General features: G+C 39.6%; 1 protein-coding gene across 1 annotated transcript; it reads right to left on the minus strand.

Moving 5' to 3' along the window:
* Positions 1–8579: 8579 nt before the first annotated feature.
* Positions 8580–44188, minus strand: SLC71A2 (solute carrier family 71 member 2). Its single transcript, XM_075725901.1, has 12 exons — positions 44142–44188; positions 31186–31281; positions 27712–27774; positions 25310–25437; positions 24317–24431; positions 22284–22502; positions 20999–21112; positions 20371–20442; positions 18255–18367; positions 17235–17332; positions 15261–15418; positions 8580–10215 (listed from the first exon to the last, which is right to left on the minus strand). The coding sequence occupies exons 1-12, from the start codon at positions 44184–44186 to the stop codon at positions 10012–10014; spliced, it is 1425 nt and encodes a 474-aa protein (XP_075582016.1). The 5' UTR covers positions 44187–44188; the 3' UTR covers positions 8580–10011.
* Positions 44189–72089: the final 27901 nt, after the last annotated feature.

The following is a 72089-nucleotide window of genomic DNA, read 5'->3' on the forward strand; positions in this document are numbered from 1 at the left end:
ATAGTATATAATCTTTGGAAGTTTGCCAAATCGTTGGAGCACTCATGGTGGAACGATCCCCAGTGCTGCCCAGAGCTGCAATAAAGAATGCCTGCTTAATAGTAACTTTGTTGCTATTGAGTTTTATTTCGGGAACTTTCTGAATACTCCGTTTCCTCCTACAGAGAGGTTCGGACTTTGAAGAATAGTATCCGCGAATTTTTGTATCACTATGAGTTGAAGGGTGATGCCAGATAAAATTTTTTTAGATAGTTTAATAGCTTTTTGCCATAATGCAGGTATTGTATTTTCTAAAAGAGCTGACAAGAAGGTCTCAGACTAACATCCAAGAAGTATGTGTGATGTTTTACCCAAGCATTTGAAGCTCAGTACCTTAAGGCACTTTGCAAGTCAAACAAATGCTGTTTTTTGTGGATGGATGCACTACTTCCTCAGCTAAGGTTTTCTCCTATGACTAATTCTACTTAGCAATAAAGTGGTGCAATCTTTTTACAAAGACACCTATGCCTTAAAGTACTCCTGAGACCATGATATGAAGGCTAACACCGTGACAACAAAAGTCAAGATTTCCTGATATTATTACTACTAAAACTAGGCTTTCTAGACAGCTGCAACTAGCAGTGTCAGGCACTTCCATTCCCTGCTGTCAAGAGGATTAATCATCTGAACCTTGGAGAGTAAAGAAACAATGCAGTCAAGGCTTAAGTGACCAGCACATACAATGCTCTAAATAGCACTGCTGCGTGACCCTTTCCTTAGACTTACAGATCTTTTTCATGCAGGACAAAAAGGACACAAGAAAGCATTAAACTAGTGTTCCTCTGACAACAAGCATCTGTACACTCCAATTCAAGCATGGTTATTTGCTGCTAAACAGTCACATACCGATTACTAGAAATCTTCTCAAAAGTTGCATGGTCAGAAAAGAATTGTCTTCTCATGGGAAAAAAAAAAAAAAAAAACACCAAACATCAGAGCATGAACAAATAAACAAAAGACATTTTTACAGCTATGGACTTAAGGAAGTGTATCTTACTAGAATCAGCTGCAAAATGGACACTTGAGACTGCAGCAGCTGGACTCTTCCAGCTTTAAAGAACGAGGTACTGGAAGCTGTAAGTTTTCCTCTGAGGGGATAAATGAATACTGGAAAAGCTTGTGGCACCCAGGGTATCACAGGAAAATGGCTCTGTGAGATGGTGTTGTATTCTGTTCTTTGAAGACTAAGTTTTTCAGTTTTCAGAGATAAAGTTTGGTGTGCAGGCTTTCCTACTAGCTTTTGATTCATAGGATTAATTTTTAAAAATCTAGATATATTTCAGATATAACCTTGGCCAAAGTCATTGATCAATGGGATGTCAAAAATATTTCATTTCAAAGCCAGGTATTCCTACAAGTAAAGCACTTTTTAACTAAATGATTTTAACAAAACCTTCTTGCAACTAGTACTAATCTTCATTGTATCAACTTCCAGATAAAGCTTGCTTACTTCATGAGATTTTTATCAGGTTTGAAAACTCAGTTGGTTAAGGAATTCAAGCTGCTTTCTTTCCTTCTCTCTCTCCAGTAACCCCATGCTATCGCAAACGCACTTTTATTACACTTACCCTACACCTTAGGTGGCTCAGTATTTCCAGTAATTGTGTTAGAAATATAACAGCACAAGTTGAAAATCTCAGGTTTGGTTTGGAATCTTTGCAATTAAGGAAAAATAAACATCCTGTTTAAAAATAAAATTTAAAAAATTTAACTCAAAATGCACACATGGAATCTTTCCTGTTCCATTTTAAAGTGCCTTTTCCAAATATAACTACCTTCAACACTGAATAAAATCAAATAAATTCAAAGATATTTGCCCTGGGCTCCTTCCGCAAACTTAGAGATAAGCTTTTACCTTTGTGTATTTTCTAATAAAATAAAAGACCACGACCTCAAACAGCTGCTTGAGGCACCTGTGCAGAACTTTTTAATATTATTGCTACATGGTAGCTCGACGTTTTTTCCCCCTAGAGATGGGAAAAATAGGGCAAATGGGTTGTTTTTACTACCTTCAGTTATTGCCTAGAGTCATGAGTTGTTTTTCCTTTTGACAGATGCTGTAATGTCAAGGTGGCACCAGCCCACTCTTGGTGAGGCTCTACCCTAGGAAAGTGTTTTCCTCATAATATGCTGCCTGACAGTCTGACCTTTATCACATTTTTCTTTCCTTTCACCTTCAGGAAGGGCAGCTGTGGTGCTGCTGATGTATTTCACATACAGATAAATAATTTTGGGATTATTCTGAAATACTAAAAATTGAACTCTTCTCTTGATCTTGCCACATCTTCTGTTTTCATGTATTAAAAACCAAAAAAATTTAATTTACTTTGGATTACTTGGTTCCATAATCAGTAGGAGCTTTCTGTGCTCCATATTTCCCAAGTTATTTGCCCCAACATGCCTTCATGTTTGAAAAATGAAAGCTAACTCATTGGCAAGGGAAGCTTGCTTCTTGAGGAAAAATGGAAACTCATTGTCCAAGCACATTAAATCCTTAACGATTCAGTTAAGATTGTAAATCAGTACCTCTGCAAACAGCTTTTTCCTCTAATGACTGCACAAATGCCTGCAACTTCTCTCAGAAGTAAAAATGAGTGCCTGACAAGGATCTTCAGAATGCAATTGGCTTTAGGTGGCATAGTCTAGTGAATATTTATATTCCTCACTCTTCCTTTTCACTTTTATTTCTCTCTTAGGGTTAACAAAAATATAAAATGTACACCTTTTGTACACTTCTTTAAATGTTGTATTTAAAGTATTCTACTAGCACTTAAATGCATGTTTAAAACTTTCTGGGATCACTAGCTGTGTTGAATTAAAACTCCCAATGCATTTAAGCATGAGCACAAAGTGTATGGGCAAGAGGGCTAGCTGGGCAAGCTGACAGAAGTTAAAGGTACTTAGAAGCCAGTTACAGATGCAGCCAATGATTACAAAACACACTTCAGTTATCATGCAGGCATAAAGAAGTAAGACAGCAAGAAAAAATTGCTTTGGAGCTTAAAGCAACATGGAAGGATGCTTAGACCTGTATGTTTCATTTTTTCTTTGGTGCTTAACACTTCAGTCTGCTACCAGAACCATTTTGTCATGTTTTTTTCCTTTACTATTTTTCACAGGGATGTTTGAATCACTGCTCTGAGAAAAGGCATCAAGTTGTCAAAAGTGGTATCTGCATACCACACAGCAGACACCTCCATATATGATTAAGTATCTCTAACAACAGCGAACTCATCAGTTTCAGAAAAGACTGCAGTATTTTGCTGCAAAGCATAAATATATGCTTAAAAATACTCTTTTATCAAAACTGGGAGGAGGAGAAGGGAAAGAAAAATAGTTGCCTGTAAGACAAAATCTGCCTGTAAGACAGATTTTCTGGACAAAACAATACAACCACAGCAAAGTTTTCAAGAACATCAACACTTTCCACATGTGTAGAAAAGTCATTTGACATGGCTGACGTTGCTTGCCTGTTGTTCACTGTCAGTTTTTGTCGCATTATCACTAAATAAAGTCCTTCTGAGCTGATTTTTGCCTTTGTTCAGACAGAGCAGAACTAGCAACAAGAGTTTTCTTTACAGCCTGTTTCTTACACAATTATATTGATACATAAGCATTAAGGGATACATAAGGCAGCAATTAAGGGACACTTCAGATACAAGCAACTTTCTGAAATCCGTAAGCCTAAATTCTCATTTGGGTATGCAATCAGAAGTGGCCATTGTTTCCTGCCAACAAAACCAAGGGTTACAAAAAATATTCTGACTTCGAAGTTGTTAGCACCTAATTCAGTTGATTGCATTTACATTACCCAGCTCTATATTTCCCAGGGATTCAGCAACTGATCCAGCAATTACTTTCAAATTATGGAAGGATTTTAAAACTTTTGGTTTAAGGTGCTGATATTGAATATTCAATACGTAAGATAAAGGCACCTTGATACCAACACAAAATGGACAGGCTGCAAGGGCCAGGGAGTAGTAATGATAGGCCTGGGAGTGTATCTTGAACCTTGCCCAACATCTTCCATCCTCTTAACTGCAAAGTGTTATTTTAGAGAACAGAGCAAGACTATTCTTCTTTTGAGGCAATGAGAGAAGATAAATAGTACCTTCTTTTCTGCAATACTTATTCAAGAGAAATTGTCTAGAAAATAAAAACCTGGTTTAATACAGTTATTTAAACACATGGGATTCAAGCCTTTACCTCTACTCATAGATCAATCTCCCCACCACCAAGCTCCTGGAACACAACACATGAGACAGCATGCAAATAAACAGAGGACTAGAAATCAGGCTCGTTTTCCTCAATCATATAAAAAAATAGGCTATTCTGCTTGTCTTCTCATCCTGGTTCCCAAACATTTTCAGATTGGCTAGGAAGTGTCTGAGCTTAGCCAGTTAAGCTTGGAAGATGCTGGAAGTGAAGGCTTTTGGACCACATCAACAGGAAAGTCTGAGCAGGAGACTTTTTGAACAACTTTTTAAAGCAAACTCTCTTCTCATTAAAAGACATTCTGATGCCAATATTCATAACAGATTGGTTAACACACTTGTTTAAACAATCTAAATCATAGATCAAGGTTTTATTATAATTTCCCAGTATGTTCTAATCAAAGTACAGTAGCATATTTTTGTGATAAATGTATGTACACAGAAGTGCAAAATCTTTGCACAGAGGAAGAGGAAAAGGAAACAAGTATCCTAAGCTACCTTTTCCACATCTGTCATCTCTCTTCCCTCCTCCTCTCCCCTACTTCTGTGGGGGCAAGACTATGTTTGATTTCTCCTGAAAAAAGAAGATACATTGCACCGGAACAACCATAACTTTGTTTCTCTGGATAAGGGAAGCACAGCTCAACACAAACGAAAACCAGCAGCTGCCCTAAAGTAGAACTCCCACTACCTCCCTGAGGAAGTGAGGCACTGTCTTACAGTAAAACATGGTCTGGAGTAGTGGTCTCCCAACCAGGGGGTGAACACCCCAGAGGTGTGCAAGGCAATCCACTGGGGCACAGCAAAAAAATATTAGAACTTTTGCTTTTTTTTTAATCTAAAAAAGTAAGAAAGAAATCAAGCTTTACTAATATTTAATATGTCTTGACACTGGCACTCTCGTTTCATCTGTATGTCAGATGGTCACGCATGACGTAGATGGTACATGAGGTATCCCTGGAGAAGACTGGGTGCTTCACAACACAGAGGGGTGTTGACAATGGCACCCTCACTCATTCATTCATTTTCAGTGTCTTGTGACATCTTGCAGTTTACATGTGCCCAATTAAGTGGATCTATGGATTATATTTAGTTGTAACTAAACTAACTTTCACAAAACAACCAAGTGGCTTAGAAAGATTCCTGAAAAAAACTCATTTCATAGAAAACATTGCTGAAGGTTTGAAGAAACAAGTATTAGAACAAGTTATGGGGTGTGGGAGGTTTCTTATACAGTTGGATGAAAGTATAGGTGTTCCTAGCCTGTCTCAGTTTATGGCATTTGCTAGATTTTTTTAAATGACAAAATACGTGAAGAACAACTTTTTTTGTGAGTCACTAAAGATGTACTGTATTCTCAACAGTAAACTGTTTCTTTAATAAAAACTATGTTGTATGGAAAAACTGTAGAAGTGTAACCACTGATGTTGCTTTGACTGGGATAAAAAAAGGATCCCAGGATAAGGTTACAGCAATAGTAAAATTCATTCACTGGATCACCCATGCGCAAGCTAGTGCAGCAAATAAGTTGGAGCCAGAAGCACACAAAGTGCTACAAGATGTCATCCATGTGGTTAATTTTATAAAAACATGACCTTTCAATACTAGAATCTTTATGATACTTTGGAAAGAGATGGGGACTCTACAAGATGTCGTCAATGTGGTTAATTTTATAAAAACATGACCTTTCAGTATTAGAATCTTTACAATACTTTGGAAAGAGATGGGGACTCACCGTGAAAGTCTTTTGTACCACAGAGGCTCACTGGTTATTTCATGGCAAAGTGCTTAAGAGAGTTGTCAAACTTAAAGATGAGTACGCATTTTTCTTTCACAGAAAGACAAGCAAGTGTTCCACATCTGCTGACCTTTTCTGTGAGGAAAAGGGCCTGTCAGTACTATGCTACCTAGGACAATATTTTAGCAAAATAAAGTAATTTAATCTGTCTCTGCAAGGTAAAGGTGACGTTTTAACGAGTGAGAAAATAACTGCTTTTTTAAAGAAACTCATTGTATGGAGAGAGGATTTTGAAAATAGTTTGGAAACGCTTCAATCATCATGTGATACTGTTGTGAAAAGTGGTGCAAAGGTGTCATCTATAATAACTCTTATACCTATACACTTGAACTTGGAAACAATTTTCTAACCTGTTTAAAATCTTCTAAATTAAGTGTTAGTGGGTTTTCATAAAAAGCACAAAAATCCAAGACCCTCCAGTTAGCTTGCAAGAACAACTGATTGACATCAAGGAACATGGGAACTTACTAGCTGAATTTTAACAAACACCTTTGCATAGTTGGTGGATGGGATTGAAAAATTAGCATCATGATTGTCCTGGTTTCAGCTGGGATAGAGTTAATTTTCTTCCTAGTAGCTGGCATAGTGCTGCGTTTTGGATTTAGTAGGAGAAGATAATGTTGATAACACACTGATGTTTTAGTTGTTGCTAAGTACTGCTTATGCTAGTCAAGGACTTTTCAGCTTCCCATGCTCTGCCAGGTGCACAAGAAGCTGTGAGGGGGCACAGCCAAGGCAGCAGACCCAAACTGGCCAAAGGGCTATTCCATACCATATGACGTCATGCTCAGTATATAAACTGGGGGGGGTGGGGGGGGTGGTGGTGGCCAGGGGGCAGTGAGCACTGCTCAGGGACTTGCTGGGTATCGGTCGGCAGGTGGTGAGCAATTGTATTGTGCATCACTTGCTTTGTATATTATCATTATTACATTGTTATTACTACTACTACTACTATTTTACTTTATTTCAATTATTAAACTCTTCCTATCTCAACCCAGGAGTGTTTCTCACTCTTACTCTTCTGATTCTCTCCCCCATCCCATCAGGGTAGGGGGAGTAAGCGAGCAGCTGCATGGTGCTTAGTTGCTGGCTGGGGCTAAACCACAAGAATGATTTAGTAAGCAAAACCAGCAATGCATTTCTTCCATTTGGATCTATGTATCTTTGCAAAGTACGTTTTTCAGCCATTAAAAACAAGTATCAAAATAAATTGAACTTAGAAGCAGACCTTTGAATCTCTGTACCATGGTAAACCAAGATTTTAAAAAATAATGAAGCATATTCCATAGCATCACTTACTGAGAGTTATTAATTTTCCAGTGAGAGCAAAAAGGTATTTTGTACCACTTAAAAATTTTTTTATTAAATTGTTAACTTAATCTCTCATCTTTTTAAAATTTTTTTATTATGTACTTTATTAGTACAGGAGTACATGTGTATAATTTATAAATATATACAGTATGGGTGCATGCTCAAAATATTTTTTGCATCCAGCTCTAGATTCCGCAGTGCAAGAAAGACATGGACCTGTTGGAGCAGGTCCAGAGGAGGGCCACAAAAATGGTCAGAGCACTGGAACCCCTCTCCTATGAAGAAAGGCTGAGAGTTGGAGTTGTTCAGCCTGGAGAAGAAAAGCTCTGGGAAGACCTTACTGTGGCCTCTCAAGATATAAAGGGGCTTATAAAAAAGACAGAGAGAGGATTTTTACCAAGGCCTGTTGGTAAAGAATGGGCAACAGTTTTAAATTGAAAAGGGTAGATTTAATTGGACACAAGGAAGAAATTTTTTATGATGAGGGTGGTGAGACACTGCAACAGATTACCCAGAGAAGTTGTGGACACCCCATCCCTGGAAGCGTTCTAGGTCAGGTTGGACAGGGCTTTGAGCAACCTCATCTAGTGAAAGATGTCCCTGCTCCGTGATCTTTAAAGGTCCCTTCCAACCCCAACCATTCTGTGATTCTGAGATCCTACTTTAAAAATTCAAATTTGATCTGTTGCTGGAATGCTATTAGCAGTAATAAATTTGACACCTCCTACTTTAACACTAACATACTGTATGATCTCTTAAGTTCCACACCAAGTTTAAGACATTCTACACTGGGATCATGCAAAACCTACTTGACAGCAGTCTGGCCTGTGGCAAAAATAAAATACCCAGCATAAAAGCCCAGGCTTGAATTCCAAGTAATTCAAAGTAAAAGAAACACCTAAACCTCATCAGAAAAAGCATCTTAACTCTGTAGTACCGTTCAGATCAGTGCAATGCCTTTTTTTTCTTTTTTTTTGAAAAAAAACTGACTCCCTTCCCCTCTTTCCACTTCTCTACCCCAATGGACACCATGTCAGACACCAAACAAGACTTCTCAGCAAAGCATGCTTTTCACCAACGCTTGATGACACGGACACAACAGTAAAACAGGAATTCAGGTACTGTAATCCAGCACTAGGATTAAACCACTTCTGTTCTGAAGAAGGGAAGGCACTCTGGTGAACTCAAAAGAACACACACTTCCACATGAAACCTAGAAAGCTTAAGATGCAGATTTATTATGCATTAGGAAGCTTATTAACTTAAAAACCAAACCGCATAGTAAAAAATGTTTGTTATCTCTGCTCAATGTGGAACAAGTTTCAAAATATATATTTTTAAAATTTGTTCAGTCAATACACAATCCTTTTAAAAAACTGTATATCTGTCAGTACCCTCATTACATTTATAAATACAGGATTTACACAGAACCCCATCTGGAAAAATTAAAACTCCTTACAAATATCTACATATATTGCATACATATAAAACATTCATAGGAGTACTTCATTAAAGTTGGGTTTAATGGTCCATTTACACTGCAGCAAAATACATATAAATCTGTGTATTTTTCATAAAATGTCTCTAAAAATTAGCACATTTGTAGCCATTCATAACTCCTTTAAAGCATCTTCTAGAAAGGAAATTTGATATGAATATATCCATAAGATTCAGCAGATCAGACAGTGATATGAAGACTAAATATGAGTAATAACTGAACACTAAGTAGCAGTTAAGGCAGGGGTGAAAAGAATTAGTAAGAAAGATTATTTCATATGGCAGATAAAGTGACAAAATGCAATAAATATACATTTTTCTTGATGTAAACTACTCTGGCACCCACTGTTTTTCCTGCCTCAGAAGTCAGGAGTGTCCATATTTCTGACACTGCTCATTTTATAATTCTGTTATTTTATCAGCAACACATTAATGTGACCAGTGCTCTCAGGTGCCATCTGGATTTGCTTTAACTGCTCAGAACTGACTGTTCTGCAATGTGGCTTTAAAACTTCAATATGACCTTCATTTATGGGCAATGACTGTCATGTGTGACCATACAACCTCAGAAGTCATCTCAGTTTCATCATGGCTTTCTGGTAACTACTGGACTAAATAATTGTTACTAAATAATATTTGAAAATGTGTCTCCAGGAAATTCAATTACTTTTATTGATAACCACTATTTCAGATACCAGAACTATATAGATCAGTCCCTCTCACATAGTGAGGACTATGTCTGGTATACATGCAGACAAAAGGCATAAGAAACGCAAAACAACCTTTAGCAGTGGTGGCAGAAACTGTTCTGCCTCAAACCTGATTATTTTGCATACAACTTTGGGAACTGAACATTCAAACTTTAAAAAAAGTTCCATTACATTTGTATATTCGGGTTTCTACCGAATACCAGGATTTGACACAGCCTTTGCAGTCTAATATTGGGTAGAATAACACCTAGTTGTGACCTGCCATGTTAAACAAACCCTCCTGCAAGTATGGTATCAACCTCAAGTATCATACAGCACGTGACCTTTCCCTGTACACAGCTGCCTTTCTTTCAGAGGCCGAATACTCTGTACCTCACACCACGCTCCCAGAGCCACAATTCAGTGCATGAATTTGTTCCATAGTATCCTCAGAAGTTACCCTTCATACACTGCTATCTTGCAGCAATGGTTCAATGTCCTCTTCACTGCTTCGGTCTAGGTTGTTACTCAGAGTACTGCTGATGCTGTTGCTGTGTTTTCTGGCACTGCTGGTTTTGCTGTGCTCAGGAATAAATAAGGCGACTAGAAAAGCCAGAAGGACAATGCATGCTCCAACAAGGAAGGGTGGACCAGGAATGATTGCTCTCTGTGGGGAAACAAGCATATAAAAGAATTCATGAAGTTTTTGACATTGACTTCTGCATTAAGAACTATACCATTAGGGCAAGAAATAACGGGAGATGTATTTACAGTGACTATAAAGCTTATGCAAACAAGTTCATATGTTAACCACAACATGAATTTGCTGTATCTACAATCCCGAAGAATTCCTCACCTGATCTGCACACCAATCTGAAAAACAGAAACATGCACAAAACTACAAACTGACAATAGGATAGCCTAGCAGATGAAACAGACATTGACTGATGCTCCTTTGTCCTTTTTTTTCCTTTAGGCAACATGCCTGTTAAATCAGTAAGACTCCTCTGAAGATTAATAGGATAAGGTTTCAACACCCAGAAGTACAAATCCTCAATCAATCTTTACTCTCAACTTCACTTTTTCCACTTGCTTCCATGGCTGACATGCTTCAGAATCAAGTTAACCGAATAAACAAATGCACCCAAAAACTAATACACAACTTAAAATACAACACATCCACATTTCTTAACCAGAATTAAAAACAAGCACCAGAAAGGTTGTAAGACTAATTTTAAACCAAGTAAGTTTGATGACAAAACTCTACAAAAGAAGTGTCAGCAATGCAGCGATTCTTTTTTTTTTAATCTTAAACAACTTTTCTGTACTTTCATCAACTAAAACTAAATAAAACCAGAAGATGAAATTCATCAACCCAGAGTACATTTTTCCTATTAAATGAAACACAGGAAGTGCAGAATGATCTGAGGGGCTGGAGCACCTCTCCTATGAGGACAGGCTGAGAGAGTTGGGGTTGTTCAGCCTGGAGAAGAGAAGGCTGCGAGGAGACCTTATTGCAGCCTTTCAGTACTTGAAGGAGGCCTATAGGAAGGATGGGGAGAATCTTTTTAGCAAGGCTTGCTGTGACAGGACAAGGAATAATGAATTTAAACTAAAGCAGAATAGATTTAGACTAGACATAAGAAAGACATTCTTTACAATGAGGGTGGTCAAGCACTGGAACAGGTTGCCCAGAGAGGTGGTAGAGGCCCCATCCCTAGAAACATTCAAGGTCAGGTTGGATGGGGCTCTGAGCAACCTGATCTAGTTAAAGCTGTCACTGCTCACTGCAGGGGGGTTGGGCTAGATGACTTCCAAAGGTCCCTTCCAACCCAAAGCATTCTATGATTCTATGAAGTTATTTCAATATGAAATGGGAAAGTAACTGAAATTAAGCATACAGTAACAGGATATTTCCCTTGCTTCAACTCTTGTTACAAGCAGAGGCCTAATTTTTCAGCTGATGCTCTCTAAATTTAAAGTATATAAACATATTAACAGAATTTTTATTAACAATACTACTTAAATCTTCAAGTGGTGCTAAGCCTACAAGTACTTAAAAGAATGTAACAAACCTCCATAAATTAATAGCCTCATTTGTAGTGAAACAGCTGATTTATCCGAGCAGCTTTTGAATATTCCACTACTTCAGTTTCACTGAAGAGAGTAAGAAGTTTTGAAAACCAGTCTTAACTCATTGCATTACCAAGAGTTATCACTACTCTCCAAACACAGCCTATGACTGCATTGTTTGGTTTAAGGGCTCCAGCTGGATAATTATAATGATGCAACCTCACCCTTCTCTTTAGGCTCTCCAGTTTTGAAAACAGGTATTTAAATGGGAATTAAGACAGTTATGCTTAACTTTTACTATTTATGCTCTGTGGACCGGATACACAATCTTTCTTGAATAGGTGGCATCAGAGGTGGAATCACAAGTGTGCCTGTTCTTAAGTCCTCTAGAGTAACAGAAATGAATACTTAAAGGCAAGTCAAAAAAAGAAAAAAAGTTAAGTTCAAGCTGTTTAAAAAAAACACAGAAACAACCACTAGGCTGTATTCTCCTCCATTTACTCTACACATTAAATAACTGAAATTTGCATCCAGACATTCCTGTCACCACTGTTTGGATATGGAAGTTTACAGAACCATTATATCTAACAATTTGTTTTAGCACTCTGTCCATCAGTGAACACAGGAGACTGTATCTGAAAGATACAATACTGAATTATGACAATAATCAGCTTTCACTAGTTAAACTTTTTTTTTTAAATGGGACAAGACAGCTTGCTTTCAAAGTAAAATGTGTCAAAAGTTACACAAACAAATTTATTCTTCACATTAATAATTTTAACAATACCTATATAAATAACCTATTTCTCATAACAACTTAAAAATCTATTTCCTGTAGTTTCAGTAACACCCAGTATTCAGTAGTGGAAAAAAAGGAGGAAGAAATGTTTTTAATTCACCTCAACAGCACACTAGGTTTGATCAAGGTTCAGCACAGTAACAGTGCATTTTTAATTGAGTTCCTACAGACTGATTGCCTTTGACAAGCAGGGGTAGAATACAAGCTTAAACATCAAAAAAAAATTACAATGCTTGTCACAGACTAAAACACATTATATCAGTTAACTGCAGTTCCACAGACATTCAGTAACTTTAAAACAAGGTACTTGACCATTTAAACTTGTTATTGGAACACTTCTTATTGAACATTTATTAGCATTTAATAAATCAAGAAAATATTTTCCAAACTATGTATATCTGTAAAGCAACTCCTAGGTACCAATTTAAAACACTGAACAAAATCAAGAGACAAGTAGCTTGCATTTGGGCCTTGCAAATCCAAGGTACTAGTATCAGTGTTGTAAGCTAGACTTGTACACATTTGCTACTTCCCTTGTCTAATCTTGGCGCATTCCCTGGTTTTTCACTTCCACTCATTTTACTTCGATCAATTTTTAAAGCTATGCAATATTTAAATTGTGGAGTTCTTTCCCATTGTTATATTAGACTTGAACATAAAAATTAGTAGGAAGAAAATTGTATTGTTATTTTCCTGAATGGTTTTATGGGTTAGGTGCCTGGTAACTATTAACTGTAAATGTAATTACAGACATTTAACAAAGCTTATGAGTACATCCGTAATTAAACATAAGAGCTGTCCCACTGAAATTAGAATAAAAAGCAATCTTAGTTATGTAAATACTTACTGATTTTGCTGTACTGCTAACTAAAAAATGTCTACTCATTTATTAAGTAGGTTTTCAAGAAAACGAGGATGTCTGAAACAGTTTAATTTACACTTACAGTTTAGAAAAATCTTTATTTTATAGGGAAGCTTATACATTAAGCTTCAGCGCAGGAATTTCTTCTACCACAAGCTTTAGAAAATTCCACCACAGAAGGTTTGACTCATTTATAACTTACTGGAACAGTCAGTTGCTCCACTGTAATACATTTGGGCTACTTCAACAAAAAAACCCACATGGGTATTCTTAAAGTAACAGAACATACTGAAATTACTTCTAACAGAAATGTGCATACAAGGTCAAAAAGCCAACATACTCCCTGCCCCGAAGAAAAGCTTATGTGATTCAATGCTTTAAAAAACAGAGTCCAAGAGCAAAATTTTAACTACTGCTTACTAGAAATTTTAACTAAACTCTTGAAAACCTGAAATCATGATTATAAACGTTTTCCCATATTTTGCTACAGTTGCCTTTCTGTACAACAAAAAGAGTGTCTTTGCCCCCTTACTCTAGAACTCTACTTAGTTTGCTTGAGCAAATTACGGAGCACCTCATCACAGGTACAGCAGTAAGCAATATGTTCAAGCACTTGTTACAGTTAATACCTGGAAAGATGCACGGACTGGGGGATGACCAACAAACAGTTGTTTTCACAGTAACAGACACCAGTTATTCAGCTAATCTGTTGTCTTTCTTAATCAGCTTAATGACAAGCTAAGAGATCATCAGCTCTCTGAAAAGTCCACTCTTAGTATTTTGAAAAAAGCCGTGATATTGTAGCTGAAGAGGTTAGAGCAATCAAGCTAAAATGAAAAAAAGGGTTCATAAGATTCTCCAAACTCTGGTAAGCATAAATTTGGTATTTTGGAAGCCAAATAGGAAAGAACAAAGCAGACAAAAATGTAGACCTCAAACAAAGGTGGAAGGGATACAAGAAACAACTTGAGGAGAGTTCCAAAGAAATGTTGTATAGTATTGACTTCTCCCCTTCCCATCAAGTTTCATACAGGCAAGTCTTGGGCTCTCAGCACAAGAAGGACATGGACCTGTTGGAGCGGGTCCAGAAGAGGGACACAAAAATGATCACAGGACTGGAGCACCTCTCCTATGAGGACACATTGAGAGAGTTGGGAGTTGTTCAGCCTGGAGAAGAGAAGGCTGCAAGGAGACCTTATTGCGACCTTCCAATACTTAAAGGGGGCCTACAGGAAAGATGGGGACAATCTTTTTAATCCTGATGTGACAGGACAAGGAATAATGGATGTAAACTAAAGAAGAATAGATTTAGACTAGACATAAGAAAGACATTTTTTACAATGAGGGCGATCAAGCACTGGAATGGGTTGCCCAGAGAGGCAGTGGAGGCCCTCTCCCTAGAAACATTGAAGGTCAGGTTGGATGGGGCTCTGAGCAACCTGATCTGGTTAAAGCTGTCCCTGCTTACTGCAGGGGGGTTGGGCTAGATGACCTCTAAAGGTCCCTTCCAACCCAAAGCATTCTATGATTCTATGAAAGGTGATGAACAGCATTGTTACTGCCATTGGGGCAGGGGGGGGGGATCTCAACTGTAAACTGAATTACTGTATATAGAAATAATTAACATATTACTGCGAGGTTTAAAGATAAACTTGTTACAATTTACCGAGTTACCAAAAATGACCTTTCTATTTTCAAAATTTCGTGTTTCACTGTAATCAGGATTATAGCTGTGTTTTGAGTAGATTTACATCAGAAGTTAACTGGTTTTCTGTTAGAATACTGAAACCAGAGCTGTTACTACTGTAAATCTAAATATTTACTATTAAATTTAAATTATGAGCTATCTTAATATTTCAATAGAGCTGACAAGTGAGAATTAAGTAGTTCAAAAATTAGATATCAAGATTTTAAATCAACCAAAAATGACAGATTACGAATTCTACACTGCAAACTTCACACCAAATTTTAAACTTACCTCATCACTGGGATCTTGCATTGCTTTTTTTCCAGAAGTCTGATCAGATGGCAATTCGCTGAGCTCCACATGGAAGAGAAAGAAAATAAAGCCATACAATGCTGGTCCCAGGCCATTGCACAGACCTCTTATTCCAGTTATTATTCCTTGGACAACACCTAACGAAGAAGAAAAAAAAAAAAGTAGGACTTTTTTTTTTAATCAAGAATAAAACACTCAGAGCCAACAGCTCTGAGTGTATCCTAATGTCTCTTCCAAAATAGCACATCTCAGAATTATTTCTACATACTAAGATCTTAAGAAATACATTGAAGACAACTTTGCTGGATTAAAATAATCCTCTGCATGACCATAGTTCTGTCACTGTACTTGCATGCTACTAGAAGCAATATGAGTTTTGAATACAAGTGTCTAAATTTATGTCCAAGTCTAATTTTCCATATTAGAGTTCTCCCACCCTCACCCAAAGCCTACAACGAAGAAAGCAGAGGTGGTGTGGTACCTGCTCAATTTATTTTCAAGTGAAATTTAGAGTAATATATCTGTGTGTTAAGGGTTGTTATTGGTAAAATATGCACATACTGTAGCAGATGTCTTCCCTTCACCAGTCTCAAACCAGGATTTATTTAAGTACCAAGTAACTTATTCGGGGCAGTAAATTCAGCAGTACTGCAGTAAATTCACAAAACAAGATTGGTTGCAGCTTGATTAATCAAAGGCATATGGGTGTATTTCTGTTTCAACTTCATTAAGTGACTGTGACAACAGTATAAGAAGCTTTTCAACAATCTTACAGATTAGATTCTACAGAACACTATTTTTACAGTATTAGTAGTCTGCATATCCCCTCCTTTCTTATGCAGTAACTTGTAAAATGGAAGGAAAGAAAATGTGCCAAAAAGTTGTCCAAGTTTTTTCTTCATAGGTTGACATGTAAGCTTACAATCTTTGTGCCACTAGGTGGCAAAACTTCACGCTAGAAAAACTATGTATTGTATGCCTGAGCTATTAAGAGTAGTTTCCTCTATACAAAGTGAAAGATTGATGACTTCTGTCAACTTAACTAAACTATTCATTTCATGATATAAATAGAAAACAAGTCTTTTAAAACTCTTTTCAATGTCTCTAATAAAAAAAAAAGGGGGGGGGGGAACGATAAAAAAAAACCCATATAAAATACTGTCTTCTGCACCTTTCAAACTCAATACAAATCTGCCTCCTAGAACTGCACCTCCTTTAATCTCCCACATCAGCTGCACTTACCTAACTTCAAGTTGTACAATGTTAAAGCAAGACTGATACTTATGATTTATATGTACAGAATTTTTTTTGAAGGGAACACTGAAGTCATTTATTATATGCCAGTGTTATACTTTGTGATGACTCCTTCCCTCACTTCATTTTAAATGAAGAGTTATTTCTATTGTTCATTCCCCTTCACATCAAAATCAATTAATTTTTATGCCTTCTCAGATCAACTTAAGCTTTTCTATTCCTCAGAAATCTGAAGTATTAGAGCAAATAGGGCCAACTTTTCCACACAGAATAGAGCTTCTTGTATAGGCTTATTTTAATCTGGTAAAATATGGTTTTAGTTTCCATTAAAAAGATGGTATAGTTGCATTAATCCTCACTACCTACTTAAGCGAATATTACTTTTAATAAAAAAAGAGGAAGGAAAAAACATAAAAGTTACCACATCTGGTTTTGTTGCTTTGGTAGTACTCTACAGGAAGCTAGAAGAGAAGTAGCTGGTCAGATGGAAACTATGCATTTTGCAATGCAAATGTGATAAATTTGTGTACCTCCTTCCTCTTTATATAGATTAGTAGTAGCTGTGGAAGTCTGCTAAAGAAACTCATTACTCATCAACATATTTGAAAAGTACACCTAGATAAGTATTCTGCTTTCTAGACAGATGAGTCATGCAAGAAAGAAGTCTGATGCTGAAACAGAAATTCAATCAATACTCACCTTGTTGATCTGACTCTGCATTTCTTGAAACCAGGGCACTGATTGCTGGGAACGTAATGCTTGACATTGCGGCTACAGCTCCAGCTGCCCACATCATCCTGTGTCAAATACATAACTTGAATTAAAAATGAGATTGCCCATATAATTACTCCCCACTGCCCCAAAAAGGGCCACAAGAGTACCCTCATTTAATGCTTAATGCCCTTTCAAAAGTACTCATTAAAATACCTAAAGACTGAAAATTATTTGGTCAGGGCCTTCTTCCTGCTCTCCTCCCTCAAATTACCCTGAGCTTCTTGGAAGAGAAGTGCATTTGATTCTACACTAGCTATTACAGCAGAGGAAAAGAACGAGTGGGAGTGAAGTGATGCATGGGCTTTCCCTCTCCAAAGTCTGTACAAGGGAACAATGTCACAGGGTGTCCCCGTGAGGCAATTCTCTAACTTGTATAACTCACTAAGGAGCGCTCTGATAAAGAACAAGCATTCATCACTGTCAGTAGGACAAACTTTGTAAAGAAAAAGCTGTTCCAGCTTACAGTTCTAGTTCACTTTACTTACAGTTTTTCCAACAAAAGAAGCTCTAGATAGTTTCCAAGACCAAATATAGTTATAGTAAGAGAATGACATGTTAGAAAAAAAGAAAAAAGTAGAGGTCCAGTAACTGATTGATGGAATGGAGCTAGTGGAACTACCGGAGAGAACACACTACTTACTAGCTTGTGAACTTAAGAAAAAGTTTTAACTGCATTTGTAGGCATAAAACTCAGTGGACCAAAATGGTTCAAAGACTCCTTTTTCAAAAGCGCTGTTGGTCTGCAACTTACACTATATATCTGGAAAATTCTATCTTTCCTACATGCACAAAATACAGACCAAACTTGGGTAGTATAATACAAATGAGAAAGCTTAATTCACGGAACATTTAAATACTCATGACGCCAGAACAAAATGGTAGAATTTCTTGGAAAAGCATTTGCAGTTCCTTAGCAGGTATGTACCTATGAAAATGCATGCTTACCAGGACTGAGATCCAAAACCATACCAAGCCAACTGAAGGATTTGAAAGCCAAGGCCAAGGAGAACTGTATTTTTGTTCCCTATCGACCTCATCAAGATACTGAGAAACACAGTCTGCAAGAGAAAGTTGTTCATCCAAAAGTTATTTTAAAAAGCCAGATTGCTAAAGTAATTTTCCTTCTACACAAATTAATTCAGAAGACCTTTCAATTGCTGAGGAAATTCACACTATTTGTGCTGTAATTTCCCCTGTATTAAGTCCAAAATGCAGACTGGCCATATCAACATTTAATGTACAGACATTCTAACTATTAAAGAGTTTCTACTTCAGGACATCAAGAAGCATATGTATTGCTTTCTTCATGGATTATATCTCAGTGTCTGTTTCCACTGTAAACAGGCTTTTGTTTCCACCTCTGCAATTCTGTTTCATTACAGACTAGAGTTCCACAATAAACGCCGGTATCAAGTTAAGATAGTACAGGCTGGATATGGGTTGAATTTACCAGTATCTATAAATACTAGAGGAATAGAAGACTGTTAGCTCAGAAAAAAAGTAGTCTCTTTAGGTCAGGTGACTTACTATCCAAATTTACAATTAAAACCAACAAGTAAATGCTGCTGCTGTTCTAACTTCACCACATGCATTGAAATTTGGCTGAGGCCAATTCCTAGGCATCTTTAATTACATTTTCTGTTGACTCTTTACACCACTCATATCACCTTTTTATTTGCACACGAAAACTAATCCTGAAGGAAGACCACTGTTTTTCATCTGTTAGAAGCGTTACTGCCGATGGGGAAGAAGGTCCCAATTCAGATACAACAGCAATATGCTCACGGCAAGAAGCAGACTGTTCCTAGTACGGTGAAGTCCATATGGACAACTTCGCTCAATTAACAGTGCATATGTTTTTCTTTAACATGAGAAACTCAGCAATGCATCAGTAAAAAGCCAAAGAAAAGGAACAAGGACTGCAGAGCAGAGCATTCTTTCTCTCTCACGTACATCTTAGAATAGTTATCTTCTTTCTCATTCTTAGAGAAAGCTAGCTTGAAAGCTAAACAGCAAAAATACAGTAATTCTATCTACATGTGATTAGTTCTTTCTGGCGATATCCAACATGCCAACACATTTATGAAGCAAAGCTTATTTCAATAAGCTGCACTCTTCAGAGAGTTCAAAAAATCAATGCAGAGTTTCCTCATTTTAACACTGAAAATTATAAACCAGAAGGGCAGCCATTTTAGAGATCTTTACCAAAAATACTGGTCTGAATAAGGTATGATTGGGAAATGTGAGGGCACATAAAAGCATCAGAACAAACCACAGAGCAAGGATTAAAATAACAATTTGTACTGATAATGGAGAATACAACCGACACCAGTAAAACTCGTAAACACTGAGGAACGTGTTGTTTACATCAGAACTGTAAGACCTCCACTCTGCTAAGGATGGCAACAAGGTTACAGCACATTGTATGCGCCATTCCTCTTCCTGCTATCACAACAGGAAGACAAACTGTACCCATAAAGATACCAAAGATGACATCATAAAAGCTGCTTGATTCTAAAAGGTATAAAAGACCTGTCCAAAAACCAGCTCACTGTTGCCAATTAAGAGGTATGAAAGCAATATACCGAGGCCTCACAGTTCCTCAGCCTCCATGCTAAGCCTAAGTAAACCTGGACTGGCCATGTCAGTACCTGCATTGTTTGTACGCAAGTTTGATAGCATGAGCCAATTGAATAGGTTCAAGTAGCACGACTTTTACTTAAAATAAATAACAAGTTTCCCTTTCAGAAGGCTTTGCATTAAGTAACTGATTTCCTACATCATTTTAAACATTTAAAGCCAGAGTTCCAGTAAATTTACTGATCCAAGCTTAGCAAATTTTAGTTTCATCTTCTGATGGCTGGGTCCAGTATTTCTAAGGAAAGCAGACTTAAGCAAGACATCTGTGCAGACTACATATGAATATAACATTTAGTGAATGCAAGATACACTGGCATTTTAGAGCATGTAAGAAGTTTATAGACAAACTTAATAGTCAGAGAGTGTGCCTCAGTATCCCATTTGTACTGTTTAGTAGAACACCAAAAAGAAGAAAGCTTACCTGAGCTATTATAGACAGAACGCCTACCACAGCTATAAATGCTGCAATGCTAGCAGATCCAAAACCTATAATCTGAAGAGAAGCAGAAAATGCATAAAACAAGTGCCAAACACAATCCAGGACAATCACTAGCTAAGAGATGATCTTCTTCAAAGAAAGCACTGATCCCTGCTTATAATCTAAATCCATACAGGAAGTGTCACTTTCAAGAATAACCCTTAAACTCAACTGCTTGCCAAGAAATCCAAACAAGAAAAAAAAACAAACTACCTTAAAAAACGGAGACAGGGGAAATAATTTATCTTGAAATTGACATTCTCTATCCCATCCCATAGACACAATAGCTCTTTAACAGGCAAGATCCCACGTCGAGACATACAAACTGCTGCACTGAATGGGAACAAAGGTCTGCTTAACTTTATGAACACATGCTTAAGCTATGGCAGGCTTTGTGCGTCAGGAGTAAAGTGTTACTCAGTTCTTGGCTTCGCAACGTACTCTGCCTTTATTTTTTAAATCTGTATTTTGCCAGAAAGCAGTTTTCTGAGCAAAGTCTTTAACAAGAAACAAGTCTTAGGGAACACTTATTTAAACATCCTTAGTAAGATGCGAAGACACCAACATTTACCTGTCGCAAGTACAGAAAAAAGCTAGAATACTGGCCAGCCTCAGGCAGGTAAGAGAGAAACACTGTAATGCAGATCGGGAGAACCGTAGAATCTTTTCTAACCTTCTTCAGAGACTGTAAAACAAAGGAACAAAACAAGTATTGGAACATTTATACAAAGCTTAATGAAAGCATAAAGAAAGCAGAAGGTGGATTCACTTTTTAAAAAATCCATTTTTACCCACACATACAAGTCACAAAAAAAAAAATCTCACACAGAAACAGCCAAGCTGAACATTAAGTTAGAAACAACCCCCTGTTATATAAGGTTTGTGGTATCTGATTCTTCTGCAAAGTTTCCATTTGATTTTTGAAGCTACTGTTCAGTACCAAATTACAAGTATTCACTGAAAACGGCATCATATAATATTTAGGGATATGCATAATATCTTCTAATTGATCTCCATAATAATCTGTTCTGAAAGATGCTAGCAAATAATATAGCCTCATTACAACTGTTTCTCTTCCTAAATTATGAGTATTTTTCCCTGTACATTTCTTATACTTGTTCACTCATAGTATGAATCAGTTTGTGTAACAAATAAATTGTGGAAAACAAATTCTTTAACTGCAGTCTTTCAAGTATGTCATCTACCTCTTAACATTCACAACCAGTTTCCAGCATGATGGATCTTACGAAGAACAATCAACCCTTTCCTCTCTTAAGATACCAAGGTGTAACATAAACACAAGTCAGCTGAGTAAATGTGAATAAATGAACAAGTTACTAGAAAGACTGCATGATGTTTTAGCCCTTCCTCTATATGCCTGTAGAAAAAAAAAATCAGGCTTTATAGATCCATCCTATATTAAAAAGAAATCACATATAACCAAAAATGGAATTCAAGAGTGGGGAGAGATACTGCCAACCAAAAGTACAAAGCATAAAATGAATATGGAAAAGTCTTACAGTATCAGGTTTTGGGGTCTGTAACAGTGTATGAATTCAGCATTTCTCTTACAATAAAAAAGAGCAAGTAAGTTAGAAAAGTAAAGCATTTTCCCTTTAGATTTCACACCAAACATTGCTTCCATTTCAAGAATCGTTTAAGCCACAAAGTTTGGTTTCGTTTTGGTTTTTAAATGCAGCTAGATCTTATCGTGCAAGAGCAGAGAACAGAGAATATGGTATACTGAACAGTCAAGCTATCAATAAGATTAAAGATTTCTCAAGCTACAAAATGCAATTTATTATTATAATTTAATCATCAATTATTTATTAATTACTTACTGAAGTGCAACTTACCGCAAAAGGGTCTGCTTGTTCCCATGATATAGAAGCTCCCCATGAAGCAGGTCTCATTTTTTCTGGCAGAGATTCTGGTACTACTAGCAGGATGAAACAGATGTCTACAACAGCCACCAATGTGGCCACTAGTACAACAAGGTTATCTCCATAGCTGGCAGACAGGTATGCTCCAATGGCAGGACTAGTTACCAAACTTGCTGCAAAGGTGGCAGATACCTATGCACAAGAACAGTTTACACACTTGTTAAAGTGGTTATTCTGCCATTGCAGAAAAATGAAGTAACTTGCTCAACACCACCACCCCTCCCCAGAAGTGTGGTTTAAGTAAACATCAGTCAAAACTTAAGTTTAAAAAAAAAAAAAATCACTTATGACTGTAAATATGGGTCCAAATAAAGTTTTTCCAGCCTCCTCGACAGCCCACCATATGAGACAGGATTTGCAGTCAAAAAGCAAGTCTGGCTCAAAGGAAAATGGCTCTTACTGTCAATTAGACTAAAATGTTTTTTGTTTTCCAATTATGAATTTGATGACATTTCACGAAAAAGTTGTCAGCTCATTTAAATGCCTGCCTAAGTGAATGTGAGCCTCAGCACTCTGGGTGATACATAGAGTAACACATAATGTCTTTGTTGACAGTTTGCATTTTAAATACATAGCTACCACTGGAGAGCACAGCAAACTAGGAAATCATTAGCTATGACAACAACTTCAACAACTGTATCGCTTCATACTGTGTTGTAGTGACATGTAGCTACTAACAGATCACTTACTGTATTCACATACAGAGGAACATGATGAAAAATCAAGTGCTGTAGTTAAATTTTCACTATAACAATCATCAGCAAAGGTTAGGATAAAGCTAGTTTGTTTGGGGTTTTTTAATAACTACACTTTCCTAGTCCCCAAAATAAAAACACTCTGCATAACTACTTCATAGAACACAAGCTAGAAATTTAGCTTTATACCAAGCTAGAAAAAAAAAAAATCCTATGGAAAAGGTGTAACTGATTAGAGATACAGACCTCATTAAAACAACTGCACTTTTGTCTATCACTTCATAGCTTTTTAGATCAAGCTGTTTCTGTTAACAAAAAACTGTTTGAAAGCAGGCAAATATATGCCCCAAATATACTGATGGCCCTCTTTATAGGCAGGAGAAATGAAGTGGGAATTCCAGAACTTTTAAACCTGCTTTGTGCTCTGCTACAACAATACACACAAGTTTGGTTCAAGACAACTAAGTCCTTTATTTTCCTAACTGTTAAATCAACATCTGAGGAATCATACATCCCTAAGGCTAAAAATAAAGGGAAACCTTAACAGCTCAAAGTACAATACAGTCAGCCAAAAATCAAGTCCAGGAATACTGGCATAGTGAAAACACATGCACAGAGGATGAAGGGATAAATGACGTTCAAAGGCTAAGGGCATCTACCAATGGGCCTCCAAAATCTAAACCAATATAGATATTCAGGAAAGCAAACTAGCAGGAATTATATTATTACTGGAAAGGCTAGTTTCTACTAACTGAACTGTTTTCGTCTTCTCTTGCTAATCAAGAAAGGTCATGACTAAGTTACTAAAAATACTGCATTATGCATTTTTGCCCTTCCTGTTTTGACTATAGAAAAAGCCATTCTATACTAAAAAGAAATCACATAAACTAAAAGTGCAATTTACAGGTCATGGAAAGATTTTGTCACATCAAGTGTCAGACAACTTGCATTGCCTTTAACAACATTTCTTTTTCTGCCTACAAAACTTAAAAGATACTTTGGTACACATGCCCTCTATATGCAGGTAAAGTTGTCAAATTTTTATTCTGCTTCTATGAGCACAGAGCAGTCTGTGCAGCAATAGAAAGTCTAAACTAGATTTCCCAAACTCTAACGCAGTGCCTTGATGCATGGTTCATTCCTTTCTCCATCAACCTCCTTACATTAATCAGGAAACAATCTGTGCATCAAAACACAAATTCAATACAAAGGTCATAATCTGACCTTTTTTTCAAGTTTAGTGTATCTTACCAGTCCATAGGCTGTAATTCTTTCATGTTCTTGTGTTACATCAGCTACATAGGCAAATACTACAGAAAAGGTAACAGAAAAGATTCCAGATACCGAAATCATAGCGAAGTACCACCTAATGATTTAAAAGCAACAATTAGAAAGTTTAAGCTAAGACCTCTTGCTTTCCTTTTACTAATCAAGCAAGTTTGTATTTAAGCTATGAGAAGTGTTCCTCAAGAACTAACATAGAGCTTTACTGGATGATGAGTGCAGTCTCACTTAAATACTGGAAAACAGCATTTTAATTTTTAATTTTCTACTGTTTACATGAGCCTAGAAGAAGTGGCCCCTTCAGGACATGGTACCTATAAATTTCCACAGCCTCAAAGCTGAAGCAAGTTTAAGTTATGAAAAAGCAACTATCTTAGAACTTGGTTTCTCAACCAGTTAAGGAATAAACTATCATATATAATGCTTTGGAAGCTGAACTCTGAATGCACTCAGTGTACACAAAGTTCTTTTGTAATCCTCCTAAGTTTCATAATGAACGTAAATGAAACTGAAAGCAAGTCAATTTCACTCAGTTAAGACTTCAAAGTTACCTAATCAAAGACTTAAAAGATCTGGTTTGCAACAACTATACCTTTCTGTGGTCAATAAATTCTAAGGTTCATTTAGCTTTAAAAATGTTTATTACAGCACTGTCAGTCCTCAGGGGAAAAAAATTAACAGCTGAGCTTAAAACTGAGTTAGACAGGGCTATTAAACCATTTCAATTACTGTTATACTTGTGTGAATACAGCAACTAAATCACATTCCATAATTCCTACTTTTAAGATACACACAATTTTTAACACCTCTTAAACAGAAAAGCTCCAGAATAATGCAATCACAATCTTGAAAGGAAAGCGGCTTTCCTCTTGTCTTATTGTCCCTCTCCCGCTTCCCCAAACAACTAGTCTGAATTTCTGCTGTACTGACAAGCTCGCTACTGCAGTCTGTAATACTTACCATGGACTTATTCTCATAAACGGAATTGGGGCACAGGTGAAGAAAACTGTAAGAAGAAGAAAAGATTTTCTTCCCCATGCATCTGATAGAGCACCTATTAGCGGAGCACTGAGAAAGGACAAAAAACCCTGTGACAGAAGAAAAACAACATGTCTATATTTTCATGTCTGAGTTTCACTTTAACCACAGTATAAAAAAGGACTAAAATTGCAATTTGATTTTAAATTAAACACAAAATTGTAGATAACTGAAATTATACACAATTTCTTCTACAGTCTACTTTTCTGTGATTCTTATGTTTTGTTTCAAATCTATTAAAAAAAAAAAAAAGGCATACACTTTTTCAAGGTCAATTTGATTCAAGACAGAAGTACCGCAGACTGCAAAACCTTCTTAAAAACCTCCAAAATCCGCAGTCTAGTTTCACAAAGGACATTTTTCTTAGCCTCTATCACAAGACTTAGTGCTAGATCCCAAACCCAAGTTCCCCTCTAATTTGGACTGTCTGAAGGGACAGTTTTGGGTAACCCAACTGTTCTCTGAAACAAATTAAACAGAACACTGACTGATTTATACATATTTATCATGTACAGAACATTTGTACATTGCAGGAACTGTGAGGACCATTTGAGCAAGCTTTACATCTTGAGACAGTGGAACACCACAGTGATATTCCAGTGGCAAAAGTCAGACTTACAAGTACAGTTGTCATGGAAAAAAATTGACTAAGGATCAAATACTAGATTTTTCAGCATTTTCTAAAGTCCTAGAATCTAGGCCTCAGATCTGTTCTGTATTACACAGAAGAATTAAAATAAGCAAAGCCTTTCACAGCTTTGTTGACTGCAAAACCTCCAGAACAGATGCATCTTCCTCCTAATTAGGATATTGTTCTCTCATCAATCCAACTCTGCTATAAATCCAAAGGTTAGTAAATACGTGGTTCTGCAAGAACCTCAATACACTGGAATTCTACTCCAGCTAACTTTAGCTAACCTCTGGTATTCAAATACAGTCATCTTCAAGTTTAACATGTGTGTACAGACTACTAAATCACTATTCTGCCAAATCCCAATAAACAACTCTGATTCCAGTGATTTCAGTAAGTAAATTGAGAGCAAAAGCTATAAAGCCAGACCACCAGATCCTAGGAAAGTTAGATGCCTTACTCAGTTGAAATGAATGGGTTTGCTCCTTAGAGTCAGATTTCAGTAGAATATAAACTAACATGTTTTACTGTCACCCAAAACACTTCTTATGTTTCATAAACAGCATTTTAAAGAAAATATTGCACACTGAAGTCCAAGCTCACTCTGGTCTATGCTCCCCTGTTTATTACACCTGTTAGAGCAATACATATATTTAGACCATGATATTAATGCACATTTCTACAGATAGGCTCTGTAGAAAATATGTGGGGAACCCTCCATTCACTACTTTTAAGCAATACTCATAGTTACACTGCACTGTGAATGAACAGAGTTGAAAGAAAAAAACAAGAGGAACATGAACTTTGTTTTTCTAAGAGAACAGTGCAAAGTTAACATCCTCTTTCAGACACCCCAATATCCCTAGTGCATGGTGTTCTGCCCATCCACCACGAAAGATATCAAGACAGCAAATCCATCCTAAAGATGCAATGTTCTTACACCTAAGAACAACAGTTTAGATTTGTTTCACCATACAAAGCTGAATAATTTCTCGGTGCTACATTAACTTAGTCGTAAGCTACACTGTAAGTGCTCTGAAGCCTCTCAGTAAGACTGTTAGCAAAGAAGAGACTTTCAAGTTTTAGTTATGCTAGAGAAATTTTGCAACCTTTTTTTGTGGCAACAATCCAGCATGACCACTGTGAATGCAGTGGTATAAGTAAGCTATAAGATGACCTGTCTATCTTGACCATCAGACAACACTCAAAAACCGATTAAAAAAAGAAAGACCAGGGAAAAAAATAAACAACCGTGCTGAAAATCAGCTTTTATACCACATCTTGGACAAAAATCACAGCGTTTTAAGTGGTTCATATTTTTATTTGAATGATATCATCATGGCTGCATTAATCTACTTTTGATGTAAATCATCTAACATTAAGAAGCAGACATTAAAAACCTAGTTCCATTCTCAGAAGAATCCCTATCAAGATTACAATAGCTACAGCTGGTACCTACTCAAATGAGAGGAATCTTCTTCTGAGAAATATTCCACTTGGTTCACAATGCTACCATTTGTCAGTAAAACTTGAACAAAGCTCAAGAACACAACCATTACAATGAAAAAATGGTTTAAGAATTAATTACATTCTCAATGTTTTGGATGTTCTTATAGACAATAAAGGAGAGAGAAACTACAATACAGAAACACACAGGATATTCAGGTCAGAGGTTTAAAAAAAGAAATCTTACCTTAACACCTTGAATAAGACCATTCATTAAAAATGTATGATGGGAAAATGTTTCATGTAAGACCTGATGGGGAAAAAAAGCATCATTTGAATCAGATGAGATAAGAGAAAGTTGATTCAAAGCTTAAATTTAATTTGTAAAACAGGATAGCTCTGTTGGGTCTTGTTAAAAAAGTATCTTAGCCTAGAATTATACTCTTATTTCTCTTCACGAGAAAATATTGACAAGGTTTAATATCAATTTATTGGCATAAATTCCTCTGTTGGCACAGACCACACTGTCCTGCAGGGATAGTTTGGTTTGGGGTACTTTGCTCAGAAAGGGCATCAACGTTAGCAAAAAGCATCTCCATATGATACAAAACACAGAATTTTTGAGGTCGATAATTCCTTCAAAAGGTTGACTCAATCATTGTCGCTAATTAGGAGTGAAAATGAGATTCAGCTAACCTACTCTGTCGAGAAAAAAAGTGCTATATTCACAACTGACCAAAAAGGCACTGTGCAAACTCTTTCTGAACGAACTGCGGATAGTCAATAGTCATACAGTTAGAAACACTTCTGATGAACGACTAGATGCTTATAAATACTAGCAACAGGTCTGAGTGTTTCATGTATCCTTTTAAGTACAGCTATGAATTCATTTAAGTTGCTTTACCAGCAGTCTTAATTCAAGGGCAAGCATGTTAATCTATACTAAACAGATTTACCATAAATATGCAAGAGAGTTAAAAGGACTCACAGGTGCTACTGTGTCAATTGAAAAAGTTATTGCAATGATGAAAGCATGTATGCACGCACACTTCAAATTCATTTGATGTTTTTATAAAGTGCCAACAACTACAAAAATTATTGATGTGCATATTGCGAAAGCCACTAGCCTGAAGAAACACAATACTTTAGTCCCACTGAAAAATACCAGCATTTTTCAAGGATGACTGAGATTCTCAAATCATAGGTTTAATAAAGGTGGTTGTCCCATGTTAACTACTGGTCAAGTAATTCTGCTTATTTACTCCCCTTTTTCCTTCTGGCCTCATCTTCTGTTTAGGTATTTAAAACAATTTTGCACCTGTTTGACCACTGATCTTATGATATGGAGAAAAAAAGCCAGGTTTCAAATTAGAGATCTAGAAAGCAGATGTCTTCCAAATCAAAATAAAAAAAAAAAGCAAGCAGGAAGCTCACAGAGTGAAATCTAACTATCTTTCTGTAAAGTGTTTTCCAGTATTTTTCCTGGGAGGCAACCAGTGCTGATACTGGTTCAAGCTTTGAGATTAATTTCTGTTACTTTATAGACAAGAGAAATTAAAGTTGATAAACTGGAGTAAGGCAGTTCCCTCTCCAAGTTCTACTGATATAAATATTTACATACTCAAAAAAAAGAGTACATTGAAGACAGAATATGCCATTAAGTGATTAACATTGCTCATGGTGATTTTCTAATATTGGCTTACAAGTCCATAAATGAGTAATGAGCATAAGGTTCAGGCAGTCTGTGAACAAAATAGCCTTTGTGTGCCTTTATAAACACTTCAAATCTTTTCTTCTCTAAATACAGTGTCATATAACAAACACTACAGCTTCGCTGACAGATGTCAAAAGAAGTGAAAAAGTAATCTAAAAATGAATTTTAAATAATCTCAGCTATCACAGAATACATACAATTTATTTTGATAACACACAACATAACATTTTAATCTGACTGAATGTTGACAATGACCTGGGGAATCACAACACAACCACAAAAAAATGTGAGTGATCAGGAGCTTTAATCAACAGGACAGACATTTCCATTTCTGCCCCTCCTACCAGAGAGACCTGCTTGAGCAAAAGTGGGCAGCCGGCGGTTCAAAGGCTGAACCTTGCTTATAAGAAAGCTCTACATGACTTCTAGTACCACTGGCTGATCAGCCGGCCAAGGTAAGCTACCGCAAGTATGTTACAAGACAGAAGGGTGCAAAGTATCAAACCAGATTTGAAATTATTTAAATAAAACAGCAGCCTTTCAGTGTGTGCAAAGCTTATTACAAATAAAGATTATCACCCTCAAGAACACAGAAGTCATTTATACCTGTGTAAGGTAAGTTACACCATTATATGTAACTCAGTGCTTTAAGTTTTTGATCCAATGCAACAGCCTCTTACAAGACCACGTAAAAGAGTAACACAACATTGAAAATACAAGACATTCAAGACCACGACTGTACTGAATCAACATACTTCCATCAAAATAAGAATTTCGCATTACATTAGAAGCATTTTATAACATTACCATTAGATACAGTGCAATAATAAATACTAATTTCAAGAATTAACATTTCAACTGCATGTGTCTGACAGTAAAAATATTTCAGTTGGAGTACACTACTGAGGAACTACTGAAGAACCCACCTAACATACAGTTTTATTAAAGTGAGGGTTTTTTTGAAGACTGCGTAAGAATTACTATTTGCACATTGTCCTTTTAAATGAAAAGTGTCAAGCTAGGACAACTTTAAGTTGAGCATTTTGGTTAAGAAAAAGGGAAGGGAAAAAAAAAAAAAAAGAAACAAGGAAGACCACCCAGTAAGCTTCCCCATATTTTGACACTGGCAAGACAGCAGGACAAGATTCAGTGAGCCATCTACTTTATGGAAATCCGTTAACTGTTTATATGGACTTTTTTATTATTAAGCTATGTTTAAAAGATAAGTGCTTGTCTTTAGGATGGTTAGACAAACACCTTTCAAGAGTTAGGTAGCTATTTTTTTTTGGAGTTTGGGGAAGGAAAATAATTAACTCCAAGGTCTTTCAATCCCACAAAACCCTGTTCATCATGTATTCAAAGTGGTCTCAGATGTTATCTGATGAAAAACTGGACTAACAGACTTTTGATGACTTCTCTCAGGCAGGCCTGAGTTCAGTGAGGAAGACCCAGCTCTTCAGATGAAAGGCTTCATATCCTATTACCAAACACTCAAATTATCTATTCATCTGGAAAATAACTGCACTCCAGAACAGATTAAATGCTTATAAAATCCATTTCTTAGATGCAAGCCTTTACATTTTACCTCAAGTTACATTCTGGCAAAACAGCCAGCACACAATCATATACAAAGTTTACTATGGGATGCGTAGTTTATTCAATTGTTATGACTGGAAGATGAATTGAACTATGAAGTCTTAAAAAAGGCCAGCATTTCCAGAGAGACTTTCATTAGTACACTAAACTGATGTTACTCTAAAAGGCAAATAAAAGTTGAAGAGTAGTACAGCGTTTTGCTAATCTATTTTTCACCATCTTTTAGTCTTTCAGCAGTCCAGATCTCAGCTGTAGTACACTACTATTGTGCAGCACTGAACGTTACGACTCCTGGAATTCAGTTAATGAGGTAAGCAGGGAATGTAAAACAAATTAAAACCCCAACCCCTAGGAATTAGCAACTTAACTTTGTCATTACTGCCAAGATGACAGCAGATCAGTGATACTTACTGTTAGCATTGGAGTTGTCAAGAGCCCCCAGGCAAAGAATTCTAGAAATATGACCACCACCGCATGGTATACGCTTGGCCGACCAATACCTTGTTGCTAAAAAAGAAAAACACATACAGCAGTTGTACACCTCCAGTTCATTACATGTGCAAAGATCTATAAACATATTTTGAGCATAACCATCTTTCAGGATGACCTACTACCAAGCCCTTAGGAACAATAATAAGCCAAACAAGGGTGGAGAGAAGTTATTGCAAAACAACTAAAGATCTCCAGGGAACTTGAGAAAGTTTCTTCCCTCAAACTCTTGCTGAGTGAAGAGAACTCTCTTCCTGATTCCTGACATGCAGGAGAGCAGCAGCCCTGTACAGCTTTCACCTCCAGGGCACCCTCAGGTTTCCTCCCCCTTGAACTCTATTCAGAACCCTTCCACAGCAGTGTGACAAACGGTGTAACTCTCCCTGCTACCTCCACAAGTGACAACAAAACAGATCTGATTTACGAAGATCACATCACTGTTACAACAAAACTGTGACAAGGTACATAATCAGAAGAGCACCAATTTTTGTATTTGAAACTGCCAAAGTATGATAAAAGAAGGGGCAGCTTATGCCACCTCTACAACCGCTTTCTGTTGAGTACTGACCAACTGGTATCATGCTCATGTGTGCCCATAGACTAGAGACCCAGGAGCTGTTCTACTGGTCAACAAGTAATTCCAGGAAGAACTAGCAAGCTATGGAAGTGCTAATAATGCTGTGAAACCATTGCCATTCAAAAGCCAAGGACTGGATCCCAGATGAGAGATCAGGAATGTTTTTGCTTAGATGAACCAGGCAGAACCCTTGGGTAAACAGCAGATTTATCCAGAGCTGCTGCTTTCATTTCTATGTGCCCCTTTGCTGTAATAGCCGTTTTATAAAGCTTTTGGGTTCTAAAATTACATTTTTCTTTTCCCTTACCACTTGTCCTGTAGAAGATTGTTTTTCAGTGTTTCTAGCCAATCCGAAGCCATTATGCTCCAACAGGACTGGCAATTCTTAAAAAGGAGCAGTACAGTGTTCTCATCTGGTACTCCCATACATACTTGAAGTTTACCCAAAATATAAAAAAGACACTTCTCTTGCACGTTGCACAATCTAATAATGCAGGATTCAATTGAAAAGACATTATCTAGTGACAAGTGTCAACCTGATTGTGTCATTCCAGCAGGTGGAGAGTAGGGAGAACTCAGGGTCTCCCACTGAACCCAAAAAAAGTCAAGACAGCCTACAATGAAGATAGAGCAGAGATGTATTTAGTGTTTCTCCCCTGCCTAGTACATTTCATCTAGATTAGTAGGAATTACAGGTTTAGAAAAAACTTGTATTACAAAACTCGTTTAACCTAACTGCCTATAGTAAAGATTTTTAAAGAAATCCCTACTGCCTGGACAGCCTAAGTGCCCAGATCTCTAATAATTTTTAAATCTATCAGAGTTTACCAAAACCTGTAGCAGCAAACTAAAACTAACCCAGAGAGCATTTTTTATAGCTAATGAGATTCATATTATTTTCTACATTGCAGCTTGCTTCAAAGCTTGAGGATTTGAAAAAAAAGTTCTCTTTCTCCTGGGAAATAATAGGATAATATCATAGATCAAAGATTATCTCTGGGAGGCTGATAACTTTCAAGCATTATTAACATTTCTCTGTAGGTTACCATGCAGTTTTTAATCTCTAAATAGCAAAGATTCCAAAGATCATGGGGGGGGGGGGGGGGGAAATCCTCCTCATACAAGAAGTCTGCAAGTACTGTGTGTAATAGGATAACAATTTCAAGAGTATTTCTTTGCCAAGATGTCAGTTGGACTAGCACTTAACACGGATTACACTGAGGTCTGAAGATCCCTTCCACAGCAGTTTCCTCTGGAAAAGGCAAATTTTACAGTAGAGAGTAGGTAAGGGACTCCCGAGCCTTTCTCCTGCCTCTACTTTACTCCCCCCGCACCTCTATATCACTAAGCATGATGTTGGACCATAAACCTCTGGTTCACATTCAGCAAACAGTCCTAATGTCACTAAAAATGAAGTTGTGGAGCGTTTACATTTTTTAATGATGTTTTTATTACATGCAAATTTTACCTGAGATTTACATGGTTTACCAGAAAGATGACATACATACTCAAAAAGACATGCATGTTTTTTCATCAGAAGTCATTCAAAAACTTCAGTGAAAGAAAAGTATTTTTGCTGTACTAAGCTTAAATGAGTATTTCGTGGAGATTAAAATAGTCTGCAAATCATTTTTGGCAGTGTCACGCAGCTTACAGACAGTTGCACTGAACTACTCAAAAAACAGATTATCTCTATAGCCTTTTGGATTCAAAACATAACCTGGCAATGTAGAACTTAAATCCTGAAAGGAACATGCACCTGTCAAAATGTAGTCAAGCATTCCACATCAGATATACTAACAGCTACCAATCTATGATCCACATTGACTGTAGTTGATGATTTTCAGGTTTTTTACAGAGCCCTAAATGTCTAGATTAATTCAAGAACACTTGTGCAAATGGCTGTACCAGGAAACTAAAATGATGCAAACAGGAAAATTCACTGACATGTCAAATGGACAAATGCAGATCATTACTTCTGGATGCCCATCTTTTCTGTAGGTCCTAAAAACTCTGGTCACAGAAGCTTTCAATTTTTAATTAAGCATCGAGTTATTTTTAGGAAAACAGCTTACGACTGATCATGTGCACAGCCTGGACCACTGATAAAAAAGCAACAAAAACTCTTACTCATTTCAAAATCAAAGAACTTACTAAAAACACTTAACACTTCCTTTTAAGATGAAACTACATCAGAAGTAATGGGTGTGGCTCATTTCTATATTGAGAAAATACCTTGCAACAGAAGGCAACTGTATGCAATTTACATAAAGAATGAAACTGAGACACACATGCAAAAAATTATTATAAACTTGAAGCACAAAGAGCTTTAGGCTTCTTGAACTAGACAATATGGGGACAACCTACTGAATTTTTTATGGTTAAAAAGATTTAAATAGAATTTCAGAAATAGCCCAGATACAGTCAACATACAAGTTCCTTTCATCATCCCCCACCTCCAAATTTTAAAGTGTTAATTTTAAAAACTGAGCACCCTCAGGAAAGTCTTAAAATCTGTTATGGACTTATTTTCTGTCCACACTGATCTTCTTCATGTGACAGCCCAGTGTGTGGGCTGAGAAACTATTTATCAACATTATGATTGCTTTCAAATGCAGCTGCTAGTCAAGCTATTATACTTGCATAATCTATAATGAGCAAAACATTATGTAATCTCAAATGCTTAACAATAAAAGTTTAAGGCTACCATTATAAAATCTTAAGTCCTAGAAGTTCTAACAAAATATCTACTATTTCTCCAATTTTACACTTCTGCTCCTTCTATGCTTCTTTTCTCCCATACCCAACTTTAAAACACGTTTTTTCTTCTGCCTTTATTGGAGGCAGAATAAACCCAGAAGTTAATTTGAAGACAACAGGGAGATCTACTGCAAGGCAATACAAACTTTCTTTTTTTTAAAGCAGAACACAGCTGTTGAACATTAATAAACCCATGAGAAGATGTCAAGATCATAAATCCAGCTGGCAAGGAATTGCTCATAGCAAAGGGGAAAAAATGCAATATAGTATGAGTAAGAATACCTTATCTCAGACATTTTGAAGGAGAGCTAGTACAGTTCACCCTAAAATACTCCACAGCAAGACACAATTTTATAGCCAGTCCCAGATCTTCAGAGCAAAGGTAGAATTGACAGTATTCATTTATTCACACAACTTTTAGGTAACTATTCATCTGTTAATGCAAATCTGTAATTTAACAATTAAAATTGTTTGAATGGCAGCAAAAGTACCTTAACATCCAATATGAAACATGCTTAACTGTTTGCTTCACTTAAGCAATATGCTTATTTCAGAACAAAACCACTTCTCACTGTGCAAATCCTGAAGTCCTCCAAAGCACCTTTTCAAACTTTTCATATTTGGATGAGGGCCATACAGTCCTGCTGTATGTGTATAAGCAGATTAAGAAACAGACTCAACTGGATAAATACAGCATGCTTCCCCCACCACCACCCATGAGGGTGAAGCAGCAGAGCCCATTCATTGTCCACAGAGCTGGACATGCATTCTCCATCCTCAAAGGGTTTCAATGCCCAACTGGAAAAGCCCTAGGGAACCTGCTCCAACCTCACAGCTGATCCTGCCATGAGGAGGAAGAGATCTCCCTGAAGCCCCTTTGCAGTCAAATAATCCTCTTATCTCTCAGTCAGATAACAACCAAACTCAAGCTGAAATACTGAACAGGCTATCACAGGAACTTGCCTTTCTGCCCCCACACCCTTCTCTGAATAAGTCTTTCCCACCAGGCAGCAGGGACTCTCAGGAGAGCCTGCTAGTGCTTGTTCTACTTCCAGTACAAAGACACCTTTCAAACATCACTCACTGTCCTTCTATAGTATGTAAACCAACATTCAAGTGCATTAGTACGAAGAGTTTTCTTTTTAAAGACCATCGACAGAAACATTCTCCCCCTACAGAAATCAACTGCTACATTTTTTTTTTACACAAGCACCTGTACTGCAATCCACTATGTTAACTCCCATGTCTTCAAGAAAACAAAGAACTGAACTAACAGAATCAGTAAAACATTTTGAGAAACATGCTTTCATGTATGAAAAATTCAGACCTTGAAGTTCATGCCAAATTATAAAGCATATTCCCTTTCTAAATTTATGTTCACTGCTATTTTCTTAGTTTCCCCCCACAATTCAACCATTTCAAATGCAAACTTCTCCTGGTATGCTTCACTGCATAACTATTTAGTTATTTTAGCTTATTCTAGCACAAATACTATGCTACCAATCCATCTTGCTATGTTAGGGATGCTCTTTTCTCTACATGTATTACCCAGGTAGCTCTTTAGGCATATTACATGTCTACATTATAGAATCATACAGAATCACAGAATGCTTTGGGTTGGAAGGGACCTTTGGAAGTCATCTAGCCGAACCCCCCTGCCATGAGCAGGGACAACTTTAACTAGATCAGGTTGCTCAGAGCCCCATCCAACCTGACCTTGAATGTTTCTAGGGATGGGGCCTCTACCACCTCTCTGGGCAACCTGTTCCAGTGCTTCACCACCCTCATTGTAAAAAATGTCTTTCTTATGTCTAGTCTAAATCTATTCTTCTTTAGTTTACATCCATTTTTCCTTGTTCTGTCACAACAGGCCTTGCTAAAAAGATTCTCCCCATCCTTCCTGTAGGCCCCCTTTAAGTACTGAAGGGCTGCAATAAGGTCTCCTCGCAGCCTTCTCTTCTCCAGGCTGAACAACCCCAACTCTCTCAGCCTGGCCTCATAGGAGAGGTGCTCCAGCCCTCAGATCATTTGGGTGGCCCTCCTCTGGACCCGCTCCAACTGTTCCATGTCCTTCTTGTGCTGAGGGCTCCAGAGCTGTACTCCATGTGAGGTCTCAGCAGAGCAGAGCAGCAGAATCACGTCCCTCGACCTGCTGGCCACGCTTCTTTTGATGCAGCCCAGGATACGGTTGGCTTTCTGGGCTGCAAGCACACATTGCTGGCTCATGTCCAGCTTTTCATCCATCAGCACCCCCAAGTCCTTCTCCGCAGGGCTGCTCTCAATCCCTTCATCCCCCAGCCTGTATTGATATCAGGGGTTGCGCTGTCCCATGTGCAGGACCTTGTACTTGGCCTTGTTGAACTTCATGAGGTTCACACAGGCCCACCTCTCCAGCTTGTCCAGGTCCCTTTGGATGACATCTTGTCCTTCTGTCATGTCAACTGCACCACTCAGCTTGGTGTTGTCTGCAAATTTGCTGAGGGTGCACTCGATCCCACTGTCTATGTCACTGATGAAGATATTAAACAGCACTGGTCCCAGTACGGACCCCTGAGGGACTCCACTTGTCACCGGTCTCCATGTGGACAATTGTCCACTACCCTCTGAACACAACCATCCAACCAGTTCCTTATCCACCAAACAGTCCACCCATCAAACCCATATCTCCCCAATTTAGAGAGAAGGATGTTGTGGGGGACTGTGTCGAACGCTTTACAGAAATCCAAGTAGATGACATCCATTGCTTTACCCTTGTCCACTGATGCAGTCACTCCTTCGTAGAAAGCCATTAGGTTGGTCAGGCAGGACTTGCCCGTGGTGAAGCCATGCTGGCTGTCTCGAATCACCTCCCTGTCCTCCATGTGCTTGAGCATAGCTTCTAGGAGGTTCTGTTCCATGATCTTGCCAGGCACAGAGGTGAGGCTGACAGGTTGGTAGTTCCCAGGGTCCTCCTTTCTTCCCTTTTTAAAAATGGGCACAATGTTTCCCTTCTTCCAGTCACCAGGGTCTTCATGTGACTGCCATGATTTTTCAAATACTATGGAGAGTGGCTTGGCAACTACGTCAGCCAATTCCCTTGGGACTCTGGGATGCATCTCATCAGGTCCCATAGACTTATTGCACATTCAATTTCCTCAGGTGGTCTCAAACGTGATCTTCCCTTAAAGTGGGAGGGACTCTACCCCCCAGTCCCCATCTTGCTGTCCATCAACTCAGGAAGGGTGAGGAGAGAGGTTGCCAGTGAAGACTGAGGCAAAAAAGTTGTTGAGTACCTCAGCCTTCTCCTTGCGTGTTAATACTAGGTCAGCATTCTTGTTCATCAAGGCGGGGGTACACTTTCTTTAACCTTCCTCTTCTGGTTGACATACCTGTAGAAGCCCTTCTTGTTATTCTTTACATCCCTTGCCAAATTCAGCTCCAGCCAGGCCTTGGCCTTCCTGACCACCTCCACACACAACCAGGCAGCTTCCCTATACTATTCCCATGAAGAGTTCACCTTGCTCTCCTCCTCTTTCTAGTGCCTATTGTCTAATATTCAAACAGAAGTATTTAGGAACCACCTTAATTCCAGCTGTTACCCACAAAGCCATTTATTGGAACTGGCAAGAATTCACTCAAGTGCAAAAAGCACCCTGAAGACCTTGGCTGCCTTTGTCACATGAAATAATCACCAAGTGATTATATGTACAGACCCCTGTCTAAGACATGTAACTTGCATGCAGTGCACAAACACAAGTGAAAGTACTTTCCAATCCAGCACAGCCTTTAGCATTTTAGATGTGCCTTGTGAGCTGGAACATAAATCATAACTAATTCAGCTCATACGTTGTCCAAACTTCTATTTCAGTTGCAAAAGAAGTACCTCAAGCAGATCTGTATCTGGACAGTAAGATCACGATGCACGCTCTCAAGAAAAAGCTAGGCTAAATCATATTCCACAGGTCTAGAGTATTAGAATTACAACTCATTCGAAATGGATAAACCTGAGGAGATTTTGTAAAGAGAGTTTGTGCCTTAAAAAAAGTCTTGGAGTTCTCACAAGAACATGTATGGATAAGGGAGATCATGTTAACAAGCCTTCTGAAAATTAAAGTAAACATACTCAAAGACCCTCACCAAAGGCTCTTAAAGCAAGCAGAAAAGGGTACAAACTCTTCATAGGAAATAAAAAGTTAAAAAAAATAGTCAAAAAGAAAAAAAGAAAACAAACAGGATAAATTAAAAAAAAAGAAATCTCTTCACAGCAGGGGGAAGTTACCTGATGAGTCCCGGTGCACTGCCCTAGGGCCTATGTAGTTCAATACATTCAGAACTGAGCTGTAAAAACGGTGAAAGCAAACTGACAAAGTTCACTGATAACAAAACGCAATTCACATTAGAAAAGTTAGAGGGCAATTGTGAAGAACATCAGAAGTTGATGGAATCAGTAAAACAAATTAAATGGCAGATTAAAATTAACGCAGATAAATTTAAACCAATGCAAACATGAAAAAACAATTTTAATTCCACATATAAGATGACCACTACTTAGGAATGTTACCTTGGAGATAACAGTTCCATGAAAGACACCAGTTTAGCATTCAGCAGTGGTCTACAAAAGTGTATTCAAAGATACACCCCGATAGGAAAAAGATCATCATTATATTACTGCATAAACATGTGATGTGCCTGCCTTGCTAACCCTCTGCTTCTGGTGTTCTAACCTTTTTCATTAGATCTACATAAAGTTCCTCCCTCTTATCCCATGACTGCTTGTTTTGTTCAGAAGCTTTAACCAATACACATTGTTGAAGTCTATTTTACAGAAGCACAAGTGAAAGAGGCCCGCAGAAGGACAGAGAACATTGCCAAAGGTATGGAAGAATTCTGAAGTAGGTTCTGCCAAGCTGCAGTCAAAACATCTGCAGAAAGAAACAACTGGGATTTATTGAACTGGGAGTGACATGATGGGTGTGAAGAGAAAACAATTGTCTCTGCCTTCTTGTACTAAAATAAAAAAAATAAGTAAAGCGGGACCCAAGACAGCAAGTTTAAATTGCATGGCACTTTACACAATTTACTCTCTGGGTCCAAAATGTCTTGCCACATCACTGTTCCCACTAGGAACACATTCCTGTTTAAGTTTAGACTGGACAAGTTTATGAAGCAGGAATCTTCTGAGCAGCATAAAACATGAAAACACCATTTCTGGTTCAGTCTTCGAGGCTGAGGCCATTGAGGGTAAGAAGAGCATCCAAGAGAACAATTGCCATAATAATAATAGTAATAATGCCCTGCCACATTCTGAAAGCTCAGCTTTAGACAGTACTGCATTGTCTAATTAAACTACTTAGAGAAATAATATACAACCAACATATTATGCTACACCGAATTGCAAGCTGATTTATCCATTGCTGAATTTTCGACACTGAGAAATTCCTCCAAAAAGCACAGACTGCTTAGTTAATTCACATGCTTCTCCACGGGACAGATAATTACCCAAGCTCATTGCCCAGCAGTCAAGTTTGGATCTTCAGCACTGAAATACCAAGTTGTATTTATATAATTAAATTTCTGTTGCTCTAGCCTAGCATACTTCTCTCTGGACACAAAACACTCCAGATTGCCAGAACCCGGAGGATCAGTAACAGCAAACTCAGAACGGTGAAAGTGCCCTCTCAGCACGAATATAAGCAAGAGTGATTTGTTTTTAAAGAGAGCAGCTAATCACTCCTGGTGACGGTTCAGAGTTCAGACTCAGTGTTAATTTAACGTGGTGAGAGGATTCAGAGCAACACTGGCAACCTTGAGAAGGCAACATGGTTTATCTCCAATTACTCAGATTTAACAGGAAAAATAGTTTTTGTGTGGGAGAAAATAATGCTCCACAAAGGACTAAATACCCAAACTGCCAATTTGAACAATGTGCTTACTACTAGCAATTCAATTTAAATACTACAAGCAAAAAATTTAAGAAACCAGCTTACTGGACTGAAAGGTGTTTCAGTAAAGTCTCATAACATTGAACCATGCTGCCTCAGTTTCACCATCCTATGTTTTTTATGTAGTATTAAAAAGAAAAATGCTAGCAGCAAGGGTAAAAACCTGTAATTCTTTGTGTATACACCAGTTGTGCTTCACTGCGTAAAACAGTTTAATGAATAAAGGCTGGCAAACTTCCGAGACATACAGTTTCAACCTTCAGAATGCTCTCATTGTGTTTGTAAAAACCAGAGAGGTCTTGGGCTTCACAATAGCGGAGGCATTTTATAGTGTCCAACTAATGTATCATTAATTCTCAAAGAGGTACACGGGTGTGTTTTCTCCTTAGATATCCCATTTGGGTACTTCTCCCATAAGAGGACTTTATTTAGACAGTATGGTACTGTATTTTGCTAAAAAGCTTCCTTAGTGTGGCATTAGTTTACTTACAGTAGGTTGCACATAAATGAAGTACGTGGTATGAATATTCTGAACGTCACGCTAAGTTTTATGTTACCAGTGTTCATAATTCAGATGGAACAAGATTGCATAACCAGTAACAAAACGTCCATGGCATCATTTACTTCAATTTCTGAAGCTCACTGAAATCAGGGCGATAAAGCCAATGGAAACTCACTTAATTCCAGTGGAATTTACTTAAACATACTATTGTTCTTATTAGTTTTGAGCCAGTAACTCAATTCATAAAAAGTCACTTGTTCAGCATTTATATTTTAGCTCTTCAATTCAGTGAAGCTGACATGTTCAACAGGGTGAAGTTAGTTACAGATAAATTAAAAACCAGAAGCTTGTTACTCCCAAGCTGGAGGGGCAAGGGGAGAAAACCTTGCGCAACCATACAGACTTGGTCATACTCTTCCACTTCATCCTACCCATCTGATGTGACAAAAGAATCAGAATAAAAATTAAAATTAAAACATCCTTCACATGCCAACGAACTGTCTCACCAAAATTTAATTTCTTTATTCACTTCTTCATCAGCAGCCCAAAGGGCAAGCTTCCACTTTCAAATGTCAGGGATGCATTCCCACTGGTATCAGAGAGATCTCTGCAATTACATCTAAAGCCATGATCCAGCCCCTCATATTTTAGTCTGAATAAGCTCTTTCAATAAAGTCTAGGGAAAGAAAGTTCTAGCAATATGACAGCCACATGAGAATCATAGGGACGTGCAGGAACTGCAATAACAAAGTAGGAAACAGACTGTTCAGTCAGGAATTGTGGAGCAGACCCTAAGCTGACGTAACTATAATTGTATTACTGCTGTACCAATGTAGACAAGATAAGGCTAGAGCTCCAAGTCTTTCCCTTTTGTAGGAGATTCATTACAGGAACACAAAGTCCCTTAAGGGCACAGCTAGGAGGGAGAGGGTTAAAAAAAAAAAAAAAAAAAAAAGAAAGCCACCAAGGAAGCAAAACCTGGGATCATTTTATAAATGAAGAATTTATGTCATTTAGAAGCTAAATTTTCAAACTGATAAAACAGCATATTTTAAATACTCAAAAGTATTATTTTAATCCTTAATACAGCTTAAACAAATATTCCATCCATTAATAAAAATACAGGTTAGCGCCTTTGTCAGGTATGGATTTATTTTCCATTTGAGTTTTTCTCTTCTTCAAAGGTAGAGAAAGAAATCAAAGTTCTTTGATTTTTTTTTTAATTTCTTTACCTGTACCCTCCATTGCCTACCCTCTGTTCATATGTAAATAAATTAATCTGGTTTTCTTCTACTTAGTGACATTATCCTTTATTTCTTTCACCACATCGTCCATGCTGATAAACTGAAAGCTTACATTCCTTAACTAAAAAGTTAACAGGCCTCTTCTAGAGTTACTTTGCTATTCTGACTTCAGATTGCATTACTGCATCATATATATCTAGAGTGCTAAATGGGAGCTGCTGTACACAAACCTAGAACAGCAAATACACTGTACAGCAGACATCAGTTGCACTTCCTGAAGGAGTTTGTCCTGCTTTTTGGAAGATATAACCATTTCTAAAAGAGAACTGAAAGACTCGAATACAGAATTCATCGGTTACAAGAAGTGTGAAGCAGTCACTTCGGCATTAACTTACATAAAATAACTTATTTGACAAATGAATTCCATAGAAGAACATTTTTTTTATATCTTCTCTGGGTTAATCACGTATTAGAAGTACCTTAACACCTTCATCACACATGAGTAATGGACAAAGAACCTACTGACAGCAAACAGATGGTTTCAAGATTTTTTTTTTACATTCTTGAGCTCTAGCCATATCCCATTAATGCTACACTATTAATGCTCACCTAAACATACTATAAGTTCATTCACTTCACATTAACATAAAACAGTAAACTATCCTCTCTCCAACAGTAGAAATGCTTATCTGTGGGAGGGTAGGCGACACACATAGCAGATGTTGGCTCCCTGACGCAAACTTAACATTGTTTTAAAACTTTTGGCATAAGCAGTGCTTTCAGCTTATCTAATTTTGTGAGTAAGCTAATATTAAATACATTATTCAGGATCACCCAAACATGAACATAGGCTAAAAAACCATTAACAGCCAGTAAGTCAGGTTGCAAATAAAATTTACATGACTTCAACTTGCCAAAATAGATTTACCATGGCGAGACTTTGCCTAGTTTTGTATCTGTACCCCTTCAAAAACCGTCAGTGACAGGATCATCTGTTTTGTCACTCTGTGTGTTCCCCTGGGTTCCTCTGCTCTCACCTTATGCTCTGGGCTCACGGCCAACAAAACAGGATGAGTTACATCACCTCAGCCCGGGCCAACCTGCCTGAAACAAGTCACCTGTCCCCACCTACTACAGAAAGCTCAGGAGGTGTCATCTCAAATCTGTTTTTAAGGCATCATGTGAGCATGCACATACAACGCAAAAAGCTTAAGCCACTTGCAAGACGCTTCTGCTGGGAAGTAACTACACACCACTGCCACACTTAAAAACACAACTTTGCTAGAGATACTTCCAAGTGAGCACACAGACCACTCCTTTCCAGCTCCTTTTACTTGCACAAAGACATCTTACTGCTTCACGTAGTGGGAAGAAATGAAACAAAAAGCAGTTAGTTATTAAAACTGCACGATGACTCTACGGTTTCAGTTCACCAAGAGGCACCTCCTAGAACTCCAAAGGAAAACTACGCCTTAATTCCAGGCACCTCGGATTTATGTATTTTAAAAGAAAACTCATTTACAACCACCTGCTTACAGGTGTCGCCTCTGCCCGGGACAAACTAGTACGGAATGTCCCGGGGCTGGCAGAGACGAGGCGGCGCGGCCGGCGGGAAGCCCGGGGCCGGGCCGGCCTGAGATGCCGCCGGCAGCAGCCCGGCACCCCGCCGTATCCCAACTTCCAGGAAGTTTCTAGGGCCGCGGGGGCAGCGGGGGACGCCCCGGGGGGCAGCCGGCCCCTGACGGGCGGGGAGGCGAGGTGCGACAGGCGCCGGCCACCCCGCGCCGCCCGGCCCGGCCCGGCCCGGCCCGCCCCGCCCCGCGGACGGGGCCCCCCGCTGAGCCCAGCGGCCCCCAGCCCCGCCCCGCACTCACCGCGCCGCCGCCGCCCGCCTTCAGGCCGACCCTCTTCACCAGCATGATGCAGCCACCCCGCCCGGCGCCGCCACCCTCCCTCGGCGGCGGCGCCGCCGCCTCTTCCTCCTCCTCTTCCTCCTCCCGGGCCGGGGCTGGCGGCGGCTCCGGCTCGGGGCTCATCTCCCTCCCACCATCCTCCGGGGAGGCCGGGCCGGAGGAGCGGCGGGTGCGGAGCGGGCTGGGGGCGGCCTCCCGCTCCCGCCCGCGCCCGCAGCGGCCGCCTCCGCCGCGCCGCCTGGGCGGGGCGCCGCCGCCGCCGCCGGGCTCACGTGACGGCGCGGGCCCGCCCCCTCCGCCTCGGGGGAGCTGCCGCCGGCCGGCCGGAAGCCGCCTCCCCTCCTTCCGGCGGGTGGCGCGCGGGGCGGGGCCGCCAACGGCTGAGGCGCCACCGCCCTTGGCAGCCTTTGCCCGCCCCTGCCCCTCCCCCTCCCTCCGGCGCCCGGCTTCCCTCCGGAGCCCGGCTTCCTACCGGGACGGTGAATCCCTTGCGGACTGGCGACCCGGCTGGCTTCGTTAAGCCTTGCTGGGCTCCTTGGCCCTTCGTCACCGGGCAGGTGTGACTGCGAGCTCGGTTTCTTCTCGCCTGAATACTACGGAGGCCAGCTGGTTGTCATAAGGAGTATCACATATTATCATAAGAAGTAGAACTGCTTACCTCTCAGTTCACTGTTTGTGCGCAGTGGAGTATTTTGAGATAACGTAATACTGACAGTAAAGGTCATGACTGCTAACAGACCACGAAAAATGAAGACAGCGGGCCAGTTGCCCGTCTAGAGTAAGCTGTTTGCCAGAGAGCTCAAAAGGTCATAGAATCATAGAATCGTTTAGGTTGGAAAAGACCTTTAAGATCATCCAGTCTAACCATTAACCTGCACTACCAAGTCCACTCTAAACCAGTCAAGGGTAAACTAGACTAAACCATGTCCCAAGTGCCACGTCTGCCTGTTTTTTGAACACTTCCAGGGATGGGGACTCCACCACCTCTCTGTCCCAATGCTTGACTACTCCTTCCATGAAGAAATTTTTCCTAATATCCAGCCTAAACCTCCCCTGGTGCAGCTTAAGCCCATTTCCTCTTGTCCTATCGCTAACTACATGGGAGAAGAGACCAACACCCACCTCACTACAACCTCCTTTCAGGGAGTTGTAGAGAGCGATAAGGTCTCCCCTCAGCCTCCCCTTCTCCAGGCTAAACAACCCCAGTTCCCTCAGCCGCTCCTCATAAGGCCTGTGCTCCAGACCCTTCACCAGCCTTGTTGCCCTTCTGTCCATGCGTGGCCAACGCTGAGAGGCTTTCATCCTGCAAGGGCTTCCTTCTGTTGTGATAATGTTATTGGGGTCAAGTCATTGTTTCCCTTGGTACCTCAGGTGGCCTCCCCTAAGTACCAAGCTGTTTGCAGGATCAGAACTTTTTAGTTTGCTAGAATAATAAATGTTAATCTAAAACGGCATTTTCTGTTTGCTGTGTATCTATTTGGTCAGTGTATAGCAAGCTCTATACTTGCTAAATATAGTGCATTGTGAAATTTATCTTCTATAGTACATTACACAGCAATTTAACAAGTGTGCTCTTTTAGCAAAAGTAGCGTGTGTTGACTTGAAAGCCTTTCCCTGTATGACCTTTTTTTGAAGCTCTGTTTTGTTTAGACATCAGCACTTTAAGAAGAATATTGGATACCATGAACTCATTAGATAGGCAAAATTATCTTTTTTCTTATATAGGGATTAGTAAATCAACACATGTTCTTTAAAATTACTTTTCCTAGCCAGCCCAAGTCAATTGTGTGTAGAATTTCATGTTTTCTTTCAGCTTTTTTGTTCTGGTAGCCGAGAAGCACTTACAGAACCTTTTGTTTCTTCAAAAGTAGTCACCACTATGAAACACAGTAATATTTTTGCTCCTTTGAAGACTTGATGATTTTTCTGTTGACTTGAAAACCAAGGGACTTCATCCCTTACAGTTTCAGGTGGCTTGGTTTTTTTAATTAACAGGCTTCAAGATACTGAGAATTTTTTTTTTTAATTCAAACAGTTTCCTCAGTTAGAAAGGTGTGAATTTATAAGCTTAATATATCAGGTTTTTGTAGGTAGGTAGGTTTATGGCTACCACATCAAGTTCATGTAAAAAGTATTGCTTGAAATCATTATATTTTGAAAATTTCAGCATTAAAAGTCTTGCATCAATTTTTATGGCTGTTGATTCAGGCTCAATAGAGAGGTACTAGTAATTTTATGTCATGTCCTTGTCCTGTACAGAATTTGAAGTTTGAAGGGTTTTATTCACACACTGAGCTACATGTATAATATTTATTAAGAACTGGTTAACCAAATAACTGGAAACAAAAAGAAGGAATAAATACTCAGTTTATAAAGAGATGTTACTGGTACAGTTCCCCTCAATTCTATGCTCTATGCTTTTTAGAATATTCTTAAGCAATATTTTTGAGCTATCTGGAGGGGGGGGGTTAATAATGAAAATACAAAGTTTATTACAGAATACTATTCAGCATGATCAAAACCATAAAGAGTTGTAAAATAATGAACTTGAGTGAATGCTAAAAATGTCAGCTGAAAGTGTTTATGAATGAAGATAGGTCACCGAGGGGAAAAGAATTCTAATTAGTCATTGGGTTTATAGATTTCTGAATCAGCTATTTCTACTTAGGAAAGATACTAGAAACTGTATAGATAGTTTTCTGAATGCTTAGAAGTGGCTAAAAACAGAAATTTTGAAAATATTAGGAAATAACTAGATGAGAAAAAATTTGAAGATACTGTGTCAACATATCATGAATCCATGAAGTCTCTATGCCATTGTCATCCCCATCTCAAAAAGGAAGTAACTAACTAAAAAAAAAAATGTAGAACCTGAAGATCAGGGTGAGCAGGTCATGGAATGGCTTCAGTATGTGAAAGATAACTGAGGGAAGGGAATGATATTATAATTTATAAGTGCCTCTATATATGTTTTTAATATATATTTATATGTTTAAAAATGTTTTTATATATATGTAAGGTTTTTATAATTTATAATTTTTTTTTAAATTTGAAACAGAAACCACTTTGCAAGTATCCAGCAGCTGGTCCGACAGAAGTTTAACTGTCCCATTTGTGTCACTGGGTGTATACTCTCTAGAAAACTGATGATAATTTGTATGTCAATGCTGATAACCATTGTTACTGATCAAAGAAACACCAAAGATTACAGAATCATCTGAACGCAGAAGGTGATATCGTTGGTTGGGCCCAGCTAGGCAGAGCTTGAGAAAGCGATCCCTGCAGCTTGTGAGAGTGCTCTGTCTTGGCAGGGTGCTGAAGAAGATGCTCTTACTTGGTGAGCTGTCAATAAAAACAACTTGAAGGCTCCTATCAATGAAGCAATAGTGTGTGCAAGAGGTGGGCCAGCTCATTCTGCAGGGTAGACGCTTGCCATAGTTTCTGCATTCAGTCTAAGCTACATGTTACAAAAATGTGAGCTATAGGTATTATGGACCAGAAACAGCCTCCATCCTTTCCTTACACCATACATCACAGTTCCTGATGAGAAGAGTTTAGAACTGGTGAGCCATCTTTTCAATTTCTTTGTGTTATTAAAGGCAGGAGGAACAAAACTGGTGGAATGTGCTCATACAGCAATTTAGCTGTGTACAACTGCCAGAATTCATTACTGGTTTGCTCAAATTCATTATAGCCTAGTTCCCAACATTTACTACAGTAAGATTACTTTCTTCTATGCTCTTGGACCACCTTGTAATTTATTAATTTCCTATGACCACAGACAACTGTGAAGGAAATCCAAGCAGCCTGTGTACTCCAGGGACCATTGACTGACACTGCTTCTACATTGTACTTTTCTACCTGAAATTACTTACATCTCATAAAACTAGATACTTATATTTTTTCCACAGTGTTACTCTCAGCTTTTTCAGAGCTCATCCAGATAATGAAGTAGATAGTTCCTTGCATGCATCAACCCTTTGTTACTTTATTTGAAAGTAATCATAATGGTGGCAAAGATAGTATACTTTAAAGAGAAATCTGGTGTAGGCAAAACCTGGGAATCTCCTGCTTTTATTTGATGGTCTTTACTAATACAGAGTACTGAAAGTCAGAGTAAGGAACAGATCAAATCCTATCAGCTATGAAAAAGGAGTCCCACTAGATGGGGTTATAGTTTCAAATGAATAGTATTTTCTAATCTGGTGTAAGGACAAGCATTTTTTTTGCTTCTTATTTTGTTCAAGTTACCTACATAATTCTGTGCATTTAGAATATATTCTCTTTATCTCTTCAGTTCACCGGCAGATTTTTTTTGACCATTCTTACGTTCAGCAAAGCTATTGTAGCTTTCTCTGAGTAAATTATTGATGTGTTTGGGGCACTGCTGCCACTGTTCATAGATTTTGGTGGCTGAAAATCTGTTACATCTTTATTTGTTTTCTTCTTCTCTGTCCCTAGCACTACTGCAGAACCATTTTATATGCTACCATATAGCAATAATAAAAAATATGGCACAAACCATCTTAATTTGGAATTAGTAACATCATTGGTGCCATAATCTATGAACCATTTGGAACAGAGGTTTTATTTGTTTATTCATTTTTGCGAAGGAAGACTGGTTAACACAGGGGTGCCCTATAACTCAGTTCAAATTCTCCTGGAGGCAAATACTAAATAATTACATTAAATGTAAGTAATAATTATGTTCTTAGATCCTTGTTACTGCTCAGTCTTAAAAGAAGTTTCTCAAATGAGAATTAATCAAATGTAGTAATAACTAAAAGGGAGAATGCAGACACATGAATCCAGTGAAAACAAATTGAGATCAATAGGCAAAATTAATTTTTGACATTGCCTGGTTTGATTATTTAAAAACTTATATTAATATTCTGGTACTGCCATATTTGTTGTTACTATGCTTAGCACACTTTCATTCCTACATCAATTTAATTAATAATTACAGTAATGCCTTTGCATTTTACACGTTTAGAATGATGATAGAAATCTCAAGAGTCATCCCCATTCTAATGAAGTTAATTTAATATGATTAGTACTAAATCACTTCTATCTACAATTTTTAATACTAAGGATAACAAATGAAATCTAGCTTTTAAAATCGATGAAAAAAACCAAAGAGGGGGATCTGGACAAGGACAGAAACACAGGGAAATGAAAAGTAATTTAGTGGTAATATCAAATGTTGTGAATTCCACTAAGAGGTACTGGAAAATCAAGCAGCTTTTAAAAAATCATCTAAAACTTATCAAAACTCTGCTTTCAACAGTGATTTAACATCTCCCTTGCCCAGCCATATTATGAGTTCTAATGTAGTTCAAATTCTGAGAATGGAATTTCTGACAATATATTGAACCTACAGATAGTCATTACACTACGAGTAAAAACAACAGGTACCACAGATAAGTAGAATATGCAAGGAAGGAAAAGAGAAAAATAACAAAAGAGGGTTTTTTTGCTTCACTTTCAGCTCACTGATCCTGAATATTTAAACTTTTTTTTTTCCATAGAAGAGATTTCTAGCTTGGGAGCTGTCAGAAGTACTACCAATTGCTGTGTGAAACAATAACAACAAGCATAATAAGTATACAATGGCTATTTGTTTGCTTCCAAATTCTTTAAATGAAATAATTGAGTTCATTAGTACATTTCTGAACATTCTTGCTGAACTTCTTAATACATTTGCTTCCCCCCATTGTTCAAAGATGGCATTAGGAAGTGGAAACTGGATTAAGAAGAGATCAATGGCGATCATCCAATCCCAAGATATATGATGTTAATTTACCTGTTGCTTGCTAGATGTCTTCCAATTGCATGTCTGCATTATGCTACAATTCAGCTTTGATGAGACTTTTCTGTTGCTACATTTGCTTGACCCACGAATAAGAAATTCAGCTTTTGTTTATATTTACCATTTTTATTTCTTCTCTGTGCTTGAAGCTTAGCATTAGCTAAAAATCAGTTGGTCCTTATATATTGTAATAATTTTGGATTTTGATCTTTTGTGCTTATTTTTTAGATCATGCATTTAGTACAGTTACTGCACAATTAAGGAGTTTAGCGTCATGGTTTGATCAAAACCTGGTTTTGTTTCCAAAGATTTACCTGCTCTTACCACTACTCAGGAGCACATACGTAGTGAAATAATATATATATACACGCCTAGAATAGTCTTAAGCATATAAACTGTTTGCATAGTGGTTTGTGTCCTTTCTGCATGAAGAATCCAATAGCCACATACTATTTTACTTTACTGGTTGCAGCAGAATAGCTTTACTAGCTTTCAGGAAAATTAGGCTCAGGAAAAATAGGTTACTGAGTCAGAAAGTTTGTATTTATAAGCTTTTTTCATTTTGTGATAAATTTCACAGAAAAAGGTGAGTGCTGCAGAGCTTGTTTTGTCCATGGCTCTGGGGACCTTCCAGGTGCCTGTAGGACCATGACACTGTCTATGACAGGGTACTAGATAAGCTGCAGAAGTACAGAATGAGGTGTTTCTTTATGGTTAGGTCAATGTCCGAGTAGAAATTTGCAACACTCCTTGGCTGAGTGGTGGAGGAAGAAGAGGACAGAAGTGTGCCAAGATCTGCAGTCTACGGCTGCAGGTGTCAAAGACAAGAGAACCACCAACTGAAGGAGCAACCATCTGTTGCCACCAGCAGCCCCGGCCACATGGTCGATGGCTCTCCAGGCCTCACACCAAAGCTGTGCATTACAGCTGTGCTTCCCTGATGGCCATAAGACACACATCCTGGGGCAATCATGCTGGCCACCACCAGCATTCTGCCCACTCTGGCACAGCCGCTCCATCACTAGGGCTAGTGCCAGGACCTCTGCCCCATGGTGCCCAGTGGAAGAGGGCCCAGAGCTCCCTGAGCCCATGGCTTTGGGGAGCTTCCAGATCCCCTCTGAGACCACCACAGGGGGAAAGGGTTGGTGCTGCCTTATCTGTCCTGTAGACCATTGGCAATGGTGCAGCTCAGTAGCAGAGGAGGGAGAGGACAGGATTGTACCATGGTCTTGTGGCTTCCCTGTCCGGACGTCCAACTGCAGTAGCCCCTGCCCCTATGCTGTCCCCTCCCCACCCAGCGTGGAAGGAAGCAGCATGGAATGAGAGGTGGAAAATGACAGACCAATACAAAAATCCAGTTAGGAAAGGTTACCAGGAGGTCCCCAGTGGAACCTCTTGCTCAAGGAAGCATCAGCAAGGAGGTTTGGAGATTTTGTGGATCCATCCTTTCTTAATGCAACAGAAGCTTTTTTGCCTAGGACTCCTCAGTGCCTCTGCACATGTGCGCAACTTCTGGTGTGGGCGTGATTGGCCAAAGCTATTTACTGGGGATTTGACAGTGTCTCCTTTCTGGAAACATGCTGTCCAGGCTTCTCCTTCAACACAGGCTGTCAGGCACTGCTCGCAAATACCTGATCCTCCAGTGGCTGAACTGTGCTATGCTTGCATGGCAGTCTGGAGGCCACTATGTCCAAAGTCCCAGCTCAAGCATGTTCACATTGAACAGGTTGCCCAGGACCCTGTGCAGAGGGCCTTTGAAGGTCTCCAAGGATGGAGAGTCTACCAGCAATTTGGATTGGATGCAACAGCAGTCAAAAAGCCAAGCTCGCAGCGCCGCTCTGCCGACACGCTCGTAGGCTGCAGCTGTAGGGCTGGCCGGGCACTCCTGTGTGCTCAGTGGGGTTGGCTCGCCAGAAGCACTAGGTGCTAGGTACGGGAGCCTGCTGGGAGGAGGGCCCCGGAGCTGCGCCATCCCTCTGCGCTTGGTGGCTCCCCACAGGCCCCCTTCTGCCAGCGGAGGGGGCATCATCAGTGGCTGAGCTCTGGGGGTTGTTGGGCTGCTGTGGGGGTCTGCTCCGGACCCTCTCTCTGACCATGTCCCTCTGGCAGCAGCTGGACAAGGGGACCATGTACTCCTTGTAGTCGTCATCTGCTTGCACCGCGTGCAGGAGCAGGTCGAAAGGCTGCCTGCAGAGCGGGCATGTAGCTCTCCTCCTGGCCCAGTCCTCGATGCAGGCAAAGCAGAATTGGTGGAGGCAGGCCATGTAGGCTGTGTCCTCGATGTCTCCGAGGCAGATGGGGCACCAGGAGCATTCTGCTGCCTCCTCTGGCCCTGCTGGTGGCAGCTGGCTCGTGCCGCTGTCCCTCGCAGCAGAGCCGCTCTCCTCCAGGTCTTCCTCGGTGCCTGACACCATGTCCTGCCAAGAGAGACGTTCAGAGTGCCGTAGCTTGTCTGGTGCTGGGAGCACAAAAGTAAAGAAAGGCCCAGAAAGCTGTGGGAGAGGGGAGATAAGGGCCTCCTGAAGGGTCTCCTTGCAGGCTGGAAAATAGCAGCAGCAGCAGTCGCCCTGTGGGCCAGGCAGCCCCAGGGTCTGCCCTGCACCCCTGCCTTCCCCAGGCAGGCTGCCCACGCTGGGCAGAGAGGTGCCGGGGGAACCTCCTGCCCAGGTGCCAGGGCAAGGCAGGTTTGGGCACAGGGCCCTGGGCAGGGGGAGCACGTGTGGCTCTGGGTGGGAGAGGCTCCAGCTGGGGCAGGAGCTGGGGCAGGGCAGAGATGTGGGGCCCGGCTGGGCAGGGACGTGCACCTGTCTCTGTGCCCCCTTGGAGGTGGGCTGCAGGGAGGGGCGGATGGAGAGCAGGAAGGGAAGCCGCCCGGATCTCCTCAGCACCCTCCCAGTGCTCAGAGCTCAGGCTGCCTGGGGTGAGGCGCCTGGGGCGGGCTCTGGCGAGCTGCTGGGGGGCCCTGAGGGAGGAGCTGGAGCGCCTGAGCCCCCGAAGCCCCTGCGCTCTCCCCAGACACCACCTGGGTTAGCACAGGGGACCTGCCGGAGACGGTCAGGGAAGGCGGAGGAACTCTCAGGGATCTTCACCACTGCCGATGTCCCTGGCACTCTCCTCGCTCCCACGGTCCCAGGAAAGGCAACCTACAGGACCCGTGGCACTGCACAGCCGGGCAGAGGGGAGAGGAGCACTGGACGGGGCTGCCTTTGCACAGTGCCCAGACCTGCTGCTCTCTGCCATGCCAAAGCTCAAAGAGCAGGCCGAAAGTCCTGCAGGAGCCTGCACGCCTTGCCATGAACCAGCAGGAACCCAGGCACAGAGGCTGTGGCTGCTGAAAAGGTCAGGGGGCTGGTTTAAGCTCAGGCTTTTTGGGTCCTGTGATGAGAGTCTGGTGTCCCCAGCGCAAAGGCCCAGCAATAGGCAGCCCTGAAATGCAGAGGGGGAGCTCTGATGTCCCCCTCGGTGCCAACAGGGCATCTCAACTTGTCTCTTGAGAGGGCCATCAGGGGAGAAGAATGAGTTCCTTGTTGCCAGAGGGAAAGCCCCTGAGAAGACAGTGGTTGAGGCTGGAAGGGATCCTGACATTGTCAAACATTCATGCTCAAGCAGGGCCACAAATAACTGCTTGCAATGGACCACACATCCAGGCAGCTTTGAAGATCTCCAAGAATGGAGACTACAGCAGCTCTCTGGACAACCTGTACCAGCGCTCGGTCACCCTCACAGCAAACAAGTCTTTCCTGATGTTGAGGAGGAACCTCCCTCCCATGTTTCAGTTTGTGCCCATTCCCCCTGGTCCTGTCACTGGGTGCCACTGGAAACAGCCTGGCTCCATTGCTTTTGCACCCTCCCTTCAGATATCTGTACACCCTCTCCTGAGCCTTCTCTTCTCCAGGCTAAACAGTCTGAGCTCTCTCCACCTTTCCTCCTATTGGAGATGCTCCAGTCCCTTCAACATCTTAATGCAGCCCTTGGCTGCACTGTCTCCAGCAGCTCCACCTCTCTCTTGTAGTGGGGAGCCCAGACCTGGGCACAGTACTCAACGGTGGCCTTACCAGTGCTGAGCAGAGGGGAAGGATCACCTCCCTTGACCTGCTGGTGACAATCCTCTTAATGCAGCCCTGGACAGCACTGGCCACCTTTGCCACAAGGGCACAGTGCTGGCTCATGTTCAACTTGCTGTTCACCAGGCCTCCTCAGTCCTTTTCCACAAAGATGCTTCCTGGACAGGCAGCCCCCACAACGCACTGGTGGCCACTAGTTAGCAGCCTCCAAGTAGGCTTTGTGCAATGGATCACCACTCTCTGAGCTCCCTCACGCAGCCAGTTCTCGATCCACGTCACTATCTGCTCATCCAGCTCATACTTCAACAGCTTCTCTATGAGGACCTTAAGGGAGATAATGTCAAAAGCCTTACTGAAGTCAAGGTACACCATATCCACTTCTTCTCCCTCGCCTACCAAGTCAGTCATTTCATGGTAGGAAGTTACTAGGTTTCTCAAGCATGACTTCCCCTTGGTGAATCCATGCTGACTACTCCCGATGCCTCTCTTGTCCTTCATGTGCCTTAGAAATGGTTTCCTGCATTAGCTTCTCAAGCACCTTTGGGTGTGCCATGATCTGGTGGCTTGCCTGTCCAGACATCCAACTGCGGTGGAAAGCAGCAACTCTCCATCACTACAGGCAGCCTGTGCCCCTGTGCCATCTCATCCCTGCCCCATCTCACCTGGCTGCTCTTCTGCTGCCACCAGCATTCTGCCCCCTCCAACATGGACACTCCATCACTAGGTCTAGTGCCAGGAGCTCAGCCTCAGATTACCCTGTGGAAAAGGGCCCAGAGCTCCCTTTGCCCATGGCTTGGGGGAGCTTCCAGCTCCCTCTAAGATCACCATAGGGGGGTAGGGGTTGGTGCTGCCTTATCTGTCCTACAGACTGTTGGCAACTGTACAGCTCAATAGCAGAGGAGGGAGAGGACAGGAGCGTGCCATGGTCCTTTGGCTTCTCTGTTCATGCATCCAACTGCAGTACAAAGCAGCCACGCTCCATCACCATGGGCAGCCCCTATGGGCAACACTATGATATGGCTATTGTCTTCCACCAGTCAATTTAGAGGAAACAATTAAATAATTTCTATTTAAAAAACTGGTAACTCTGGACATGGCAATGAAATAACTGTAGCAGAAATTTGAAGAACAGCAGCTCAACAAAGCTTGAAAGAGAATTAAAAGCAGCAGGTCCTACGCACTGCCCAATTTTAAATATTTGTGTTACCTGATGCTGAGATTTGGACTAAATGACCTTTAAAGGTCCCTTCCAACCCAAACCATTCTATGATTCTATGATTCCATTTAACAGTCATTATTTGCTAACCTGCTGTATTGATACATGCATGTAGAAATATTCTATGTAGTTTGAAGAGTTTGCTGTTGCTGCCAGATATCTAGCGTATAGAATTACTTTTTCATAATGCCTTTTACAATATATAATTGAGGTTTGCATTTTTCTGCAGCAGTGTTGCAAAGAAACTTGACATGTTTCAGCAAGGGTGGGAAGGAAGGGTGGTGAGCTGGGAGCTCAAGAAAATTTTCGTCCTGGATAATAGGTAATCCATTCCTTACTAGAATCATCCATGTCACAAGATGTAGCATGTGCTGCTTTCCAAATAAAAATAAATTATTACAATGATTTTAAGGTGAAATTATTACGGAAAAATCATGGAAGTATACCAAGTAAATTATTTATATAACATTCTTATTCATCAGTGGTCACTCACCCTAATATGACTTTGTGGAGGATACCACAGGAAAGGCATATTGCTTGTGTCAGAGAAGGACCATACACATTGGTTAGACCATTTCCCTAATTCTATAGACAAAAGTAGCAAAGGTCAAAATTAGGTATTACATCAAGCAGTACGGACTATTGTTATGGATGAACTGTGTAACATATAAAAACATGGAGCAAAAATTAGGGACAAAAATTGAAACATTAGTCCATGAGATCTACAGCTGCCTGTGTTGTGTAAATGCCTATGAGTGGTAACTTGCAACTGTTTAGGCCAACATGTTTAAAGGAAATTTTGTGTAATTCTGTGCTTCACAGCTGCAGGATATGGGTAATTTCCCACTTTTGACCAGCAGTTGTGGAAGCAAGTTTCAATTTGTTTTGTCTTTAGTTTGTGTACAGCCATAAGAGAGAGATGAATGAGTATTCAAAAATTTCGTAATGGATTTGCTTCAGATTTATCTGTACAATGATGAAGATGTAGTTTCCATCATTTACATTAATAGCTGTCAAGTAGATTATACGCAGATATTATAGTCAGTTATCATTCAGGAACAGTGTCATTCACTGTGAACTGAAGAGGTGTTATGCACATTTTACCATTGTTTGTTGTAGGAATTTATCCAGGTGTACATGTCAGTTTAGGTTTTCTGCTCAAAGGAGTCTTGGGGTACTTCTTTACAAGGTGCTTTACTGTTAAGTACATGAATATATTATAACTAATTTAAGCAAACTTAGGTAAATGTCCTTTTAAAAACTGTAAAAATGTCATTGCTAATGAGTAGCAAGAGTTATTGTTGAGTTGTTAGTGTAGTCAGAGAAGACCTGGAAGATTAGCATGCAAATGTTTTCAAAAATCATATTCCTGATGAATTGTGATAACTACTTGGCTTGAATATTTTTCTCTGTTGCTTGAAGTGAAATTACCTCATAACAGGGGAAGGTATGACGGAGAAGTCAGCTGAGCATTACCATTTTCTCCTGTGATATTGCCCATTTCAAATTCTATATCAATTATAAAAGAGTTGCTCAGTATAGCAACTCTGTATTGCAAAATGTAGGATGCACAATAGAATAGCTCCACTTAATGTTAATTAGAGACATATGGCTGGCTGGTCATCAACTTGACAGAGCTGTAATTCATTCAAAATGCAAGAATAATAGAGAACCCTAGAGAATCCAAGAGAGGAGTAGAATTCAGGAATGCTTTGTGTATCTGCGTGAAAATGCACTGTGCTGTGGAAAAGTGACCATTCCGTGTTTTATTGTTTTACCCTTTCTGTATAGATGTATCTCCACAAACCCTCAGGTGAAGTCCCTGCTGACTGGAAAAAGGGGAATGTTGTGCCCATTTTTGAAAAGGGAAGAAAGGAGGACCCTGGGAACTACCAAGGAAGATCATGGAACAGATCCTTCTAGAAGCTATGCTCAAGCACATGGAGGACAGGGAGGTGATTCGAGACAGCCAGCATGGCTTCACCAAGGGCAAGTCCTGCCTGACCAGCCTAGTGGCTTTCTATGAAGGAGTGACTGCATCAGTGGACAAGGGTAAAGCAATGGATGTCATCTACTTGGATTTCTGTAAAGCGTTCGACACAGTCCCCCACAACATCCTTCTCTCTAAATTGGGGAGATATGGGTTTGATGGGTGGACAGTTTGGTGGATAAGGAATTGGTTGGATGGTCGCACCCAGAGTGTCGTGGTCAATGGCTCCATGTCCACATGGAGACCGGTGACAATTGGAGTCCCTCAGGGGTCCGTACTGGGACCGGTGCTATTTAACATCTTCATCAGTGACATAGACAGTGGGATTGAGTGCACCCTCGGCAAGTTTGCAGACAACATGAAGCTGAGTGATGCGGTTGACACACCAGAAGGACGAGATGTCATCCAAAGGGACCTGGACAAGCTGGAGAGGTGGGCCTGTGTGAACCTCATGTGGTTCAACAAGGCCACGTGCAAGGTCCTGCACCTGGGTCGGGGCAACCCCCAATATCAATACAGGCTGGGGGATGAAGGGATTGAGAGCAGCCCTGCGGAGAAGGACTTGGGGGGACTGGTAGATGAAAAGCTGGACATGAGCCGGCAATGTGTGCTTGCAGCCCAGAAAGCCAACCGTATCCTGGGCTGCATCAAAAGAAGCGTGGCCAGCAGGTCGAGGGAGGTGATTCTGCCACTCTGCTCTGTCCTGGTGGGACCTCACGTGGAGTACTGTGTCCAGCTCTGGAGCCCTCAGCACAAGAAGGACATGGAACAGTTGGAGCGGGTCCAGAAGAGGGACACAAAAATGATCTGAGGGCTGGAGCACCTCTCCTATGAGGCCAGGCTGAGAGAGTTGGGGTTGTTCAGCCTGGAGAAGAGAAGGCTGCGAGGAGACCTTATTGCAGCCCTTCAGTACTTAAAGGGGGCCTACAGGAAGGATGGGGAGAATCTTTTTAGCAAGGCCTGTTGTGACAGAACAAGGAAAAATGGATGTAAACTAAAGAAGAATAGATTTAGACTAGACATAAGAAAGACATTTTTTACAATGAGGGTGGTGAAGCACTGGAACAGGTTGCCCAGAGAGGCAGTGGAGGCCCTCTCCCTAGAAACATTGAAGGTCAGGTTGGATGGGGCTCTGAGCAACCTGATCTAGTTAAAGTTGTCACTGCTTACGGCAGGGGGGTTCGGCTAGATGACTTCCAAAGGTCCCTTCCAACCCAAAGCATTCTGTGATTCTATGATTCTTATTACAGAGGAAATAAAAGCAGTTGTGAATAGACTTCTCAAAAAACACAGACTGTAGAAGAATAACATGTACTTTTACATACATATACATTACAGTACCCCATATGATATTCAACATTTATATGTGGGATCAGGGTGCTCCAGTTGTTGATATGTCTCTTCTAAGTAGAAAATTGTGTTTCCTACATATCCTGGTTTTGGTTTACCTCAAAATCTAAATATGACAATGAAAGATGCCTACTTTTTAATGTAGTTAGAAATTACACTCCAATTGGGAATACTGGGACCATGGGAAATCAATAATAAGAGACAAATGAGACCTACTAAAACTGTGCCTAGTTATTTTATATTTTTAAAAATTTGTTATTTAATTAAATTTATTTAATTTTTTTTTAAGGATAACTAGGTGCAGCACCTGACCATCTCTTGCACCAGTTAACTTCAGAAGACATGTAAAATATGCATAGTTATGCAGTGATTTGTCAGAACAATTAAGACAATTATTTTCCTTAGTCACTGTAGGAGTTTCAAGACCCTTAACCCTTTCATTCAAAATTGACAATTCCATGTTTATGTCCCTTTAAAATTACTTCTAATTGTTTTTGGGGTGGTTTTAGCCTAAGGGAGCCCTGTAGCAGGATATTCTACTGCTTAACCATTTTACAAAAATCTTACTGTATAAATCTACATTCCTACTTGAATATTACAGGGATTGAAGAATATCATAAATTATGATATTGATACATTTGGCAAGACAGAGGGCTTGTGTAATAAAGGCTATTTATGCACTGTGTATTAAGACATGCCTTAGCAAGCATGCAAGCCAAAATTTTAAAGTCTGATTATCTAAAAGTGATCACCTTAAAGTGAATGGCCAGATTATCAGCTGTGTTGGGCAACTGCAGCTTCCTTTGGTATCACCAGAAAAAAAGGCAAGTCAACACCTTCCATCACATTCAACACCAACAAGTACTACAGATGCTCAGGACCCATTGAGACGAGGTGGTAGATAAAACCTAATTTTACACACATACAATTAAAAAAAACAACCCACAACCTGTATTTAAATTGAAGGCATCCTAACCAGCCTTTTATTGATTTAATTAAAACAGTCGTTACTTTCTGCATAGTCACATATCATTTCATTAAGCATAAGGCACACGGGTTAGAGGAATAGTCCTATTATTAAGGAACTTACTGATTCAGAACATAACATACACTCTGCCAAGTCTGTGGGACAATATTTAAAGTAAGCCCATTATTATGGTCTTGGAGTGATCCATTAGGAGGATTAAGGGAACCAGGATACCTATGTGAAAGTCAAAATGGTATATGCTTTCACTCTGAAGAGGGGTGTTAACATCAAGAAGAATGCATACACAGGCACATGGGAAATCTTGCTGGCTCACAGCAGTGCTTAAAAAAAATTAGACCACTGTTTAGAGGTCCAGAAACTCATTTACCTGATTAATGATGGGAAATGAGTTAGAAGAAAGTTTCATAGAATCATAGAATCGTTTAGGTTGGAAAAGACCTTTAAGATCATCCAGTCCAACCATTAACCTACACTACCAAGTCCACACTAAACCAATCAAGGGTAGACTAGACTAAACCATGTCCCAGAGTGCCACATCTGCCTGTTTTTTTAATGCTTCCAGGGATGGTGACTCCACCACCTCTCTGGGCAGCCTGTTCCAATGCTTGACCACCCTTTCCGTAAAGAAATTTTTCCTAATTTCCAGCCTAAACCTCCCCTGCTGCAGCTTGAGCCCATTTCCTCTTGTCCTATCGCTAACTACATGGGAGAAGAGACCAACACCCACCTCACTACAACCTCCTTTCAGGTACTTGTAGAGAGCGATAAGGTCTCCTCTCAGCCTCCTCTTCTCCAGGCTAAACAACCCCAGTTCCCTCAGCCGCTCCTCATAAGGCCTGTGCTCCAGACCCTTCACCAGCTTTGTTGCCCTTCTCTGGACACACTCCAGCACCTCAATGTCTTTCTTGTATTGAGGGGCCCAAAACTGGACACAGTATTCCAGGTGCGGCCTCACCAGTGCCGAGTACAGGGGGACAATCACCTCCCTGCTTCTGCTGGCCACACTCTTCCTGACACAAGCCAGGATGCTGTTGGCCTTCTTGGCCACCTGGGCACACTGCTGGCTCATGTTCAGCCAGCTGTCGACCAACACCCCCAGATCCTTTTCCACCAGGCAGCTTTCCAGCCATTCTTCCCCAAGCCTGTAGCGTTGCATGGGGTTGTTGTGACCCAAGTGCAGGACCTGGCACTTGGCCTTGTTAAACCTCATACAGTTGGCCACGGCCCACTGATCCAGCCTGTCCAGGTCCCTCTGCAGGGCCATCCAACCCTCCAGCAGATCGACACTCCCACCCAGCTTCATGTCATCTGCAAACTTACTGAGGGTGCACTCAATCCCCTCATCCAGATCATCGATAAAGATATTAAACAAGGCTGGCCCCAAAACAGAGCCCTGGGGAACACCACTCATGGCTGGCCGCCAACTGGACTTAACTCCATTTACCACTACTCTCTGGGCTCAGCCACCCAGCCAGTTTTTTACCCCGCGAAGACTACGCCCATCCAAGCCATGAGCTGCGAGCTTCCCAAGGAGAATATTATGGGAGACGGTGTCAAAAGCTTTGCTAAAGTCCAGGTAAATGATGTCCATAGCCTTTCCTTCATCCACCAGGCGGGTCACCAGGTCATAAAAGGAGATGAGGTTGGTCAAGCAGGACCTGCCTTTCATGAACCCATGCTGGCTGGGCCTGATCCCCTGGTTGACCTGCACTTGCCTATTGAGTTCACTCAATATAAAGCTCTCCATAATCTTTCCCGGCACTGAGGTCAGGCTGACAGGCCTGTAGTTCCCCGGGTTTTGGTAGATTCTTGTGTCTTCAGTTACTCTGTAAGGAAATAACACTTCAACAGTGCTTCAGGCATGCAGTGAGGTTGATAATGATGCCATATTTCCAAGGCATTCACACATCTATCACGGTGCTAGGCCTCTGCTTGTGTTTACATCTTGATACCAGTTGATAATCAAAGGAAAAGAAGCATTATTGTGAAAATTACGTTATCAAAATATGGCTTCATCAAGTGAGATCCAGGTTGCGACAAGTAAGGGACACTTTTACTTATTATGGTTCTGTATTTTAAAATTGTCTCTACTATATATGTATATGCATATCACCTGCATTCTCTGTGGGTTTTAGTAGTAGAAATGTATGATTAAAAAAAAACAGGTTAAAATGATGAAGAATCCTTGTCAGCAGGAAATGGCAGATTAGTTACTGGTGCCAGCGCTAGAAACTCAAATGCAAGAGTTCAAACTTAAACAGAAAAAAGGAAGATGGTGTTTGACCTTTATCAATACAGATCCTGCCTCATTTAAGCTGAGCCCTGGATGAATTTACTGGCTACACGTGAGGGATGGAAATGAAAACTCAGCCTTAACTGTAGTGGGCGCTACTTACTCACTTTATATTACAACAATCACTCAACCACAAGTAGCTGCAGTTCAACAGTTTGCAGCAGCTTGTATAATTTAATAGATGAAATAAAGAATATAGGAGAGTCAATCTGAAGTAAAGAAAAAGGCCAAGAAGGCAGAACATACTTACTTAAACCTGAATTTGCTCAAGAAAGAGGAAATGTGAGTATCAAAAATTCCAGTGTATATAGCTACAAACCAGGTGTTTTCTCTACTGGAATTTCAGCTAGCTTTACCCTTATCCATTCAAATATATCTGTTGCTGGTGCTACTGTTCCTCTACTTCTCTGGTGTGAAGCAAAAGTTTATTGAGCCATAGTTTGGCCTCAAGCTTACTACTAGGGTAGTAGAAAAGCCATCCTTCTTGTGTTGACTTGTCTATATCCCTGACCTTATATATTGCATCTGTCACCAATTAAAGAAGAAGAATTCAGTTCTCACTTCTCTATACTTTTACTAAAATAATGGCATATGAGCTGTAACAGTGATATAAGCTGTTTGAAAGGGCCTGGAGGTTGGAAGATTCACAGCACTTCACTTTGAATGATGGATTCACATATTGCTGGGCACTGTAGAGCAGTGTTTGGTAGCTTCCTGCAACAGGGATGGTCATAGCTGCTACTGCAGCTTGCCCCTTGACTCACACCTTCCAGGAGTGTGTCCCGTTCATAAAATAACTAGCTCCAGTTTTCAGTTTGTAGTGCATGATCATGTAAATAACTTGCAATAGTATATCTTCAGCTTTTTTACTAGAATGTTAATACCATTAATACCCTTTCAGTTTGAAGAAAAGGGCACTAAAAATATTCACCACACAAAAGCTATCACTAGTAGCTAGTGATTAACAAAGTAGCATTTTAAAGAGCCAGCCTAATTAATGAAAATGAATGTATACACTCACAGCACACTTAATAAATATACCCATATAAGTTACAGGTACAAACAAATTGTGAATTCTGGTGGTATAGCCTATTATAGCTTTTTTTGAGAAACTTAGAAGTTAAGAACACGTGCCTCCAGTACAGAACATGTTAAACTTTAGCAGAATCAGCTGTGCAGCTTGCAGCTGTGTTTACACCTGTATCATATTTCAGAATTCCCCCTTGGGTGATTATTTGGTTCTTCATGGTTCTTTTACAGTTTTTTTTGTTTATTTTTACTATGAAGCCTTGGACTTTGCCTTCATAACTTCAGAAAAGATTAAAAAACACAGAAGCAGTCCTAGAACTGCTAAAGTATATGTGCATTTTAAAGTCACTTTAGAAGCCTTTTTCCTTCTACACAGAATTTGAGTTCTCTGTAATTTTGCACAGATATAATGGAGAGAGAGGAAAAGCAGACATTTTGCACAGCATGTTCCCCTTGCAGTTCACATATAGACATATAATAAATATTGCAGCATCGTGAGCTCTGTTCTGTGTTTCTTCCTCTTCAAAAAGCAGGTGAATAATGGTAATGCTTTTCCCCGGTGCTGTTTCAAGGGTCCAGTTAGAAGTATTCTTCTTCACAGCCCCCCAAGACAAGAAATGGTGGGAAGCAAACGAAACCAGGCAATTGTATGTGTAACCCTTTTCAAACAGATGAAGAAGTACTCTGTTCCCAAAGTGACAGCACTTATGACTCCTTTGCTTCCTGAGCAAAAAGGGAACAATTAAAAAGGCCTGCCTTTTATTTCATTTTCCAAGTTAAGTAGCAGCTTTTGTGAATAGAAGTAGGGAGTCTCATGCCCATTTGGCACACAAAACATGTTTGCAAAGGATTCCCTTTTCCCGTAGAGATTTCAATTTTGTGTTCTCTCAGCTAGCATGGTAGATGCACATTTTATGTCACAGTAGACCTGACTTGCCTCCAAGGTCCCTGAGGATCCAAAGAACTGAATCTGGTATTTTGTACAAACCAATATGACTTGTAGGCTGCACCCTCAGGACTTCCCCTGAGGATGCCGATTCTGCCCCTTGGTGGAAGCATAAGCCAACATGTCCTGAAAACTACAGAGGCACAACTTTAAGTGCTGACAGCTGAACATCTCATTGACTGCATGAGGAGGCCAGTATGGACCCTTCTAAGCATCTGTGTGTGGTTTGTCATTGCCATCCTCCCTCCAATAAATCCCTTTCCCCACCCCCACCTAATTCCAGATGCTGACTGTATTTTCTTTCCCTTGTTGGGAGCTCATTAGTATATCTGCAGTGTTATTTAGCCCATTGTTCATAAGTCACAAGTTACTCATAAGGCAGGAGAAGATAATTCATAAAAATATTGCAATCAGAGAAATAGCAAGTGCCCTGAAGGAAAGTTGGGAGTTAATTCATGGTTGCTGTGGATATCTTCTGGCTTCCCAGCTCAAGTGTCACATTCTTTTTTTTGTATTCTGCACTTAGTTGTTTCTGATTTTGAGGTAAAACATGATTTTGTATAGTAATAACTTCTTATTTACATACATGGCACACAGCAGTGCTCAGCTGTCTTGCCTGCTGCTTAACAGTAGAGGTGTGCAGTTTTGTGTGTGTATTTTAAAAAGGTTAGGTGATCTATCAGCTAAAAACACTGAAGAACACTGGTGTAGGGCAATAAAATGTAGATGATGCGGTGTGAAGTTTCCAGCTCTGAATAAGTTAGACACAGTTGTTCTTGTGTAATTATATTGATGTATTCCTGAGCAATTTTCTAGAGCAGTATGCTGCACTGAGGTGAAGCAGAGCATTTGCTGGTGCAACTGTGTCTAAGCTAGACAAAGGGTCTGCTCTCAGTGTCAGGCTTCTCAGGAAGTGCACATCAACAGAACTGCTACGTCTGAGTGTAGTAAACAATCTGACTGCTAAGTGGAAACACACCACAGAAAATATTCCACAGCAAAAGATCACATTTGTTAACAATTTTGGAATCATTTGTAAGGTTCCTTAACATTACCCTTGATTTATGCCATTGTCTTCACTGCTTCTTGCACAGGCTTTTCCCATATGGAGCCAATTAGTCTACTGGGGAGACATACATTCTTAAAGAAAAATGGCATTTTTAATCTTAAAAGAAATTTTGCTGCTTCTAAGAATACTAAAGCTCTTTAGAGTGTCAGGTAATCAAAACTTGCATCATTCCTATGAAGTTGCTTAGTATTACTTCCTTTTAAAAGATGATGAGAGGAAGAAACAGAACTGGTTTAGTGTTTAGTGTTTTTGTGAGTTTATGGTTAGATAAGGCTCAGAAGCTTTGAGCCTTGATTCTCAGCACTCCCTTCTGGATTCAGCATTTATTTGTCATTGTAATATGTATTCTTACAAATAGAATTGTAGTAAGTACATAAAACTCATGACTGTTTTCTGCTTTCCAAAATATTTTATTTTGTTGCTGTGAATATATTTCATGTGGTGCAGCCAAAACACCAGACAAAAAACATGAAAGCCAAACAGTTGCATGGCAGGGAATCCTTAACCATGAGAGACATGTGGAAGGACTTTCAGGAAGACAGCTGACATCACTGTATTTTGAAATAATCTGTTTCTGAAGCACATATTCATAATCCATGTAATCACTATACCAGTGTCCCATTTGGCCTGTAGAAGTAGTCTTTCTTTTTAAGATTTCCACTTCCTGCATAGACTTCAGTAATAGATATAGAAAAGACACATGAGATAACTCTCACAGATTAAACTTTCTATTGTCAAAGTACCTGTCTGGATTTTTGCTCTTTCTACATATATATTTCTACTAGTGCATCATTATTTTAGATAATAGATGCTTTAGACAGAAAAATACATCAGATATCATATCTACCATTTTCAAAGGCAATATAAGGGATCAGTATGCTAAAATGGCCTATGCATCCTTTAAACTATAGACCTATATGAAAATCCACAATGTCTAATCAGAAGTATACAATATTTAGATATGTGTAGTGGATAACAGAGACGAGTAGCACAGCCTTCCTTAGCAAGAAAAGCTTAGCAAAAGTCTCTGTAAATGTACTTAAATATATCAATCATTCTGAAGCACCAAATATAAATCTTGGTGTCAGGAAGATGGTGTAAAACATTCAAATTGATATCCATGAAAAAATGAAAATTGTTGAAATCAATATAAAAATTAAAACAAACAGAACAAAATCTGGGAAATACAGCTAGAATCCAATTCTCCATATTAGTCAAATTGAAGGAAGAATAACATGGTTCCATTTCAACAGCAGTGCTGAATTCCAAGTAAAAGTTTGCATCAATGTACTTTTGCTTTCCAAGTGTGTAATCTATACTTATTTTCTTCAAATACACTGACAGATTTTTATTTTTCAGTTAAGAGGCACCATCTTCTACTTTTCTTGATTCAGAAATACTTTTCATTTTTTGTAGTGCTTTTTTAGAAACTTGGAAATAAAACACGCTTCAGGTATTTCCTTACAAACACTGTCATGAACAAGCAGCACTGGGGATTCATGCTGCTTAAAGATGTGTCATAAGGACAAAACAACACTTTTTCAGTTATTCAGCAATGAGTTGAAAGTATGCATTTTAATTCTAAAACATCAAAGGAAAGGTTTTTCTGTAATACTTCTGAAGTTTGTAAAATTGTTTGAGGATTTTTAAAATACTGAATAGTAAAATAGAAGCTTTAGATGCAAGCAATGTTAGGGTAAGAATTTTCATCAGATTGCAGATGAAGTGTATTATGTCTGAATCCAATAAATGCTTTACATATATGATTTGCTATAAAGAATAAATCTAAAACCATGCTGGATTTTATAGAAATTCTACTTACTAACTCAAACTGCATTATGAACCAATCATTCAATCCTTATTTTACATTTCAGTGCAGTAGAAGGAAAGTTATATTTATTTGCAGGATATTCAATGCAGGATGCTGAAGATTGTCTTCTGGGAATCTACAGCTATGATCTTAGTGCATACAAAAGTTCAAAGTTAATACTATTTATAGTTTAACTAATGCAATGTCAAATGCAATGGGCTGGGCTTTTTTTTTCATCACAAATAAAATATTTTTTTCAATGCTGTTTTTGTAATGCAAACTGGTGATGAGAATTGTCATCTAGTCAGCTTCTGCCCTAGTAGAACTCCCTATATCCTTATGTCCTGGTTTTGGCTGAGACAGAGTTAATTTTCTTCCTAGTAGCAGGCATAGTGCTGTGTTTTGGATTTAGGATGAGAATAATGTTGGTAATACACTGATGTTTTAGTTGTTGCTAAGTACTGCTTATGCTAGTCAAGGACTTTTCAGCTTCCCATGCTCTGCCAGGTGCACAAGAAACTGGGAGAGAGCACAGCCAGAATAGTTGATCCAAACTGACCAAAGGGCTATTCCATACCATAGGGCGTCACGCTCAGTATAGAAACTGGGGGGGGGGGGTTGACCAGGGAGCAGCAATCGCTGCTCGGGAACTGTCTGGGTATCGGTCAGCAGGTGGTGAGCAATTGCATTGTGCATCGCTTGCTTTGTATATTATTATTACTACTATTATTATATTGTTATTATTATCATTACTGTTTTACTTTATTTCAACTATTAAACTGTTCTTATCTCAACTGAGGAGTGTTTCTCACTCTTACACCTCCAATTCCCTCCCCCATCCCATTGGGGTAGGGGGAGTGAGCAAGCGGCTGCGTGGTGCTTAATTGCTAGCTGGGGCTAAACCACACCACCTTATCACCTCCAAAAACATCAAAGTTATATTATGAATATTATATTGATACATATTAGAATATCCTATAGTAAAACACAATACTAAATACTTATAATGCATGTTATACTACATGGAAAAAATCTACCAATTGCCTTAGAATATTGTTGCTTTACAAATACAAAAACTTAACAAAATCCATTTTGGATTCTGAAAATATAGCATATTATAACAATTTTTTCCCTAAAGAGAACTCTTTCAGGCATGTTAGCTACCAGACTTTAGCCACCTCTGCAGAGATAGTGTGTTTCTTGGTGTTTTAATAGAATGAACACAGATACAGGAAGAGGTTAACTTTCTTTATTGGCATAGCTGCTGCTGTAATTCTAGAGCATATTTCCAAAGGAGCATAGAGACCTAGCTGGAGTGCTTACTTAGGAGTGACTCTTTCATGTATCTCCTTACTTCGTTCACTGAAGGCAGCTTGGCTCAGTGGGTGAAGTTCCTGGCTGTGAGGTTTCCGAATAAAAAGGTAATTCTGTGCCAAATGTCAGTTCTCAGTGTACAGCATTTCACGTCCCACTTCAGACTTCTTAGCTCCACAGAGGAACTTAGCTTGAAACAGTGAGCAGAATGCAGGCTCAAAACAGGTCCTTTCAATAGTATCATTTTCAGTGTTCATATAAAAACAGGAACTTTAATAAATACACCTTGAAAATTGTTCCCAGACATTGAGTGTAGAGTTCGCTGGGAGAAATATCTTAATAATTTCTGAAGTATTTTCATCAATCTCAGGATATACTCAATATATTTTGAAGTTTTCCTTTCCTTCATCAGGTCCCCCGAAAAAACACTGAGATAGTAAGAATATGTGATCCAGGGACAGGACGTTTCCACGGGATATGGGATACTCTGGCAGAACAAGCTTGTGAACCTGAGTGGTCTATAGCTGAGGTACCTATGCACCTACTAGGATTTATTCACTCTCTTTCTCTCTCTAATTCTCTGGTTTTAGGTCAATTAATATAAATGGAACAACTCTGGCGGGAAAGATCAAGAGATCTGTCCTAGACCTTATAAAAAGTGCCTTGTAAAAAGGCACATACAAACTGAATACACAAAACTGGCACATTTTTATATTTCCTGAAATAATGGGAAACAGAAAGGTAAAACAGCTCCAGCAAGTAGTGACATGGAATTAGACAGCATTTCACCTAAAAAGATGCATATACATTATGGGCTGCTTCATCCATATAACAGTTATGGGTAAGATCCAGCTCCAACTGATGCACCCATGACTCATGTGGATCTTGCTTGAGAAAGGAAGAGAAAGGTCACTGCAGATGGGTGTTGTTGAGCGGGCAGTCACAAGACAGGCAGTGACATATTCATCACTGAAGCAGCTGTGAAGAGGAAATAGCAAGTGAAGGGCCAGAGGGCAAAATCTGACCTGTTATATGATGTGTTTTGTATGTGAATGGGGTGGAGCGTGGGAACTTTGGGACTAATCTAAGGGTGACCTCTACAGAGAACTTTTTCTTCTTCTCAACTTTCCTGGTTTCTTAATGGATGAATGACTTATTATTACACATAGCAGGATTAAGACCCACTGAGTCTAAGTTGCTTCCTGTTGTTATGGCAATTACAAATGTTGGTTGTGTTTACTCCTCTGATTATGAGCAGCATTAAAATTTTCCAGCTTTTTATGGTGATTATTTTATATTACATGAGCAGTGTGAGAACGCATTCTTCAGCAATGGAGCAGTATGAATGCTTAGGCTGACAGAAAACCTTTCAGACACTGGGCAATTCTGTGATACTGTGAATGCAACTTACAAGCTTCTGGTACTGCAGAAAGAGCTGTGCAAATTTTTTGGTTGACCATGTTTGTCATTTCTAGTGCACAACCCGCGGGGTGTTCAGCCAGCAAGCTTAACTGGGTCCATTAGAACTCACTCAGAATTTTATTTTCTCTAATGCTGAGCCAGATTTTAATCAGTGCTTCATACTGATGAGAAAAAAATGTATTGAACCACTTTGCTTTTGGGTAGATGGCGAGGCAGAACATGAGTAACTTAATTTACATTTTGGGGGTTTGCACTTCCTTCTTGTAACTATTTAAGATATATCTGCCTTCAGGTTTTTACATCAGTCTTTGAGTATAATAATTTTTCTAGCACTGTTCATGCAAGGTGACATTTTGCACATTTTTGTTTAGATCTTTCCTTGATTTTTTTTAATTAATTATTATTCTGAGACTGAACAGCATGGATTAAATCTATCACTTCCAAAGACATGACAAAATTATGATGTTCAATAAACTTCATGCATGACTTGTCACTACAGTTGTTTATGAAGAAGAAATACGGGATTAAATTCAGGTCTCAGCCTGCATTAGACATATGTCCAAAAATTGGCATTTCTGAGGAAGGAAAGATAGACAGGTCAGGACTCCACAGTCACTTGCTGGGATCCCAGAAATACCATTCTTGTGCAAATGCCATGCACTTCTGCCTGACCAGAATATAGACTCATGTTTTTACTGCATACAAAATGTTTGTGTCTAAAATGAACTGTGGGATTTAAAAGTTGGTGGTCGGCGTATGGGAAGTCACTGCCTTTGATTGATACAAGCTTATTGCCAGTGCTGTTAAAGAACAGATAATGTAATTTTTTTCATTTTAAGCAAAAGACTATACCTCTGGGCTTGATTTTTCAAATGTCTTTGAGACAAAATAAGATGGGTTTGTTTAGATATGTTTATCTAAAATTTGCCTCTTTTTGTGACCTAAAGACAAGTTGTAACTGTATTACTACATATCTTTGTTAAATTGCTTCTCTCCAAAACTAAATCAAGGTTAGAAGTGTATGAGGAACTAAAATAAGAGATCTCAAGCTTTCATATCTTTATTTATTACCATATCTGTTCAAATCTGACCACTTAATATTGCTTAAAATGGCTTTTGATTTCTTTCCAGACAGCCAAATCTCCTGCCTGCAGCTTAAATGTCCTACAATCTTATAATTTCTTTGCTGCTTTTTTTCTCTCCCTAGCACTTAACCCCTAACACTTACATCATCACATAATCATCTGTGTTGCTCTGTCCATTTTACTTCACTCTTTTTGTCATGCAGGTCATTTCCTCTGCTTCACTATGCCAAGCAGAAGCCTCTTTACTGTTTTTCCTGGACCCTTTGTAACTCTACACTGTTATTTTCTACCAGTTTTTCTTATTGTCTCATTTCTCAATTGTTAATATCATCTTTAACAGCTCATTTGTCTCCTTGTCATATGATGTCTCTGCTGCTCTTCCCATTTTATTTCTCTTCCTAGCCTGATCTAGAAGATACTAGGCTTTTCCCCTCAGTGATTCCACTAGACCTCTGGAGTTAAGGGTGCCTCTAAGTAAATTGTCATGAATAAAAGTCAAGATAAGTTGTTATGGAATAATTAATGCATTTATATTAGTATGGAAGAATATTAACATATTTATTATCACACATTCAGATACACTCAGCTGCTTCCTCCGTTTCCATTAAACCTCCTTCTGTCCCACCCACACTTTCTGCCTCTTTCTCACCAACTACACATACCCTCTGTGGTTTTACTCTCATGAAAGATCCTCAACGCTACCAATGCATATTTTCTTTCAGAGACAGGGCCATTTTTTTAGACCACCCAAGCACCCAACTTCTTGCTCACTCTCTTCTTCTGTGCTGCAGCAGAATTCTCTTCTTTCTCAGATTTAGGAGTAGTCATCCAGAGCAACAAAATAACAAAATAACCAAAATATGCATGATATTATGTTGGGGTTTTTTCCCCAAGTAAATAAATATAGCAATGAGTCTTAGAATTACTGAGGTTGGAAGAGACCTCTAGTGATCACGTAGCTCAGTGCCGCTACTCAAAGAATGGTGAGCTACACCAGGTTGCTCTGGACCATGTCTAGTCAGGATGTGCATATCTCCATGGATGGAAATTCCACAGCCTTTCTGGGCAACTATTTCCAGTCTTTGACCAGCCTCACAGGAAAGTTTTCTCTTATTTTCTGACACAATATTGTAATATTTTTATACTTTGTAGGATGTTTAAAACACTAATTCCAACAGTACTTAATGATTATAATACACATCGATATAATAAGCATCATTATATAAAATGCATCTTCCTGAACTCCCCTCTATACATGTGCACACAGCTAAAGAAAGGTAACTAGACTATAACCTCTTTCCCCAGCATCTCTGCACCTCCAGTGAAAGTGGTTAGGGATCTATGACTAACCAATAATGTGCTGTGAGGAAGGCAAGCCAGCAGGAGGTGACTAATATTAAAAACAAAACAAAATAAAACAAAACCACACACACCCCGAAAAAAAAAACATATATAAGAAATCAATTTGGATACAAATCAGAGCTCTGCAGACATAGGCAAGACATTCTGAGTAGCTTAAACATG

This window comes from Pelecanus crispus, chromosome Z (genome assembly GCF_030463565.1).
Source record: "Pelecanus crispus isolate bPelCri1 chromosome Z, bPelCri1.pri, whole genome shotgun sequence".
In the NCBI taxonomy this organism is placed as follows: Eukaryota; Metazoa; Chordata; class Aves; order Pelecaniformes; family Pelecanidae; genus Pelecanus; species Pelecanus crispus.

What these genes read in the sequence shown, in the direction of transcription:
- SLC71A2 (XM_075725901.1), bottom strand. Translation starts at nt 44,186, where the DNA reads ATGCTGGTGAAGAGGGTCGGCCTGAAGGCGGGCGGCGGCGGCGCG. An exon ending in AACAAGCAGACCCTTTTGCG is followed by an intron (nt 21,113 to 22,283) that starts GTAAGTTGCACT and finishes TTTGTTTTACAG; the next exon opens with TCTCTGAAGAAGGTTAGAAA. An exon ending in TGCAGAGTCAGATCAACAAG is followed by an intron (nt 15,419 to 17,234) that starts GTGAGTATTGAT and finishes CTTCTTCGTTAG; the next exon opens with GTGTTGTCCAAGGAATAATA.